At 47.1% G+C, this 72089-nt stretch overlaps 1 protein-coding gene across 1 annotated transcript; it reads right to left on the bottom strand.

The window, feature by feature from the left end:
* Positions 1-14318: 14318 nt before the first annotated feature.
* LOC112876449 (alpha-L-fucosidase 2-like) lies at positions 14319-42873 on the bottom strand. The gene is made up of 10 exons (XM_025940569.1): positions 42468-42873; positions 41208-41353; positions 40202-41133; positions 39208-39340; positions 28506-28664; positions 28084-28308; positions 27790-27891; positions 27555-27690; positions 27234-27429; positions 14319-14913 (listed from the first exon to the last, which is right to left on the bottom strand). Exons 1-10 carry the CDS (start codon positions 42715-42717, stop codon positions 14607-14609), a joined length of 2586 nt encoding a protein of 861 aa, XP_025796354.1. The 5' UTR covers positions 42718-42873; the 3' UTR covers positions 14319-14606.
* Positions 42874-72089: the final 29216 nt, after the last annotated feature.

The raw sequence follows: 72089 nt of genomic DNA, 5'->3' as shown, positions 1-72089 counted from the left end.
GACTGCAGTGATCGCTTTCCTGCGTTCACAGCAAGGTTCAGTAGATACAAGTACCCTGAGAGCTTCAAGCCGATTGGGATCACCAAGTACGACGGCAAACAAGCTCCTTAGCAATGGCTACGATGCTACTCCACCGCCATAGAAGTCGAAAGAGGCTCCAACATCACCAAGGTCGTCTACTTCCTGATGGCTTTGGACCCTGCACCGCTCACATGGCTGGAGAGCCTCAGCAACAACTCGATCGACTCCTGGGAGCGGCTCAAGAAAGTCTTCATCGACAACTTCCAGGGGGCGATCACCCGTGCAGGTACTCGTCATGACCTTGCTCAATGTAAACAGGAACGCAACGAGCTCCTACGGTCATACACACGCCGTTTCTTCGATGTGCGAGCCACCATTGCGAACATCTCAGGGGAGGACATTATCGACTGCTTCTATAATGCCATCACTGACCTAGGCATCTATAGAGACTTTGGGCGGAATAGACCAAAAACTGTTGCAGGACTTCGTGACATGATGCATGATTGGTCCGAGCAAGAGGAAAAGATGCGAGAGCGGTTCCCAAGGCGCAATGACAACAACCTAAGGCTCACAAGTGACAACCGTACGGACAAGAACCAGCGGGACTACTCGAGTCCATCCCGAAAGCGCAAGCCAGATGACCTCATCGTGGCTGTGGATCGTCCTTCGCGAGGCAGGAAGACAACAACGCAGGAGGAGTTTGAAAAACTCTTGCAGAAGAAATGCCCATGACATCCAGGTGCCAATCATGCGGCAATTGATTGCTACCACCTCCGGAGGACATTCAGCAATCCCAGTAGCACCAAGAAGAACAAGCCAGCGGATAAAGAACCCGAAGAGGACGACCAAGGGGACAAATCGCACAACACGAAGTTCCAAGATGCCTCTAAAATCATCAATGTCATCTTCGGAGGTGATGAAGAGATCAGTTCCAGAAGGGAACAGAAACTGCTTCTCCGAGAGATCATGTCCGTCGAGCCGGCGGTACCACAACCACTTCGGTGGTCAGAGGTCGCCATCTCGTTTTCACGAGATGATCAGTGGACCAGCTTCTTGGAGCTCGGCAAATTCACCTGGTCCTGGACCCGGTGGTGGCAGAAGTCGAGCTCACTAGATTACTCATCGACTGCGGAAGTGGTCTCAACCTCATCTTCGCCAGCACTTTGAGAAAGATGGACTTGGACTTAACGGACATGCTCATCCCTAGCAAGTCTCCCTTCTACGGCATTATCCCAGGCACTGGCATACTGGGCAGACCGGCACTGAGTTCATCAAATTCAAAGTTGCCAACTTTGAATCTTCATATCATGCCATACTGGGCAGACCGGCACTGGCCAAATTCATGGCAGTTCCGCATTATGTTTATTTACTTCTCAAGATGCTAGGACGAAGTGGGGTACTCACTCTCTGAGGCGACTTGAAGAAGTTGTATGACTGCAACCAGGAGGCCATCCAGTACGCTTCGACTACGTGTGTGCCAGATGCTTCAGGAGAAGTACTCGCGGCCGCGCAACAACTCTCCCAAGCCAGGCTGGAAATCCCTACGAGGAAGGCCAGCAAGTCGAGCATCCAGTCGACCGGCGACGTGGCCCTCAAGACGATCCAGCTCCAGGAGGGCGACTCATCTAAGACCGCTGTCATCGGTGCAGGCTTAGATGAGAAATAGGAAATCACGCTCGTCAGTTTCCTTTGGGCTAACCGAGATATATTCGTATGGAAACCAACGGATATGCTAGGGGTGCTCAGGGAACTGATCGAGCATAGTCTAAATGTACACGCACAGGCTGTGCCCAAAAAGCAACGCCTTCGCAGGTTTGCTCAAGACAAATGAGAGGCAATCAAAAGGGAAATAGCTAAACTCCTCGCGGCTGGCTTCATTAAAGAAGTAATCCATCCAGAGTGGGTAGCTAATCCCATCCTTGTAAAAAAAAAGAATAGTGAATGGAGAATGTGCGTTGACTAAAATGATCTCAATAAGCATTGCCCAAAGGATCACTTCGGGTTACTGCGCATTGATCAAGTTGTCGACTCGATGGCGGGTTGTGTACTCCTCTGCTTCCTTGACTGCTATTCGGGGTACCACCAGATCGCGTTCAAGGAGGAAGATCAAATAAAGACCGCATTTATCACCCCATTCGGGACATATGCCTACAAAACTATGTCTTTCAGGTTGAAAAATGCAGGAGCAACCTATCAACGCGCAATCCAGATGTGCTTCACTAATCAGCTGCATCAGAATGTTGAGGCCTACGTGGATGACGTGGTCATCAAGACCAGGAATCCCGACGACCTGATTGCAGACTTGGAAGAGATGTTCAGCAGCTTACGCAAGTTTAGGTGGAAGCTCAACCCAACAAAGTGCATTTTTGGAGTACCATCAGGGAAATTGCTCGGGTTCATCATCAGCAACCGGGGAATTGAAGCCAATCCTATGAAGATCATGGCCATCACTAATATGGAGGCTCCGGCCATAATCAAAGATGTGCAGAAGCGAACAGGATGTATGGCATCCCTGAACAGGTTCATCTCCCGACTCGGGGAGGGAGGACTACCCTTCTTCAAACTCTTGAAATGCCAAGACAAGTTCCAGTGGACAGAGGAGGCTGAGCAGGCGCTGTAGGATCTAAAACAACACCTACAGTCACCTCCGGTCCTTACGGCACCACTGCCGGGAGAAGATCTACTACTCTATATTGCGGCGACAACTCATGTCGTCAGCAATGCCATTGTAGTCGAGCGCAGCGAGGAGGGCCATGCGTTTGGAGTGCAGAGGCCGTGTACTTTGTCAGCTAGGTACTCTCTGAATCTAGGGTACAATACCCGGTAGTTCAGAAACTTCTATATGCAATACTGATCACATCAAAAAAGCTACGCCATTACTTCGACGAGTACAAGATCACTGTGATTACGGACTTTCTGTTGGCGGATATTCTACACAATCAGGATGTCACAGGACGTATATCAAAGTGAGCAGTGGAACTGGGGGCTCTGTCAATCGACCTCAAGCCATGCACTGCAATTAAGTCTCAAGCTCTAGTCGATTTTATCGCCGAGTGGAGAGAGAACAAAACTCCAACACCAGCCGACAAGCCAGAGCACTGGACCATGTATTTCAATGGGTCTCTTAAGCTCGATGGCGGAGGTGCTGGAGTCCTATTTATCTCTCAATAGGCGAACAACTGAAGTATGTCCTCCAGATCCTTTGGGAGGTATCCAATAATGAAGCCGAGTATGAAGCCTTGCTTCACGTGCTACGTTTGACGATATCACTAGGCATCAAATGACTACTTGTATACGGCAGCACGTGTCATGCGTAGAAGCAAAGGTTTTGTCCTAGTCGACAATAAACTCTATCGGCATGGCGCATGATCAGGTATACTCATGAAATGCGTCACGGGAGAAGACGGCTACGACATACTGCGGGAGATACGTGAGGGCGTATGCGGCAACCACGCAGCTTCAAGAACCCTAGTTGGGAAGGCATACAGAGCTGGTTTTTGGTGGCCTACTGCAGTGTCAGATGCTGAGGGCCTAGTGCGGAGATGCCAAAACTGCCAATTCTTTGGCAAGCAATCTCATGTCCCAGCCCACAATCTTATCACCATACCGCCATCCTAGCCGTTTGCCTGTTGGAGCCTTGATATGATTGGGCCGTTTACAACGGTGCCAGGTGGTTTCACCCACGTATTGGTAGCAATCAACAAGTTTACCAAGTGGATCGAGTACAAGCCGATAACCAAGCTCACACCAGAAAGAGTCGTTGATTTCATCTTCGACATACTGCATCGCTTCGGCTTCCCGAACACCATCATCAGAGACCTGGGATCAAATTTCACGACTAACCAGTTCTAGGAGTTTTTTGAAAGTGCATGCATTGAAGTCAAATATGTCTCCGTTGCACATACAAGGGCCAATGGTCAAGTCAAGAGGGCGAACGGCATGATAATCGAGGGCGGGAAGTGGATACACGAGTTGCCACATGTCGTCTGGAGGATCAGGACTCAGCCGTCCAAAGCCATGGGACAAACAACATTCTTTCTTATCTATGGCTCCGAAGCAATCTTACCGGCTGACATCATGTGGAAATCCCCAAGGGTTCAAATGTACAATGAAGGCGAGGCGGACGAAGCAAGGCAACTAGAGCTTAATTCTGTCAAAGAGGCTCACTGCACTACTCTTATTCAGTCAGCACGACACCTACAGGGGATCCGACAATATCACGACCGCAACATCAGAGAACGGTCATTCAGTATAGGCGATTTGGTCCTACGCCGCATCCAAGACGAGTCCGCCTTACACAAGCTCAACTCGAGGTGGGAAGGACCGTCCATCATCAAACAGATTACAAGACCAGGGTCTTATCGACTACAATACCCCGAGGGCCAAGACGTCCCAAATTCCTGGAACGTACAACACCTACGCAAGTTTTGCTCATAAGAAGACACGCAGTGATAGCTGTTCTTCGAGCGCTAAGGCAGTTTTCTTCCGATTCAATTTGGAGGCTATGTGCCACAGAATCCGGAATGTAAATTTTCTGTTAAAATACAAAGGCTGTAGCCACGTTCATATTTTATATGACTCGACTTCTTGCCATGAGTATGACAGTCGTTGCGATGATGATCGCGTTTTTTCCAAGCAGGTTAGATCCGCTCGATCAGACTCAATCTAACTTGTTTGACTGGCTCACTTAAGGAGCTATATCGACTACTCCCAGAGTCCCTGCACTCGGGGTAGTTTTGACTTCTTGCCCTGAGCATGACAGTCGCTGCGATGATGATCGCATTTTTCCTAACAGGTTAGATCCGCTCTATCGGATTCTATCTAACTTGTTGGACGGGCTTACATGAGGAGCTATATCGACTACTCCCAAGGTCGTTGCACCCGGGGTAGTGTCTACTACTTAGCCAATAAATATGGACGGCAATCTAGAAATCATAAGGCAATAATAAGTATAGACATCACTGACAGATATATTACAAGAAGAAGAATACTTGTCTTTACAATATCTCAATCCTGTATTACACTCTCTACTATTTTTTCAGCTACAGGCCTGGCCTCTAGAAGGTACTCGTTGAACTGCTCTTTCGAGCAATCCGCAGCCACACCCTATGCGAGTACCTCTAGTCAAGCCTTAGGCCAAAAGAACTTCACAAGACCTAAGGCGTGGCTAACACATGTGGTGGGGGCTTCAGCGATGAAGCTGAGGACTTTCTACGGAGCTCCGAGGAGTCGCTCCAGCAGCGATCGCCCGTCTGCTTCGCCACCTTCCTGAGGATCCACCATTTCAACAAGCCATTGGGCGGCCACCCTTAGGTCCTCCAGCTCCTTCTGGCGTTGTTCCTTCTCTTCGCCTAGCGTCTTGATCTGCTGAAGGCAGTCGACGAACTATTGTTCAGTATCGCGATCACCTTCTGCAGCTTTTCGACGTCATCTGTACGGTGATACAGCATATTCTTCACGTCCATAAGCAACTCTTCTTTATATGATAAGAATTTCCTAAGCTCTGCGGTGAAGATAGTTTTCAGAACACAAGACAAACTGCTAAGAGAAAATATTCGAGCGAGGAAAGGACTTGCCTTGGTGCGCCTTTTTCTGCTCCTTAAGCTGTTCTTGGAGCTTGGAGTTGGACTTCTCAAGATTGTGGAGATCGTTCTTGAGAAGCCATGTTTCTCGTGTCCACTCCTGCTTCAGCTTGTCGATCTCTCTCTGAACATATATGTTCTTTCGGTGTTCTTCTGATATGCATTGATCCTTCGCTTGGAGTTCCCGGAGGCCACTCTCGACTGCTTTCAGCTTCTCAGATTTTTCTTGAGAGCGTTTGGCCACATCCTGCATAAAGGGGAAGACTAAGACAAGCAACTCGACAAAGCATAATGGCAGAAGAGCAGTCATGCCTTACCAGGGTAAATTTGTACATCTCCTTGGAGATCTTCTGGAAATATCGCATGTTGTCGATCGTTAGGAGAGGATCATCCAATAGATATTTGGTGATGACGTTCTTGTATCCTCTCCCGGACACCAGCAGATCTCTAGGGTTGCTAGAGGTACTCGTAGCCTCTTCAGTTGATGGCTGTGGGGCACCTGCAAGTCGAAAATGCGTTCAGTTCACAAAGTTTGCGATCTAAGCAGTTAGCCGTGGGGGGTCGACACTTACTTGTGTCATCCGCAGGAGCGGTGTTAGTGGCCTCGACTTGTTCATCACCACCAGCGCTGGCTTCGAGTTGCTGGGGCTTGGGAGGTGGTGGGTCGGGCATCGTCGCGTCTTCCTTGGGGGCTGGCGGCTCGGGGACTGGGGTAGTCGAGACAGGCTCTGGCTCATTCAACCTCAAAGCAGATGCAGTCCTAACGAAGCAGAATTAGATATATCATCAGACAAGTCGAAAAGAATAGAAGATACATTATGAACAAGGAGGTGCACTTACAGAGAAGATTTCTTCATGCTGGATTTCTTCAGTCTCAGTGCCCGTGATTTTACAACCACGGTACTCGTTGCCGGCGGCGGGGTCACACCAGCTGAGGGCGCGGGATGTCCCGGCGAGGTACCCGCCACGGCAATGGTTATAACCCCTGCTGATGTAGTCGACGGGTCCGTCCCAGCAGTTTCTGCGGAACCACCTGCTGGCACATCATCCCTAGCAAATTTGGCCCCAACTACCTTTTGGCACTTGGGGTCAGGAGGAGAAGCAGAAGGACTGCAAAACAGACAAAGTAAGTATTCAACAACTACAAGACTTGACAATTCTACAAGACGGCGGCTCCATACTTGGTGGGTTCGACTATGAACGCTTTGCATTTGCGTACCACCCGACGACCCCGAGGGACCAATGGCAAGGCTTCTACCAACTCCACGGATGGTCCGGGGGAGTTGTTCTTGTTCGCCTTCCCTTCGGTTGCCCTCTCCGCCAAGGGGCTCCCGCTCTCAGTCGTCTCGTCGCTGGGCAGAGCATCAGACGCTTAAGCCTTTTTCGCTTCAGCCACAGCGCTGGGAAGAAGGTGGTCCAGACGGGGGATGTCGGATTGTGGTGGATAACTCCGGTACAACGCTGTGTGTCCCTGCAGAGGATTCTCAGTATGCAGTTACAGAACAACAGAAATTATTCCAAGTAGTAGAAAACTTACCAGCTCTGGAGGATTTTGTGCAGAGAACAGCTCCGGGACGTAGGGCACCGTGTTGAGATCCAGCAGCACTTGCTTGATCCGGAAGAGCGCGGCATCGTCGGTCAATTCCTCTACGCACATCCGAGATGGGTCTTCAGCACCCATGTACTCGAAGCCTAGCGTATGGCGTTGTTGGATTGGCTAGATGCGGCATTTGAAGAATGAAAATATTACGAACGCGCTGGTCACTCCTATTTCTTTATGGGCTGCTATGATGGCTAGCAACTCATCGACTTGATCCATGTCCCCTTTGGAGAGTTCGGTGTTCCACTCTGGCCTCAGGACAGGGGGCTTACCTGATCTTTTAGGGAGTTGGGGGACATGGTTTTCGATGTAGAACCAATGGCTTTTCCATCCAGGAATGTTGGAGGGGAATTTGTAGGAAAGGTATCTGTCGCCGGCTTGTTGGCTAAGCTGGATGCCGGCGCTCCCTACAATGGATGGATTTTTGGAGGTGGGTTGTGGCTTTACCCAGAAAAGATAGCGGAAAAGATCCCAATGGGGTTCAATTCCAAGGAAAGCTTCACAAAAGTGGATGAAAATAGCAATGTGGCAGATTGAGTTCGGGTTGAGGTGATGGAGCTCAAGCCCGTAGAAATAAAGAAGGCCACGGAAGAAAGAGCAAGTGGGGAGAGCCAAACCCTATTCAGAGAAATGGTAGAATGAGACGATTTCGTCTACATTCTCCATGGGAAGAAGTTGGCGAAAAGAAGGGCGCCAATTGATGAGATTTTTTCCTTGAAGCAAACCCTCAGAAACAAGATTCAAGAGATCGTTATTGGAGCACTTACTGTAAGTCCACTCCCCAGAAGGCGGCTGCGACTCCTTCCCCTTCCCACCCTTCTCGTTGGATCTTTTGGGCGCCATTCTAGATCTGTTTGCCACGAGTTGCTTGGGGGCTGCAAGGAAGGGGTGGAGAGATTCGGCTAGTTGGGGGCTTGTCAAAGAGGGTGAAGGCAGAGCACGGATCTGATTGGGATTCAAAAATTTCTCGGCGGATTGAAGATTGGAAGCACGGGTTTTTACTTTAGGTTACCGCGAGGTTAAATAACCAGCGACTGAAGTTGAAGAGTCGTCACAGGGAATATTCGGAACATGAAGGGTCATTTGATGGATTTTTAGATAAATTATTCGATTAACCATTTTTTCAGGGTTAATTATCCCGAAAAAAGGGGTTTTTTGAATTCCAAATCTAACTTCTATCATCTGTATCATCACACCAATTATTTCCCAAGGGAACATTTTTTTCACTGCATGCCACGACCATTGGATCCTTTTTTCCAAACCTGAGAGATTTGGATTCAAGACTCGGGGGCTGTGGGATATGTGGCATCGACTACTTTTTTTCGAATATATTCGAAAAGTAAGGAAGATTCAAGACTAATGTGACCCTTAGCCTGATTCTTCGATTCAACCTAAGGCTCGGGGGCTACTTCATATGGAGTGCGGTTTTTTATCGCACACCATACCAAAGAAGTAATTCGGGTTATGAGCACCTCATAGCTTTGGTGCAGCCAAAGAAGTACTCGAAAAAGAACTTCAAGATGAAGCTTCAAAAGAAGCCGAAGACTACTTCGAAAGTACTCGAAAAGCCTGCAGTACTCAGCTACGAAGAGCTCGGGGGCTTGTCAGACCTGGAACTACGGGACTGCGTACATAACGTAGTTCATACAGGAATAGGGGATAGGACATGTCCTATGCCTTATCTGTATTGTATTCTACTCGCATGCAAAGTAGAACTAGATGATACAGAAGGAAGCTACTCGAGTTGTACTGGAGTACGGTTCCTTGGCTAGTGTCGGACTATGATTCATGTAACCCTGTCCTCCCGGATATATAAGGGCGGGCAGGGACCCCCTCAAAACACAACATCAACACTCAAGGCAATACAAACTACCAAACAGGACGTAGGGTATTACGCACATCGCGGCCCGAACCTGTCTAAACCTTGTGTTGCTTGCACCTTCGAGTTCCTGATCTCGGCGTCACCCTACCTAAAACTTACCACCTCGGGTATACCCCTCAGTGGGCAGGCGGTAAAACACCGACACCTAGCCCCTCTGTTTTTCAATCTCAACCCTAGATCTAAGGTTTAATTATGTTCTAACCCTCGGTTTCTTTGCCTAGAGCCCTTCTAGTTTTAAATCTTTTAAAAATAAGCCCCTAGAATCATGTTTTAGCCATAACTTCTCCGTTTTAACTCCGTTTTCATCGATTCTCGCGCTCACATGACCCTTGCGACGCATACACTAGCTTTGTAGCGATGTTTTTCTCTATTTATATTGTTTGGTGTATTATTTCTTATTTATTGTACTTATTTGTTTGTATGTATTTGTGTATTATGATAGACGGCGCGCAGTTCGAGGGTCCGCAAGAGCAAGGCTTTGAAGACGTTCCTGAGCAGCAGCCATACTTTGACGAAGGCAAGTGGTCCTTGATCTTGATCATATTCCAGTCCTAATAACTTTATAAATACACATATTTACTTTATATGCATGCATGTGTCTAGAATATGATGGATCCCAAACTAAGAATGTGTCTAGTTCTTTTGAACTTCCTTGATTAAACCTGAGTTGTTATTATTATGTTGTAGTTATGCTAGTTGCTTTTACTTAGACTTTGGTTGAATAATTTAGAAATTACGCTACACTTTTTTAACTTCATGTTCGAGAATACTTTATGGTGATAATTAAGATCATTGCATTAATTAAAACATGGAGAACCACCCAGGAAAATAGTTTAACCACAATACTACATGGCTCTGGTCTTGGCTAATTAATTAGAAATTTTAGCTTATGCCAATCTTACCGAAAGGGCAAGATGGGTTGCATCATCGGGGTATAGCTCGGTCCTCTTGAGGATGTGATATGATCCTGGTTAAGACGTCTGCCTTATTAGGGTGGATTATGACCGTTTTGATTTGAAACCTTAGCGGATTTTCATAAGTTAGGGGATCTTTGTAAAGGCCTCACAGGGAATCCCTGCCACTTACCTCGGAAGTGTTTAAGGGCCTTCCAAACCCGGGCATTAAGGGAAACACGAATTGTGGGTAAAGTGTACAATCTCGTAGAGTGAAAACTGATATATCAGCCGTGCTCATGGTTAAGAGTGGCTTGTACCCTCGCATGATAATTGAACTTAAACATGATCTAAATTGATGTTTTGTTATCTTATATTTTTCATTTATTTAAGTGTTGGTATATACTTACATTTAGTTAATTCTTGCTAAATAAAATTTGGTCAACTAAATTGCTTATCGCAGTCAAACCATGTTAGCTTTTCCTTAATTTTAGCCTTGCATGTTATATAATTTACTCGACCTCCTGACTACCAATCATAAGTGTACTCACGTTTGTTTTATTAAAATCAATGCTGCTCAGAAGATAATTTTCCGGAATTCCCTGAAGATCTTGAGGAGTTCTAGACGTATGTCTTCCGATCATCTGCCTGTGAAGTTGAAGTCCGCTGCTAGTTATAAATATTTATTTATTCGTTTAAGATTAAGACTTTCGGTCATATAATAAAGTAGTATGATATTCTGTTTCGTTAAGATATTATTTCGAGTATACACTTGTATTACGCATATGGTAAGCATTCTGTTCCTTTCCGAAACCGGGTCAGGTAACCGCGCGTGACATGTAGCCTCCACCCCGACATGGGAGGCACGACATGTAGCCTACCTTCTTCCGGTCCGAGTATGACTGAATTGGTGCTTGGTCTCGTAAAGTAGCTCGCAGTTGACAAGAGCTGCGGCAATCTCGTATTCTCGCCGTTGTCCATCCACTCCGCGCTCGTCCTGGTGGCTGCAGGTGCCCGCGCGTGCAAGCTCCAAGTGCTTCTAGACGCGCTTGGTGCTGTGGTGCAGAATCTCGCAGACAGCTCTCCACGTTCGTCGCCGGCATTACGGAGCGCACGCTTGCGGATCGGTCTTGAGCGGGCGGGCGGGCTAGCAGTCTAGCTCGCGGACGGCGTGTGGCATGACGCTTCCTGTGAGCTGCAAGCGCCTCCACATCACGCATTTTGGTGCGAACTGCAGACCGACGGCGACGAATTTGGCCGGCGAGGGTGCTGGTTTCCTGAGCAGACAGAGAAAGCAAGCAGAAATTGAAGAAGAATTAAGCTATCACCAACAAAATTGAGAGCACATGACAGAAGAGAAGGCCATGGGCAATCAATTTTACTAGTTTTTGGTGCAAATTGCAGATTGAGTGTGATGGATTTGGACGGCGGGGGTGCGGGTTTCATGAGAAGGCTTGAGGAAGACCACGTCCAAGATGCTTTGAATCCTTCTGAGCCGTAGAATGGAGAATGGACAGAGGAGATGATACGCCAGTTACGTCGTGACTTGCCAGAGGCAAGTCAACTGAATCCGGCTCCTCCCGATTGGCGCCGCGTCCGTGAAGTATTTCGCCAGGGACGCGAACACCACCTTCAGCGGGCGCTCCTCCTCCGTCGACTGCTTGGCCATTGAACAGGGAGATTGGCGGTGGCAGGAGAGATGAAATGTCGGAGGAGCGGGGGTTTAGAGCACGCTTAAAAGCTCGGCAAGCTTCCATCTTCGGTTGCTTTCTGCTTCTTGGTGGGTTTGGCGGCAAGCTGCCGACGGAGAGGGAGGGAAAGGACAAATGGCCGCACATGGAGCCTGCAGTATCCCGTTGACGTTTTCGGTATGTTGGGTTTTTTTTGCTAAGTAAGATTATATTATATTAAAGCAGCCATATTACATCAGGGTCCTCCAGGGAGGATAGAATTACAAGGTCCTCCAGGGGAGCAAAGTCAACGAGAACACCATCGGCAGCGACAGGCTGGTCGCCGGAAGGGATCGTGCTATGCGCTGGTTTGAAGGGCCCGAGGAAGACGGCGATATTCTTCATCTCCACCGAACAAGGGTGTTGTTGAGATTATCGGTGGAGTATTCTTGAACGCCTTGCTCGAAGCCGAAGGGTGGCTTGCTGCGAGTTCACCGGCAGTGAAGTCGTGGACGTCTTGACGTAGGTAAGCGCTTGGCTGCTGGAGGCGGGCGATGACGAGATGGATGAATAGCGCACCCATCCCCAAGACTTCCAGTTGCAGATTGAGGAATGATGGTGGAATCTTGGGAGTGAGCGGCTGTGAAGGCAACCGGCACCGGCGGCGGAGGAAGCAGATCCTCGATGTTTGTGGGCAGATCTTGAAGAGACCGGATTTGCAACACCCACGGCCAGATCTCCGGAACGGAACAGGGGGCGAGCAAATCTTGATGGCAACGGGCGGAGGTGAAAGGGGCAAGATCTGCTCCGGTTGAACGGCGGAGGGGATTTATTTTATTGGAGATTACCTCGCTTCCGCTGCTGCAGTGACGATGACGGTGACGGCGACAACAACCGGGACTTCTTTTTACGACAAGGCAGCACACTAATTAATCTTACATACCCACTCAGGATATCAGGAGTAGAATGCGAAAGAGAGAATTCCTTGTATATAGCACTATAAAATTTTACTTCCCGTTATTGACATCGAAAATTTTATCTCATTCTCTTTCTAACACTTTCGTTACGTGTGATAGCATCTTCCGTTAAAAGGCACTGTTGGTCATATTAGAATTTAATCTTTAGATGAAACTAACCTTTGGTTGACCGACCCCTCCCTCCCTCGGAACCCCTGACTGCCCCCTCCCTCTCGTGAACTTCCAGAGCGACTGAGCAAGCGCTTTCCCTCCCTCTTGCTCGTTCTCTCCCCAAATCTAGATCTACAACGGCGGCGGCGGCTGACAGGAGGCAAGGTCGCGGACGGCACAGGCTCAAACTAGGCGCAGGGGCGACCCATTTTGCCGACCGTCGTCAAGGAACTCGCTGCTGTGGCCGCGAGCTGGCCACGGGCGGCGGCGCGCAGGCTGGGTGCGGCAGCGGCGGCGAGCAGGCCACGGACAGCGGCGGCGGCGGCGCGCAAGCTGGGGGCGGCAGCAGCAGGGGGGCAGGCCATGGGGGGCTACGGAGGCGAGTAGGTCGCAGGCGGCGGCGGCGGCAGGCAAGCCGTGGGGGGCTGCGGCCCCGGGCAGGCGGGGGCAAGCAGGCCGCGGGCCGTCTATGGCGGCAGCTAGGCCGCCGGGGGCTGCGGCGGCGGGCAAGGCCCGATTGGCTGCAGCAGCAGGCAAGGTGTGAGGGTAGGCTCGGCCAAGGACGCAGGGGAAGCCTTGCCAATGGAGGGTGTAGCGACGGAAGTTCTGATTGTTAATGTAACATGTGTGTTATTTCTGAACTTTAACATGCATTGTGATGTTAGAGAACATCCTGATTTTTTTATGATGGTCTAAACTTGAATCTATTGGATTATTAAATGGGAGGACAACAATCTTCTTTTTTTTTGCCATTGAATTTCTATGCATCGTTCATGTGTGAACATAAAGTAATAGAATATGAAGCATTATGTTTGGCTCCATGGAACCTGAATATTTCAGCAGATAAGATGAGGGGTAAAAGCATATTTCAGTAGACAAGATGAATGGTAAAAGTGTCTTTCAGGTTGGACTTAACAGCCAGTGAACAGAGGTGCTAAGAAAGGAACTAAATAAAATTTTCGGTGCCAGTTAGCGAAGATAAAATTTTCTAGGGCCATATAGGGAACCATGTTTTTTCCGGTGCTATACAGGGAATTCTCTCAATGCGAAAAGGGTTACTCAAACCAAAGCACAAAGAGTTGCTCAGGAGTACCATTTGTTCACATGGTTCGGATTCCTACCTGAATTTCACCAAACATCACGTCCATTTGCAATTTAGGCGAGCAGCATTCCTAGCCGGCCACAATGTGAATGAATTCAAACAACAGGTCAGTGAAGTGTTGAACTGCGAAATATGTTTGGCACAGCTCCAGCTCCAGGTTGGGTCTGTAGTTTAAAGACTAAAATGTAGTGATTTAAATATTTGTATTTACTCTAAACTATAAACAAAATGATTCATGTAAATGCTCCTGATGTACTTGCAGCTTGAGATTCAGGATTTCTTGGAGCTACGAATACCTAGCTCCCAAGTAATCCAAAATTTTTCTTGATCTAGAGGGCACAGGGCCTAGCCAGCGATAATGAGCAATAGTGAGCTGTGTGATGAAAACTAAGATGGCTGATGGAGGCGACGCCAACACCTAGAGAAGCTTTCATCTCTTACTTTTTTTTTTGCGAAACAAATTTTCATCTCTTACCTGCTCAGCAGCATATTGTCATCCATAGGAAATGTTGACAGAAACTACAGAATGCACATGCCCAGTGTAAGATGGTGTGATGTCTAAACATGTATGCACTGAAACGCAAATTAACACATTATATAGCTCAAGCGACTGTAAAAACATGCTCAAGTGACGATTTATTGAAATTGATTTTTTGCTGGCTTCCCAGAAGGTTTCTTGAATTTTCTCCACCGCTGATTCTACCTTCCGAGTGAAGCAGATATGCGCCATCACAGTGGCCAAGTCTTCAAGCACTTCAAATCCCTGCTGAACCTGTAGACTTGGCCCGAAGAGATGCTGATGGTGGCAGTCTGGTCTCCATAGTGCAGCTTTGCAAGGGAATTCTGCCCACTACTAGACCACATCAGAGCTTCATGGAGGCTCCCTTCCTTCCAGCTGATGTTTACAGTCACACCACCTCGTGCCTTCAGGCCTTTAACACAGCCATGAGGCCACTTGTTGCGGGGTAGAACAGGGAGCAGGTACAAGTCAGTCCCAGTGCTCTGTACCAGCATTTCCGACAGTGCAGCTGGGAACCTGTAAGAAGACAGTTATGACATGCAAAACTTGGTGCTCAAAAAATAGATGACACTATTGCTAGGCTTTTTTTCTTGAGTAGGTAATAGGCTTTAATTTTGTTTCATCACAAGTTAAAGGCCTCCAGACCTCTCCAAACTGATGGTTTTAAAGAGGCCCATGGAACAGAGCAGCAACTCCACATCACAACAGCATTATGATAGTTTCAAGGAAAAACATGTACTTTAAATGAACTATAAAAAAACTGCATTTTTACCTAGAAATATGATAGAAGAAGGCTGATGCCCATGTTAAAGCACCACTTTTCTATTAGTCTTTGTGTCATGCTATAGCATATTCATCAGAATATGCTTGTATCGGTGTCTTAAGGTGTCTAGTAAGGTGTCTTAAGGAATATGCTGTTTGGAGTCTATATGTATCAAGACTGCCCTTTGGGCATCCTTGAGTGAAATGAAAAATCAAGATTGCGGCCCCATCACACCGGCTACTCCTAGAGGCCGGCGCTACTTCCTCCTCGTCGACGACATCTCCCGCTACATGTGGGTGATCCTCCTCGACACCAAGGCAGCTACTTCGGACACCATCAAGCGTCATCAAGCTGCTGTTGAGTGTGGCCGCAAGCTCCGTGTGTTGCGCACAGACAACTGCGGCAAGTTCACAGCGGCTAAGTTCGCGGCCTACTGGGCCGATGAGGGCATCCAGCGCCACTACTCCGCGTCGTACATTTCGCAGCAGAATCGGCATCGTCGAGCGCCGCAACCAGACGGTGGTGGCCACCGCTCATGCCCTCCTCAAGCAGAGGGTGATGCCAGCCATCTACTGGGGTGAGGCGGTGATGACCGCTGTTCACCTGCTCAACCGCTCGCCTACCAAGGCACTTGACGGCAAGACGCCATACGAGGTGTGGCACGACCGCACGCCAGCGGTCAGCCACCTCCGCGTCTTCGGCTGCGTCGCGTTCGTCAAGGAGCTTGGCCACGTCGGCAAGTTCGACGACAGGAGCACTCCATGGGTCTTCATTGGCTATGCGGATGGCGTGAAGGCCTACTGCATCCTCAAGCCTGTGACACAGCGTGTGCCCATCGCGCGCGACGTTGTGTTCGACGAGGGGCGAGGTTGGGCGTGGGACAAAGTGGTGGACGACGGCTCGACTTCAATGATTAACGACTTCGTCATCGAATATGTCCACTTCGAGGGAGCTTGCTTATTAATAGCGAAGCTGGCAACTCTTCTCCATTGAGCATGCTTGCCCCAGCTCCGGGATTGCCACCAGCTCCGGCGAGCCCTCCTCCACCGACAGCTCCGGCCACGCCCAGTTCTCCTATAGCGACGCCTCGTACATCTACGCCGGTGGGACCTATGCCGGCATCTGCTTCTCCAGGCTCGGCACCGCCAGCTTCGGTCTGCGAAGAGCGCCGCTTAGTGGAGTTCGTCACGCTGCTCTCCAATGACAAGTACCGCGTTGACCCGTACCATGACGGTGAACCTCCGCAGTACCGCACCGTGGAGGACATCCTCGGCGAGCAGCCAGTACCTAGACTTGTACCGCACGACTTGGAGGTAGAGCTGCACCTGGAGCACGACGATGGCGAGCCGCATTCCTTTGCGGAGGCGGATGGACACGCGGCCTGGCGCGCCGTGATGCAGTTGGAGATGGACGTGTCGAGAGGAACCGGACCTGGGAGCTGGCTGATCTCCCTGCCGGCCACCGTGCGATCACCCTCAAGTGGGTGTTCAAGCTGAAGCCGGTGCGGTTGTCAAGCACAAGACTCGACTGGTTGCACGCGGGTTTGTGCAGCAGAAGGGAGTCGACTTCGACAACGCCTTCGCACCCGTCGCACGGATGGAGTCCGTGCGTCTCCTCATCGCGCTGGCAACCTAGGAGGGCTGGCGCGTCCACCACATGGACGTCAAGTCTTGCCTTTCTCTACGGCGACTTGAAGGAGGAGATCTACGTCCACCAACCGCCGGGATTCGTCATCCCCGTCAAGGAGGGCAAGGTCCTTCCCTTGCGCAAGGCCCTCTACGGCTTGCGGCAGGCACTGCAGGCGTGGAACGCCAAGCGAGATGCCACCCTCAGGTCCATGGGGTTCATGCAAAGCCCGCACGAAGCGGCCGTCTACCGACGGAGCAAGGGCGGCAATGCCCTGCTGGTGGGCGTCTACGTCGACGACTTGGTGATCACCGGCGCCAAGAATGACGAGGTGGAGGCATTCAAGGAGGAGATGAAGGCCGCCTTCCAGATGAGTGACCTGGGGCTCCTCCCCTTCTACTTGGGGATCGAAGTGCACCACGACGACTCCGGCATCAGTATCCGAAAGACTACCTACGCTAAGCGCATCGTTGAGCTAGGTGGGCTTACCGATTGCAACCCCTCTTTCACTTCGATGGATGAGAGGCTGAAGGTGAGCCGCGACAGCACCCCGGAGGAGGTCAACGCCACGGAGTACCGGCGCCTTGTGGGGAGCCTTCGCTACCTCACCCACACGCGGCCGGACTTGGCGTTCGCTGTCGGCTACGTCAGTCGGTTCATGCAGCGACCAACGGTGGAGCATCTACAAGCCGACAAGAGGATCATCCGCTAAGTCGAGGGCACCCTCGACTACGGCCTGCACTACCCGAGGTGTCTCGGTGCGGCACACTTCATCGGCTATAGCGACAGCGACCACGCCGGCAACATCGACACGAGCAAGAGCATGAGCTGGACAATGTTCTTCCTCAGAAGGTGTCTGGTTAGCTGGCAGTCAGTCAAGCAACAGGTGGTGGCTCTATCCAGTTGTGAGGCAGAGTACATCGCCGCTACTTCCGCTTCGACGTAGGCAATCTGGCTGGCTCGACTACTTGGTGATCTCCTTGGTAGAAATGCCGACGCAGTGGAGCTTCGGGTGGACAGCAAATCCGTTATGGCCCTAGCGAAGAAACCTGTCTTCCATGAGCACATCAAGCACATCAGGGTGAAGTATCACTTCATAAGGGGCTGCTTGGACGATGGGAGCGTCAAGGCCAACTACATCAGCACGCAGGACCAGCTCGCTGACTTCCTCACCAAATCCCTTGGAAGAGTCAAGTTTTAGGAGCTGCGGTCCAGGATTGGGATCCCTTAGAAGATTCCACAAGACTTGGGCGTCGCGCACAAGACTTAGGGGGAGAATTGATAGAAGAAGGCCGGTGCCCATGTTAAAGCACCACTTTTCTATTTAAGTCTTTTGTGTCATGCTATAGCATATTCACTAGAATATGCTTGTATCGGTGTCTTAAGGTGTCTTAAGAGTCTAGTAGCATATTCCCTAGAATATGCTGTTTGGAGTCTATATATGTATTAAGACTACCCTTTGGGCCTCTTTGAGTGAAATGAAAAATCCATTTGGGCCAACAAAATACTTGCAAATCAATATGTTATTGACATATGACATGACCTTATGAGCAACACATGGTAGTTTCAGTGCCATCTTGGTTGGAAGCGTCAACTTTGACTTGCTCATAATTGATATGGCAAAGAAACAGTCGACAAGACAAAAGGACTAGGCCCCCTTTAGCCATGCCATTAGAATGATGGATTTCCACGCCACTATGTTTTCTTGTTATGTGTTGGAAATGAGAAACACAAATCTATCATCATGGCCAAAGGGCATATACGAAGATTTACAAAGTGTAGATAGCACCCAACACTAGTGAGTAATTACATAATGTACATAACATCTAACACCCCCTCAAACTCATGGTGGGTTCACAACGATGAGTTTAGAGAGGAAATAGCCATGTGCCCTCGTCTAAGCCTTCGTGAAGAAATCCGCTACCTGGAACTCCGAAGGCACAACCTCATTGTGCACTTGTGATTGCATGTATGAGGCGTCATCATCAATGTGCTTGGTAAGTTCATGCTTGACAGGATCACGAGCAATACTGATAGCACCGGTGCTGTAAGAGGAGAGAGGAGTTGGTGTGGAAATTATCACATCAAAATCCTCAAGGAGCCACCTAAGCCAGGTGACCTTAGCTGTCATGGTCGCCATAGTCCTCAACTTAGCCTCAGCACTCGAACGAGTAACGGCTACTGCTTGATTTTCTAGGCAATCAAGCAGGATCAAAGGAGACACAATAAGTAGAGAGAGAACAATGGCTAGAGTGATCACAATCCCATGTCGCGTCAGAGTACACCTGAAGCTGGAGAGGGCTAAAGTGAGTTAAGAGTAATCGGCAAGAGATGATTTCGCGAAAGATATCGAGAAACACGAAGGTGAGTGTAGTGGAGTTGGGTAGAAGCAGAGACAAACTGACTCAGTATATGGATGCCATGAGAGATGTTTGAACGAGTGATACCAAGATAGACAAGGCTACCAACAAGATGACGATAGTGAGTCAGATCGACAAGAGGCTCACCATCAGTGACCCGCAAGTGAACACCTAGCTCCATGGGTGTATCAACAGTGCGATGGTCGGTGAGAGCAGCACGAGAGATAAGATCCTAGACATACTTTTCTTGGGAGAGGTAGATGCCATCAGGCGTGGAAGAGACCTCAAGACCAAGGAAAAGACCATGAGGGTAAGTGTGGACAAATGGGCAGGGTCATGGTCACTGGGTTTAAAACTAGCATCAATGACAACAGAAAAGTGCTCAAACCAAGGCTCGAGGAGTCTGCTTGAGGCCGTAAAGAGAATGACGCAGCCAACAAACCATGCCATCTAGGATAGAGTTCCCTAGAGGTGGCTGCATGTAGACCTCACGCAATTCTCCACTAAGAAAGGCATTCTTGACATCGAGCTAGAAGATGGATCACTATCGAATACAAGCAACAAGAAGAGTCCGGACAATGGTCATGTGGGTAACACGAGCAAAAGTCTCATAATAGTCATGACCGACAAGTCTTATGTCACTCAAGAGAGCCATCAGATCAAGTCTTGATCTTATAGACCCACTTGCAAGTAATAAGAGTCACCTGAGGTGGCATAGGAATTAGATCCCAAGTAGCTGATAGAATTAAGACCTGATGGCAAATTAAAATAATCTGTTAGTAGTGCATGTGTGCACTTTGTCTGTGGGTGGTTTGTGCCTATCTGCAGCTTATCACCATTTATGCTTTAGATGCTTTGCTTAGCTTCTAAGCCACCTACCATGGTTGGCCTATATGTAACCCAAACCTGCCATCTATTGGGCTTGTGAGAAAATGGAAAAACTCATTTTGGGCCAACAATTGGTATCAAGAGCCTAGGATTTTCTCTCTAGTCTATCCTCTTTCTCTCCTACCCTTCTCTAGCGGTGTCGCCTCCCTCTCCCTGATCCCCGGCACCCTATCGGTGTTTTACCGCCAAGCCCACCGAGGGATACCCCCTAGGTGGTCGGCAGTAGGTAGGGTGTCGCCGAGATCTGGAACTCGAAGATGCAAGGAACACGAAACTTTAGACAAATTCGGGCCGCCGAGAGCGTAATACCCCATGTTCTATGTGGTGGTTTGCATTGCCTTAGATGTGGATTGGTTTGGAGGGGGTCTCTACTTGCCCTTATATAGTCTAGGGGGACAGGTTACAGATATCCTAGCCAGATATGAGTTTAGGAGTCCTACCCGAGTAATACTCGGGTAGCTTCCTTCTGTTCCGACTAGTTCTACTCGTGGCCGAGTAGCATACAACAGGTATAAGGTATGGACATGCCCCATCCCTTATTCTACAATAGTGTTGCAATATATGCAGTCCCATAGCCCCGGGCCCGACACGCCCCTCTCCTCCAGACCCAGCAGCGCACCCTTCCTTCCCTCAATCCCCCATTGGCTGTTTCCTTTCCCCGGCCCTCCCCCGTCGCCTCCTCTTCCCGATCTCGTTGGGCCCTCCCTCCTCGCGGCGCGATGGCGCGCAAGTGGAAGCGGGGCTGACCTGCACGCGCGAGGCGAGGCTCGTGCGTGGGAGCAGTGGTGAAGGCGTTGCGGTGGCCCGGCCCGCGGTGGCAAAGGAGGCCGGCGCAGCATGGAGGTGTGGCCCACAGCAGCGAGCCCGAGCAGGAGCAGCGACCGCGTGGGGAAAGGAGCCGCGGCGGCGCTCGTCTCGTGTGGGAACGGAGCAGGGCGCGTTCGGGCACCAGCGGTGCAGCGACGCGCGAGGCGTGTGCGCCCAGTAGGAGCGGAGGCCACAAGGCGGAGCGGCTCACACGTGGCAGGTGGAGTGGAGGTAGTAGTGGCCGGTGGGATGGTGTAGAGATCGTCATCACTATTTCAATGAAGCATCACGCGTCTGGTTGGGATATCCTTGATAGAAAAACCAAGAGCATCAAATTCAATGAAACAATTGTTATCGCGAGTAAACTAGCGAACGGATAGCAAGTTACTGACTAACGATGGAACAACTTGAATATTGTTTAGAAGGAAAGGTGACACGCTATGGGAAGAATGGATGTGCCACGGCATGAAACGGGGATGGTGTGATCATTGCCTACTGTGATGAAGGAATGGGAAGGAGGTAGGCGATTGAGTAGTATACCATCCGTGGACAACATGTGTCCCGGCCGAAATCCATCACCCATCCCTGGTTTTGCAGGGACATTTGATGGCCGCAGTCAGCCCGGTCTGGTCCCATCCTTGGGCTGGTGTAGAGACCTAAAGAGGCGTGAACGCCGTGTGGGCATAGGGCTGCGGTCCAATGTAACACCTCACGTATTAATCTTTTCATTAGTCACTAATTATGGGCATAAACATTTTCATTAGCACTAATTATACATGCATAATTACATTTTAAATATCATGGCATGACACATTTTAATTAATTGTGCAAGTGTGCAATTCATGCTAGTAATATGTTTAAACCAATTGTTAGAACTCTGTAAAAATCTTTTAGGCTGAAATTTTAACCATTTTTGAGATATGTTAAAAATTTATTTTGTCTAAACACTTAACTTTTGGCCAGTGTAAAACTTGTATTCCAATCTTTGTAATTCAATGTGGTGTATTTTTTTAGTAAAAACTTTGTTTAGTGGTTCAAAACTGCAGTCAAAATCTGATCAAACCCCTGTTTTTGTAGTTTAAATTTTAAAATATAGGCCAAGCTTCAAATCCGTTTTCTCCTAAATCCAAAGCTTAAATCAATTTTCGTCCAACATCAATGTTGTAGATATTTTCTTCCTCTACAACTATCATTTTGACCGTTTTTCAAGTTTCCATGTGAATTTTAGAGAAAAATCGCTAATCAGGCCTGGTCTTCTCTCTCTTCCCTCTCCCTTCCCTGTTTCCCCGACCATGGCAAAACGGCGCAGCCACTTGGCCGGCAATGCCTGCCCGGCACAAGGCGCCAAGGCCACGGCCCCGATCACGCCATTTCCCCTCCCCGACACATCCCCTCACTGCCCTCCCCACCGGTGCGCCTTCGCCATGCGCCGCACGATGCCTAGCAGCCGCGTCACGATGCCAGCCCGTGGCTCACTGAGCTCCGCTCCCTCCCCTTGCTGCGCGCCCCGGCACCTCCACCCTCTCCTCTTCCTCCCTGCTCGCCTATAAAGGACAGCTCGGCCCTCTGTGTCGCGCCCGAGCTCGCCACGGCCGCTGCCATTGCCGTGACCCTCCCCTCCACGGTGAGCTCCCACCTTAGGCCTTCCTCTGCCCAAACCAGCTCCCTGAACGGGTTCCCCACCTCCCACTGCACCTTCCCGAGCCGCCAGCCCACGACCCCGGCCACCTCCCTCGCCGGAGCAAGCCCGCCGGAGCCGCCCCGAGGCCTTGCACGCCGACGACCCCCCTCCCGGCCTCCTCCGATCTCAATTCCTACAGCAAACCGAATCCCGGTGAGCCCCTCGTGCTCCGCACCACTTCCCCACCGCCGGCGAGCCCTCCCGCGCTGGAAATTTCACTTCCCCAACGCCAGGGACTACATTGCAAGGATCAAGCTTTTTCTAGGGTCCTCAGTGCATAAAACCAGGGACTGGTTTTTAAGGCTGAAAACTGTGTAATGTTCCTCTTGATGAGCTCAACTTTTGTAAAGGTTCATGTAAAATGAAACTTGCTCTAGAATAAATCTTAGTTTAATTAGCCGTTAAATGTACCTTTTGTTCTAGGCTAGTACTGAAGGTGATTTTTGGACAATAGCTTAGCCTCTAGATGATTAGCTCTATGTAAAAGAATTATACCTAGATCAAGTCCCTAGCTATAGTTTTTGGTAGATCTTGATTTATGCATTAGTTTGATAGATTTATTTGTTTACAATATTCTGCTCTTATGCTACGTGTGCAACTTTTATAGTAGTGTCTTCTTGGTACATAAATGCTGTGGTAAAATTTTGAGACACTTTGCTTCTGTCTAACATGTTCAAATAATTTTAGCTAGAGTTAAATGCAATAAATAATTTGAAATAGTTCTATTGCTTAGAAAACTCTGAAAATTTCACGAGAGACTAGATTGATAAGTTAGTCATGCTAGAAAAATTTGAAGTTCAGATTCACACTAGAACTTCAACTAAAAATTAATCTTGGCAGATGTAGTTGTGTTTTGTTTTATTTATTATGCTATGTTAGCTGCACAATAAAATATGAGAAATTCACAGTAAAATCTTTGTAGGTTTGTAAGTTTTGTGTAAAATTTTGAGCACTAGTACTAGCTTGGTTTGTTCTGAATAAATGGATCTAGGTTCTAGCAGTAGGTTCTTACATTATTTTTCATGAGTAATCTGCTGCATAAAAAGATCTGAAATTTTTACAATACGCTTGTTACCTAGTGATGTGCTCTGCATAAAATTTTCAACAACAGAACCTATATCTAGCTTTAGTTATAAGTGCCACATGTTGCCTTGTGAGTGTTGTTGAGAAAATAAAAATTTTGCATAAAGAAGTTAGTAAAGTTAGTTACTACTCTATAAAGGATTGCCCAATGAAATGTTAGTGAGTTGTTTCATAGCAGTGACTTTGAGTTTTATTGGATTGCAACTTTATCGTGAAGTGTTAATTCAACTTTTTCCATCATCACAACTCATGCATGTGCATTTCATATAAATACGACTACTCTCGCTGACGGAATGTACGAGTTGATTTCCAAGTCCACGAGTGAGCAGCGCGAAGACAATCTCAATCTAACTAAAGTTGTTGAAGACCCGGACCAAAGTTCGGAACAGCCTAAGGCTAGCTCTGCCCAACGAGGCAAGCCCCGGAGCATAACCCCTATTTTAAACTTATGAAACTTTTATTTATATATAGTATTGTGCATTAAGTTTGTAAAAGCTCATTGAAGCCCTAGTTACATGATCCTAGGTACCGATGCTATGAACACTAGTTTGTAAAGGTTGCTAGATTGCCATGCTAATAGGGATTCGGTAAAAGTCCAGTGATTACCTGTCACTCAAGAGATATAGGAGTTGTTTGTTTACTTATGTTGGAATCATAAGGTTGACGGGCGAGGCTTGGTACGATATTTATGTTGACGATTGATGCCCCGTCTGTGTAGTAAAAATGGCTAAGGTCGAAGTGTGTGGTAGTGGTGGTCAAGTTTTTGAACGTATTAACCACATGCCGAGAATACGGTAATCGGTAAGCCTAGTACCTGATTGAACCGGGGCGTTGACTTTTTCCGCACCTGCTTGACGTCATTCCCGTGCGGCCGCATGGTGGGTGCAGAGCGGCCACGGCACGGAGATGGCCGGGGACCGTTGGGGCTTTGTACTCAAGGTGGGTGGGCCCTATTGCACATAACAGGAATTGATGGGAAGCGTTGCACGTGTGACTCTAGGAGTAGCCACGTGACGTGTGTTTAGATTTGCCTTGCAAGGTTAAGAAATTCGAATCAAATCGTCCGTTTCTTGCGGCTATTGAGACTGCTTGAATCCGTTTACCACATAGAGTAAGAAGACGAACAATGGTGACGGTGATTAATAATTGTTGTATGCTTAATGAGTTCCTTCCACCATGTGTGATTTGGATAGTGCTTACCTAGAATGGTTAATCAAACTAGAATTTGAAGCTAAAATTTGAAAGTAAATGACCTATTCTTTGTTGCTTTTCAGCAAAATAAAACCCTTCAAGCCAAAAGTCTTGCATGTTTAGGAGTCAGCTAAGTATATACCACTAGTCGGGTAAACCTTGCTGAGTATAGTATACTCAGCCTTGCTTATGGTGTTTTCAGGTGAGACTTTCAAAGACATGATTGCTAGTTTAACTTGGCCGTGTACTCTTCCTTCTGGTTGGTCGATTGAATGGGATGCGTCCCCGGCCAATGATGATCGTAGAGAATGATGTCATATATGGGCTTTATCATGACATCTTATATTGTCGTTACAACTATTGCTTTATTTCCTCTGCACTATTGAAAACTCTGAAGTACTTGGTTTTATAAATTCGAACTTAGGTTGTAATAATAATTCGTGTTGGACTCTGTGACGTAAAATTGTGGATTGTTGTAATTTCTGGGCTCACCTTCATGTGAGTAGTATGTATGCTTTGTTTCGATCTTAAAAACCAATGGTTGCATCGGGATGTTACCCAACAGACTGTCAGATTACTCCGTTTTAAGTGTGTGGTAGCCTGAACTGCCTTTATGATGATGGTTAGCGCACTTGAGCCGGATTAATTTTGGCAGTTCTGCCACATTCAAGCAGCCCAAGCGCGCGCCAGGGAGCTTGGCCGATCTAGCCCGTGGCGAACTGGGGTGCCCAAGGGTTGTAGCACACCTAGGGGGCCACGGGCCGGTGCTGGCCGCCAGCCTGGTGTAGAGGAGCGGGCGGGCTCCTGCTGCTGCTAAGTAGGGCTGCCAAAGTTCTAGCACCCCTTTGTCGTGCTTGCCGCCGCTGGAGGTGCACCGAGGGTCACAGCCGGCCGTCGCAGGAGTGGGAGACGCCGGCTTGGTACCCGCCCGTGGAAGACGAGCGGCACCCGCACAAGGCCGTGTAGGAATTGCTGATGTCGGCAGGCAGCACCGTCGCCGAGGTCACCTTGTCCTTGTTCACCAACCGCAATTCCTTGAGGACAAGCATGTCACAGGCCTTAGCGAAGGTAGGGAACACGGTGGCGTTGGCGATGTCGTCGGCCGTGTTGGTGTAGCGGGGGTTGATGCCGCGAAGAAGGTTGAGGATGAGCTGCGAGTCCAGGACGAGGTGGCCGACGTCGCAGAGCGTGCCCGCCATGGTCTTCATGCGCCGGCAAAACTCGGTGATGGAGGATTCACCTTGCTGCACGGAATGGAACTTGTGGTGGAGGAAGATGGCGTGCGGCTCCTTGTTGCGGCTCCTTGTTGACGCGGAACCTTGTTGGCGCGGAAGTGGACTTCAATAGCCACCCAAAGTTCCCATGCGGTCTGCTCATCGCCGTCCATGGCGAGGTCGAGGACGGAGTCGTCGACGGAGCCGAAGATCCAACTGCGGATGCAGCAATCCGCCTGATCCCACTGCGGCCAGGAGGGATCAGTCAACGGTGGAGGCGTGGAGGTGTTGTCGATGTGCGGCTTGAGACCGAATATGCCGCACATGGACTTGAAGAAGGAAGCCCACTTGGTGTAGTTGGGATTCTTCATCACCAGGGTAAAACGTGGGATTTGACCAAGACAGTGGCATATGGATAGACAGTTGGCGCCCCGTGTGGCGGAAGCTCACCGCCGCCGCTGGATGACATGGTGCCGCCACCAGTGCTCGTCATGGTGCTGTTGGCGGGGAGGGGCACGGTGCCGGACATGGCGGGGGAGAGGAGGCCGGTGAGGGAGGAGGATCAGAGTTGGAGAGGTGGGCTCGCCGTGAGGGGCTCACGAGCGATTCAGAAATGGAGAGAAGAACAGCGGAAAAGGAAAGGCCGGATCAGATTGATGCCAGTCGTCTGATACCATGTAGAATGAATTAGGGAAATCACCTCACACCCTAATCAGGGGGTGGCTGCATTATATATATAGCCAAAGGGTAGTATAAATGGTAATACGAGTATACAAGGAAGGAGACAATCAATGGCTAAACATTCCCTAATAGTAGTATCCAAACTCTCTTTTAAATAACCCTCCTGCCTCCTTTCCGAACAAGTGCAGATTTGTGTAGCTTAATTAAACCTACATGATTCAGTTCTTTAAATTTACTCAGCATAATCCCCTCGATCACAAATATAGGTAGTTTTAGGTTTGTCCTAAATCAAAATCTCTGATCATCAATAGCTAAAAATCCAAATAGTTTTACAACATAAAGTTAATCCTACTCATGAAAAGTAGTTTCATAATAAATATATATAACCTTGTCTATTTGGAATAATATATTTTTGCAGAAATTGATGATCAAACCTTCATCTTTTATACTGTGCCGATGTCCTAAACTGCTTATATTTGTGATCAGAGAGAGTATTATGCTATGCTGTATAAACCAGATCCAAGTTGAATGATCATGTTTACCCGAAATTAGCATCAATTTGGAAAGGTGGATGTGCAGTGAACAGATTACTGTACAGGCCTCCTTCCCTTGAAACCTCATGTTCTGGATCCACCAAAGTGATTAGCTGCAGTATCATTTTGTATGCATGGTCACTGTTGTGAAGATGGGCCCATAGGGCCATCTTCCATGAAGTAGACCAACCTGGGCCTTCATTACCTAAGCAATGGATGTCAGTACAATATTAGAAAAAACAGAATGGGGTGATTCTCAGACTAAACAAACTGAACGTTGCTAGCAGTGTCATTAAACTGTTGAAAAATTAATATTTAGAAAACAGGTACCTCTTTTATAAAGACTATTGGCAACAGCTTTGCAGAGGTCAGGTGTTTGCTCAAGTGACATAGTATGTCCAGGGTAAAGACCAAACAAATGAGAGACATGTCTGTGATGAACCTCAGGATCCTGAAAGTCTTGTGCCTGCACATAGAACACAAGTATTAAAAAAACGATTGCAATGGAATATACATCAGCTAGGAGATTGAATGATAGACAAAAGATATAGCAGCATGCACTAACCCACTCCATGATTGTACCATCTCTAGCAACTTTCACTGGTGGGAGATTTGGCAGTGCCTTTTTTATTCTCTGAACCACATCAGTGTCCGATTTCCCTAAAATCTGATAACAAGGAGTAATTGTTCATTATGCATAGTTATTACCAAAATAAAAAAATGATTCGAGAAAAATAGAAACTAAGGTATGATTCATAGCATTCTACATATTTTAAAACTATATCATTTATTTGTACATACTGCAGTATGGACATGATAAGGACTCTGCTTTTTCTTTTAGAATAGATGAATGACTTACATCAGCAGACAATATAACAGCTGAGAAAACTTCCCGTATAATTGACATGTCCATGGTTGTTGAGTAGCTCACACAGGCCTTCTTACCATCTGGAGCAATAAAATAATGTTCCGGAGAAGTAGAAGGATTGGTCTCCAAATATTCCCTGTGTCCTTGAATTAACCAATCCAACAAAAAGGAAGCTGATCCTTCCAGTAGTGGATATGCTGTTTTCCATAAAAATTGCTGCAAGGAAAGAGGAATAGAACACAATCACATGTTTATTTGATAGTAGCGCAAAATATTGCCTTACCATCAAGGGATCACTAAATAAAATTTGTGAACCACTTTTTTAGTATCTGCCTATGGAAACACTAACAATTTGCCCATTTTAGTGTCGGACACGAAAGTAATGCATATTTTGTTCCTGTGTCATTGCTCACTTCGTCCAATGTAAAATTGTAGTGCTCCCAAAGGTGAGTGGCAAGCCATGGCCCACCCATTGGCCATAGAGCCCATACAGGATCACCAGCATCCGGTGATGTTTTTGCCCACAGGTCTGTGACTTGGTGACTGACCCAGCCGCTAGCTTCATAATTCACCTGTCAGGAAAGAGTATAAAAAATTAGATGTAGAAAAACATGAAATTTATACCTTTATACAAGGATGTCTTATTAGAATTTAGGAAATAACTAACGTCTGTCAATGAGATCCACACCTTTTTCATTTACATTGCTTTGATTATAACTGCACACTAGTATGAACTCATTCAATAACATAAACTCGACCTCCTATTAGTCTCCAATACTAATTACTGACACTGTCCCTACAAGATGGGCCAACAATATCAACCATGTGCTTTGTGATCAGGAAGAGGAGACTTTTAGAGTTTATCTGGTAGTATAGGAAATATCTCGGTTAGTCATCTTGCCACCCAAGTCTTGTACCCTGTATATACCGCCCAAGAGGCTCAATACAGATTATCCCATGCATTATATCCTTCCTACATGGTATCACGAGTTTAGGGTTTATCAAATCCTAAGGCGTCCACTGCCCTCGTGCCGCCCCTGGGGAGATTGATCTCCCCCGGGGGCAGCGCCACCATAGTTAGACAGGGCGATTTTGTTGGTCTGCTCTGGGATTCGTTGAAGCAACAACAGATCAAAGCCACTCCACCTCGTCGTCAGCCTCCGTGCTGGTGGTTGCTGCTGGTCTGCGCGTCGGAACTCACGGCTCCGGGATCGCCGAGCCTTGCGCCGCTGTGGCTGTCGTCGGGCACCAACAGCGCACGGTTGCGTTAACTGGTCCGGCCCTTTGCTGCACTGCCAAGATGCGCTGCTAGGGCAGGCATTGTCAGTCCACACGGGCGTAACACGACGTTGTGCTGCACACCGCCAGCCTCATCCGGGCCAGAAGGCTCTTGCTGCACGCACGTCCTGTCTCTCTGATTTCTCTAACTCATCCGTTCACCACAGCATGGAGGAGAAAGAAAATAAGAGAAGCACGTTATGGCTAGGGGCACATTGAGGTTCTACATGGAGATGTTTCTCTTTGTTGCTGCTGGTTTTCTTTTTCCTGATCAGAGATTGGGTTTGCGTCGCCTTGCCATTTCGTCGCCACTCCATTGTCGACACTCCATAGCACGAGGTTGCTGTTGCGCCATACCAGGCTGCAAAGCCAACGCTCGTGGTCATGCCATCACCGCCGGTGTCCCAACCTATCTAGGCAGTGGCGCTACCCATGATGCTAGTCGTCCTCGTCGCACTGGCTTTCAGTCCGAGTCCATGCCTATGCTGCCACCATGCGGACACAGCCACCGATGTTGCTGAAGGAAGATGCCTTTGCGCCTACTAGCTGCACCGTCTACCATCACCACCCAATCAGCTTATCGTCCTGCTCTGCTCGTCAGCAAGAAGATGCTGATTTTGTGTACTCGTTCACCTCTGGTGATGCTTCAGACCCGCGCCCTCGTCCACGGCTTCCGACCATGTCCACCTCGACCTTGGCTACTTTGGCACTAAGGGGCTATCATTCGCATGAGCTACTCATCGGAATCCACTACAGTTATAGCAATTGCATAAGCGTTCCAACTACGGAGGGATGTCTTTATTATTCTCCAGTCTGTCCGTTCATGTTGCTACCGCTATGTTAGACTATATTTGATAGTATAGGAAATATCTCGGGGAGACATCTTACAAACCAAGTCTTGTGTTAAGCAGCATGTCTACTTTAGGCCCATGGCCCATATTCCTCCATGTCTACTTTAGGCCCATGGCCCATATTCTTCTCTGTACAAGATCCATGTCTGCTTCACCATGGAGTATCATCCTCATTCTTGCATTCACGGTAACACGCAGACAGGAGCGTCACCTCCGCATCCACCCGAGATCCGTTTTTTCCCCATCCGTCCCACGCGTCTGCCGGCCGGCGCCGTCCGCGCTTCGTCTGCCCGCCGCTCGCCAGCAGCCTTCCGCCCGTCCGCGGATCCGTCACGCCCCTGTCCGCGCCGTCGCGCCCCTGTCCGCGTCGTCGTCCCCTTGCGCCCCTGTCTGCGCCGTGGGCCTGCGTGGCCGTCCGCTCGTCGACTGCTGCCGTCCGCCCGTCCGTGGATCTGCCTGTCGCGGCCGTCCTGTTCTCCTACCCATCGCTGCGTCGTCGCCCTGTTCGTGGTGCAGCCCTCGCCACTGAGCAAGCGGCCGTCCTGTTCTCCTACCCACCGTGCAAGCGGCCGGACTTCCCCACATCCTCCGCGCTGATTCTTCAGTCTGCTACGGACTGCTTCATCAGGCCACCATTGGTTTTCTCTCCCTCATCTGCTCTGTTGGCCGCATATTGCTGTCTGGTGTTGCTATTAGCCTGCTTGGGACCTTCATCAGCTGCTGCAGGGGTACATCGGCTGCTTGGTGTTTATTGCTGTCATTATTTGTCATCATCATGTCCCAGCCTAATGCTATTGCTATTAATATCACTCTTGATGGTTCCAATTATCCGCAGTGGTCTTTTTGTGTTGAAACTACTCTAAGAGGTCATGGTCTTTACTCCCACCTCACTGATGATCCACCTAAGTCTGATGGCAATCATGCTAGTATTATCACCACATGGCAAATAAATGATGGGAAGGTGATGGCTGCCATGGTTAATAGCATTAAACAGTCCATGATTATGAGTCTCAGAAAGTTTAAAACAGCTAAGCAAATATGGTCTGCTCTACAGCAGCGTTATGTTCAGGACAGTGGTGCTCTTCTCCATAATCTCATGCAGCAAATTCATGTCATTGAGCAAGGTGATATGTCTATTGATGACTATTATTCTGCTTATGACCGTTTGATGGGTTCATTGACTTCCATGGTGAATGAGTGCACAGCAGCTGACTGCCCAGCCCACAAATTCATTGAAAGATTTCTGACATATCGTTTTGTCATGGGAGTGAAGCCAGAATTTGATTCCATTCGTACTCGGCTGCTTCATAATTCATCTACTTTAACCATGGACCAAGCATTGGCTGAATTACTAGCTGAAGAGACACGCCTGCAGTCTATGTCTTCTTTATCCACTGTGACAATGCCCCATAGTGTGCTGGCAGCCTCTCAGCGGATCACTGTACCTAGAGGTACATCTTCAGAGCCATGTAAGCATTGTGGCAAGACTACTCATCTATCGGCAAATTGTTTTTCTGCATATCCTGAGAAGCTAGCTGAGTATCGTGCCCGTCGAGCTTCTCGTGCTGCTCGTGGCCGTGGTACCTCTTTTACTACTCGAGATGGTCCTGTTAGCCGAGGTACCTCTTCTACTGCTCGAGATGGTTCTGTCTCTGTTGCTGCTGTTTCATCTGTTGATGCCTCTCAGCCGGCTTGGGTTCTTGATTCCGAGGCCTCCTTTCACGTGACACCTGATCAGTCTCAATTGGTTACTTGCAAGCCAATCACTGACGGTGCCTCTATTCAGACAGCTGATGGTACATCCTGTTATATCACTCATCGGGGTTCTCTTTGTAATACCAAATTTTCTGTCCCTGATGTCTCTTTTGTACCTAAGTTGTCCATGAATCTTCTTTCAGTGGGCCAAATTGCTGATCATAATTGTTTTATTGGATTTGATGACTCATCTTGTTTTATTCAGGATCGTCAAAGCAGGATTGTGATTGGGACTGGCCATCGCCGTAGAGGTGCTTCTAGCCTCTACATTTTGGACACCTTGCGTCTTCCTTCTTCCGATGCTCGTGTGTCATCTGTTTCATCATCATCTCCATCATTCTTCACAAAGTGGCATCATCGACCTGGTCACCTCTGCGGGTCTCGCTTGTTCACATTAGTACATCAGGGCTATTTAGGTCATACATCTGTCGAGTCTAACTTTCATTGTAAGGGTTGTAAGCTTGGAAAACAGATTCAACTTCCCTATCCTTCTAGTGTCTCTCACTCTGCTAAACCCTTTGATCTTATTCACTCAGATGTATGGGGCCCAGCTGCTTTTGCTACTAAAGGTGGCCATAAATATTATGTTATCTTCATCGATGATCACTCTCAATACACTTGGCTCTACTTTATGAAACACCGGTCCCAATTATATTCTATTTATCAGTCTTTCACTCGCATGGTTCATACTCAATTTTCCACCTCTATTAAAATCTTTCGTTCTGACTCTGGTGGAGAATATTTGTCTGACCTTTTTCGCCAGTTTCTGGTCTCTGAAGGTACTCTTCCTCAGCTCTCATGCCCTGGAGCCCATCCTCAAAATGGTGTAGCTGAACGCAAACATCGTCATATCATTGAAACTGCTAGGACTCTTCTAATTGCCTCCTTTGTTCCCTCTCACTTTTGGGGGGAAGCGGTCTCAACATCTGTTTATCTTATTAATAGACAACCGTCATCCAAACTATCTGGTAAGTGTCCTGGTGAAGTTCTTTTTGGCACTCCTCCTTGCTATGATCATCTTCGGGTGTTTGGATGTACCTGCTATGTTTTGCTTCCATCTCGTGAGCGAACTAAGTTGACAGCTCAGTCGGCTGAATGTGTTTTTTTAGGATATAGTCCTGAGCATAAGGGTTATCGTTGTTATGATCCTTCCACTCGTCGCATGCGTATCTCTCGTGATGTGACATTTGTTGAGGATCGTCCTTTCTTTTATAACCCTTCTACCCATTCATCATCTTCTTCTACAGAATCTACATCTTTTCTTTACCTTCCTCCTATTTTATCTAGTGATGATCCACCTTCGTCTACACTAGCTCCTCTTGATGACACTCCACCACCTCCTAATGACCCTCCACCAATCCCATCTCCACCATGTAAACCACCCATAACACGTATTTACACGCGTCGCTCTACCACTCATATACAGCCTCCATCTAGTCCATCTTCCTCGGCCAGTCCCGATGCTCCTGTTTTGGTTGATTCTAATACTCCTGATGAGTTACAGGTTGGGCCTAGCTACAATTTGCGTGATCGCGCCAAAATTCAGCCACCTGATAAATTGGGATTTCCATGTGCAAGTGCTATTCTTGATGAGTCATCCACTTATCATGAGGCTTCTATCATTCCGGAATGGCAAGCTGCTATGTCTGAGGAGCTCGCTGCACTTGAGCGCACAGGTACTTGGGATATTGTTCCATTACCACCTCATACAGTCCCTATCACATGCAAATGGGTCTTCAAAGTTAAAACCAAATCTGATGGTTCTATTGAGCGATATAAAGCTCGTCTGGTTGCCCGAGGTTTTCAGCAGACTCAAGGCTGTGATTATGATGAGACCTTTGCTCCTGTTGCTCACATGACCACGGTTCGTACTCTGATTGCCGTGGCTGCTTCAAAGTCCTGGGATATCTCTCAGATGGATGTTAAGAATGCCTTTCTTCATGGTGATTTACATGAGGAAGTTCATATGCAGCCACCGCCAGGTGTTAATGCACCTCCAGGATATGTTTGCCGTCTTCGTCGTGCCTTATATGGTCTTAAACAGGCTCCCCGTGCTTGGTTTGAACGCTTTGTATCGGTGATAAGAGCTGCTGGTTTTTCACAAAGTGCACATGATCCTGCCTTATTTGTTCATCTCTCTCCACGTGGTCGCACTTTACTGCTTCTATATGTTGATGATATGCTAATTACTGGAGATGATGTTGATCATATTATTCATGTGAAGCAACACCTTGGCGAGCAATTTCAGATGTCTGACTTGGGCCCTCTCAGTTATTTCCTAGGAATTGAGGTCTTGCATTCTTCCAAGGGCTATTATCTCTCTCAATCCAAGTATATACGAGACCTTATTGCACGCTCTGGCATTACTGACAGTCGAACAGTTGCCACACCCATGGACCTTCACTTGCAGCTTCATCCTACAGAGGGTGTTCCTCTTGAGGATCCCTCTCGATCTAGGCATATTGTGGGCAGTCTTGTTTATCTCACTATCACCAGACCTGACATTGCTCATGCCGTACATATCTTAAGCCAGTTTGTGAGTGCTCCAACTTCAGTTCACTTTGGACATTTGCTTCGTGTGCTAAGATACTTAGAGGGGGACATTATCTTAGTGTTTATTCTATGCTCATAATAGCCCGCTTTGTCTTCATGCCTATTCCGATGCCACTTGGGCGAGTGATCCAACTGATCGCCGTTCTGTCACTGGTTATTGTATTTTTCTTGGATCATCTCCTCTAGCATGGAAGTCCAAGAAGCAGTCAGCTCTCTCGGTCTAGTACCGAGGCAGAACTTCGGGCCCTTGCTACCACCACTTTTGAGATTATATGGCTTCGATGGCTCTTGGCTGATTTTGGCGTTTCTTGTGATGCTCCCACAACTCTTCTATGTGATAATACTGGAGCCATACAGATTGCTAAAGACCCTGTGAAGCATGAACTTACAAAGCATATTGGTGTTGATGCTTCCTTCACTCAGTCTCACTGTCACCAAAACACGATTGCTCTTCAGTATGTGCCTTCCGAACTGCAAGTGGCAGATTTCTTTACTAAAGCACAAACTCGAGAGCAACATCGGTTCCATATGCTCAAACTCAATGCTTCGGATCCTCCACCTCCGCCTTGATTTTGAGGGGGGGTGTTAAGCAGCTTGTCTACTTTAGGCCCATGGCCCATATTCCTCCATGTCTACTTTAGGCCCATGGCCCATATTCTTCTCTGTACAAGATCCATGTCTGCTTCACCATGGAGTATCATCCTCATTCTTGCATTCACGGTAACATCTTGTACCCCTATATATACCGCCCGAGAGGCTCAATACAAATTATCCCACGCATTATATCCTTCCTAAAGAGACGACGGAGCACCTCTTGACATCCTGTGTCCTATCATGACAAGTATAGTTTGAGGTGTTAAGCTAAGCCGGCCTGCAGGACCTGTCTCCCTCACAGGATGAGGTCTCCTTTCAGGCATGGTGGAAGAGGGCAGCACGATGGATGCAGAAGCCCGGACGCTAAGGATTCAACACGACGGTGATTCTTGTGGCCTCGACAATTTGAAAGCATAGAAACTGGTGCATCTTCGATGGCACCCGCCCGGCAGCCGCACAGGTGCTTCAAGAGGTGGCCTAGCAGGCATATCTCTGGATCTTATTGGGAGTTTCGGGTTTAGGTAGCCTGCAGAACTAGAGAGGGTTGTAGAGCAGTAATTGTTAGCCTCACTAGCTCCCAGGATCACCCACTCTAACACTAGAGAAAACTCAAATACACACTATTGTGGCACTGCACACCAGCACCCTCTCACTCTATTTCACCACAGTCCAACACAATAATTACACTGATTTTAACACCACACACACAAACACACGCGCTATGCTGCAATCCAGCTGCACAACTCAGCCGAAACACTCATGCTGCAAGCTCCACTAACATACATGTATGCAGAATTACCTCCACTAATTCCAGCATACATGCTGACACTTTTCACTTTGCTGACTCCAATTAGCACACAGCCACTACTGTTGTATACTAATCTGTCAACTGTGCACGCACTCCGTGCTTCACTCTCAAACTGACCTGTTTGCTTCACTCACAAACTGGCCAGCTCTACACTCCCCCCACTCTCCCCCTCTCACTGATCAACTTGCTTCACTCACAAACTGATCAGCTCTAGTACTCTTCTCACTACACCCCTTGCACTCTCACTCTCATTTTATAGCACAACACAGCCCTAGTGCCTTGCTCTTAAAGACTGAAGGCTTTGACTTACACACTAAGTCAAAGACTTGTCTTGCATTCTTAAGGCAAAGATTTGAATTGCACCATAAGACAAGACTTGACCAACACTAACATGAAACAAGGATGATTCTAACATTCTCCCCCTAATCCTTGTTTGCTTTATTCTGCACTTCTGCGTCAGCTTCAAAGCAGTACGGGCTCATCATCCGCATCTGCAAAGTTAAGCTGCGCCACTGCTTTGGTCACCTTCTTCGGCTGGTTGCACTCATCAGCGAAGTGACCAAACTCACCATAGTTGAGGCAATCAATCTTTGACTTATCAAACTTGCCGCTCTGCTTCCCTTCAGCAACTACGGCCTCCCACTCAGCACGTGTGAGCCGCGGCTTAGCATGCGTGACCAGCAGCTGATGCTCCCGCTCCTTGTCACGACGCTGCCCCTTTGAGGACTCCTTGAATGCCCTCAACCTCCCTATGGTCTCTGTCACCGACATCTCCATCACATCCCCCTATTGCTCAATGGTGCGCACAAGGGGTAGGAACTTGTCAGGGGCGGAACATAGGAGCTTCTCGAAGACAGTGGCCTCCTCCACTTGCATGCCGAGAGAGCGTATCTCATTCACAATTGTGGTAACCTTCAAGGCAAACTCATTAATCTTCTCAGATTCACCCGTGTACCCATCAAGCTCCCTCTTGAGTGTTTGTACTCGGGCCTTCTTGACACGCTCTTCACCAACGTGCATCTTCTTGAGAGCATCCCACACCTCCCTCGCCATCTCCTTCTCGGATATGGCCATCACCACAGCCTTTGGCACAGCTTGGACAATGGCGGCGAGAACCATTTGATCCATCTTCTCATCGACCACATCTTTGCCCTCCACTGTTGCCCACATTCCTTGTGCACGCATGAATATCTTCATCTTCACAGCCCACACCCCATATTTGCTCTCAGCGAGCATGGGGTAACGAGCTATCACTCCAGCCTCCTTCACCACCAGCTCATGCTTGTCATTGACGTCATTGCCACCTGCAACAGCCTTGCCGACGCCGTCACCTGCAGACATGATCTTCGGCATAGTCTTGGACAATCTCTATCCTAAACTCTCCTTAACACTTAACCCACAGCTCCGACGCCAATTGTTAGCCTCACTAGCTCCCAGGATCACCCACTCTAACACTAGATAAAACTCAAATACACACACTATTGTGGCACTGCAGACCAGCACCCTCTTGCTCTATTTCACCACAGTCCAACACAATGATTACACTGATTTTAACACCACACACAGACACACGCGCTATGCTGCAATTCAGCTGCACCACTCAGGCAAAACACTCACGCAGCAAGCTCCACTAACATACGGGTATGCAGAATCACCTCCACTAATTCCTGCATACACGCTGACACTTTTCACTTTGCTGACTCCAATTTGCACACAGCCACTATTGCTGTATACTAATCTGTCAACTGTGAACGCACACTCCGTGCTTCGCTCATAAACTGACCAGTTTGCTTCACTCACAAACGGACCAGCTCTACACTCCCCTCCTCTCACTGATCAACTTGCTTCACTCACAAACTGATCAGCTCTAGTACTCTTCTCACTACACCCTTGCACTCTCACTCTCATTTTATAGCACAAGACAGCCCTAGTGCCTTGCGCTTAAAGACTCAAGTCTTTGACTTACACACTAAGTCAAAGCCTTGTCTTGCACTCTAAGGCAAAGACTTGACTTGCACCATAAGACAAGACTTGACCCACACTAACATGAAACAAGGATTATTCTAACAGTAATATCATGTCAAGATGCATGAATAAGAGAACTAACCCAAGCCGTCGAGTCGGCATGTAATTGGACTGTTCTTTTCTATATATTAATACAATGACACGGAGCTCGCCTGCGTGTTCGAGGGGAAAAAACATGAGCTTTCACCTCTACCGAATCATCATATGTTACACAACCATCAAGAATACTGCAAAATAGGCAATGGCCACCACTTCCTCAGCTGCAAATCAAGTGCAGGAAATCCAGGCCACGAACCAAAGCTCAGTGGAGACGGCACGAAACTAGGATAGCACTTGGCCTCGTACCGTGCCGGCGATCGATAGGAATGCCCTGCTTCTAAGAGCAGCGTGTCGGATCATGGGATGGCACGAAGGCATGGTGACATTTTGGTACACCATTACCACCACCACTACCACTGCATCCACCACAAGCAAAATGCACCGACTGCCAGAGCCTCAAATCAATCTTTATCACCAAACATATTGCCATTGGCCTTGATCTCTACCAACTCTACCAGGCAATACCAGCACATTGTTTGCATCGGTCCCTTTCCACCACTATTAACTGGAAGCCCCTAGCCACCTCATCGTCCACTATGCCTCGACATTCAAGCCCCCAGCTACCACCTCCACTTGCAGTTGCCCAGCATAGATTTTTACAAAATAGACATCTTCCATAGATGATCACAACAACTGCGACAAAACAATAAGGGCAAGGCATTGTTGCTCTGAAACCTTTAAGACCCCCGGATCCTCACCTTATAAGAGAATCTAGTGGTAAGTAATAACCTAGCACCTAATCCTTTTGAACAGCATGTTATTGAAGAAAACTTCTCAAATGGCCTAGCTTATTTTACCTAACTTTATATTCCCTTCTTTTTGCTTAGATTCCTTATTGCAGAGTTTAGAGGAATCACAAGAAAGGTTTTAACTCCTTGGTGATCAGGCTAAGCTCTGGTGCCTCTGCGTGACAAAGGGCTTAGCGCCTAATGGCCTATTCAGAACCTGGCAGTATGGTCGTTCCTCCTAATTATTATGGCACGCCAATTTATTTCCATCACAGGCTTAAACAGTCAACACATAATGTATTTCACTGATATACAGGTTGAAAATGGTAAGCTCAGTAGAGAGTAGGGAAAAAATGCTGGTTTTCTTACTGGTATACAAGGTAGAAAATTGTAAACATTCAGATATTTCTACCAGTTGACTTACTTTTGCTGTCTTAGCCCCATTGACTGATAGGGAGCCGATAAAGTCGAACAGTGGTCCTTGGCATTCGCTAAGGTTACATGGAAGCGCTGGCCAGTAATTCATTTGCAGATTTATATTTGGATGGGGAGCTGCACTGAGAATTCAAGCATACATAATGTTAATTCAGACATGGGCTGGTGGAAAATAGTGGAAACAAGAAATATGTAAAAACAAGATAATGCACAAACATAAGAACCCAATAGCTAGTTTATTTACAAAAAAAAAAGAATCAGTAGTTACTAGAAAAAACAAAGGAAACAAAAAAATATTGTAATGCAGTAGAACCAACATTGGAAAGATGTGCAAGTTTGATGGATTTTTACATGATTGTTTGACACAATATTTTTTCCTTTTTTTTCTTTCTGCAGAGGTGCTCTAGATTTACCTACCTTTTTGGAACTTTAAATTTTTATTGCCATCCATAAGTAAAACAGGATAGTGTCTTTAAACAACTCTAGAAGTCAAATTACTATTGATGTCAACAAATTAAAATATATAATACTAAGGGTCAGTTTATCGTTGCAGCGCTGTCTTTACATAAAGCTGATGTGGAAAAGCAGTTCTAAAAATTTAAGAAATTTGTTTGGCAAACAAACTAAAGTTAGGAATATTCAATTATATGGGGGTCAATCTTCTCAAATTTCTACTAATTTGTTTGTGTTTAGAACATTACAGTATCTCCAAAAGCAACTTGACTTAGAAAAAAGGGCTTAGCCAACACCAAAACACTTAAAAGCATGCCAAAGAAGATTGTCATAATACAACACAAGGCCAAAGGGAGACTCAATGATGTGGGATCTAACTGGTAGATAGATTTTCTCGATAGGATGAACTTTTGATGAAATTATTATTCTGCTGCTGTTATTTCCCTTTTTATAGCTATAGACAATATCACTCCAAGAATCCATAATCTAATAGTCCAGATGAAACAAAATATGCCATTGCAAAAACTTACTCCCATGGTGGTGAAGGGTCATTGCTCCATATCCCTTGCAGGTTGGAAATCTGGGTTCCAGGCCTTGAGCATGAAATGAGTAGATAGCGACCAAATTGAAACAGAAGTTCTACCAGAGAAGGGTCTTCATTTTCCTTAAAAGTTATAATTCTGTCTACCGTAGGCTTCACAGAATCATTAAGGACTGCGGATCTGGTGCAGTCAGCTATTAGAAAAGCATAATTTGACACAGTAGCATCCTGAGAGCCAGCCTGTGCAGACTGACCTATTCTATTGTCCCCAAGCTGATAGTTAGAGCCTTGTGAAAGTTGCAAGGAAACACGATGGAAAAGACTCTGGTAATCATCCATATGGTACGCTTTTAGCTGTGAATATGACATGCTCCTAGCCACGGTTAATGTCATGAAAGCCGATACCGCTGGATCCAGTTTAGATTCTGAAGGTTTGATAAATGGCCCTTCAAATGAAGTAGCAGCTGCGAGAAGCAAAACAACAGAGTCCGCACCATCAAGTTTCAGCATCTTATCCTTTATTACTTCCATTTTGCTATTAGCCCCATTCGTATGCAGGTAAAGAATGGCACAAAATTTAATTCCGCTGGGATGATCAGAGGCATTGTTGTCTTTTTGAGGCCTTTCACCTGGACAGCTACCCTCCATGATTATTTCATTTGCATCTGTTACACGAATCTTATGGTCTAGTGGAGTAGTTAAAGACACTGTAAAAGAGATATTTCCTGGTTTGTTAGCGGAGATTTTAGTCACAATGACTTGATGTGGGTTTGAGGCGAAATGTTCCCTTGAGTAGAGTACCTCCCCAACAGTATATGTGACATTGACTGTTGCAGTGTGAAGATCTAGCTCTCTTTTGTAATTTGTGTGCTTGATATGCTTACCAAAGATCAGATTAATATCCCCAAGAGGTTGGTAGACCTTCAGTAAAATCATAGGTAATATTTCAAATCAGGTATATCTCCAAAAGGAAAATCTGAAAATACAATATATACCTGTGTTTGGTCACCAGACAGATCATATGCAGCAGCTGTGGCTTCAGGGTACTTTCCATTGTCAACAAGGCTCCGTACTTTAGAAAGAACAGCAGGTGCTTTGGGATTTGTATAATTACCAGGTCCACCTGTCCACAGAGTGTCATCTGCACCAACAGCTTTTCTTTGAGATGTTCACAGATATTTTTAGTAAAAAGCAATAAGCTCTAACAAAGTAAAGGTAATTACAAAGATATTTACAGAAATATGAGAAATAGATTTCAAATTCAGCGATGTGAATGCTCCAATCAGAAACATTATGCGAGGACTGTCCCCACCAGAAATAGAACACCGCTAGGCATGCTTTGTTCTTAACAAAGGCACTAAACACAGGTATCAATGCCTAAAATTAGTTTCAAACACAGTTACGGAACACAATTGAAAAGTTTCCTACATAACTATTTCCGTGTTGCACTTAATTTTGGGGGAACCATCATGTGAAAATCTGAAAATGCAAATCTAGTGAACACAATTGAATATAACCTAGGAGCTCTCAGAAATTTCCAAAAAAAAAACAAAGAATCCACAGCAGAGTTTTAACTTGAAACATTGTGGAAATTGAGATAACACTCTCCACTGCATCAAGCATAGTTTTCAAGAGGTTATAGATTTTGCAAGGGATGTTTCTTTTTACCATATTTGCAGTTTTACCCAACATGGAGACCACAGTTTCCTTAGCATGTTAGCAAACAAAATAGCGGCAGCAGAATCAGATAAGCAACAGTAGATGGCAAATGCATCTGCATTGCTCTATATTAACGAATGAATCAAATCAATTCCGTTATTGTTTTATATTCTACTAGTCTTACTTTTGTGTATTGCAACTGATTAATCAGGTATGAGCCTTTGTTGTACAAATCTTATACCTTGGCTGGCCTAGGATGCTTCTGTTCCCATCCATCCTACCTAGAGCAGCTCCGATACTATCATAGCAATAATGAGTCGAATTGTTTCAGGAATAAAATAGAATAAACAAGGAAGCATCACATGATCCATGGCTCTATCCAACCGACACCCCGCTGGCCCATCATTCTCGAGATGAATCACCACACAGACCACAATTAAATAAGACTCGCTCGTTAGTTAAATCGATGCCCGTTTCTCTTCAAATCAATCGATGCCAAAGCTGAATAGTAAGCATGAAAGTTGACTTCCAAGAACCCAAGAAGAGCAGGTAAGTGCTAAGCAAGCAGAAGGATGGAGGGGAAGCGATTGACTTACGGTTAAGCTGGAGCCTCTCGGATTCGACGCCGCCCCACACCATGGCACCGAGGCGGCCATTCCCGATCGGTGACGCGTCAGTGAAGTACCTCGCCGGCGATGCGAACACTACCTTCAGGGGCCGCGCTTCCTCATCCGCCGCAGCCGCCGACCACCCGGCCGCCGCGGCCACGGCCTCCGCCTCCGCCGGCCGGCGCACCCAAACCCACTCGGCGCCGGCGTCCGAGCCGCAGTCCCTGTCGCAGTCCATGGGGGAGAAGCCGAGGAGTACAGCTACAAGCAAGTGACCTGTGAGGCTGTGACTGTGACTGAGAAAATCTGACAAGCGAAGTGGCGCGTGGCGGGCGACGCCGAGTGAGATGAGATGGATGAGCTCGAGGCACGGCGTTTTGTATGCGCGGGCACGGCCGCACGGCCAACAGGGAGAACTGCTCAGGTACAAAAAAAAGGTTTCGCAGATTTATCCAGTGGCCGACCAGGATTTTCTGGAGGCTTGGCCAACTTATTAACTCTATTATATCTGCCTATTAAGTTGCAGCATTCTGTGTTGGATTGCCAACAGTCCATAATATTTTTTCGCTGGGCTGGAGATAAGGAGCCCACACCGGTGACCGGCTCACCGGGCCTTAGGCCCGCCCATAGATTCATCCATACAGTTTAACCAAAAAATAAGCTTGTCCTTTTAACTTTTTCCATTTGTTTAATTTTTACCTCCAATTTCAATTATGTGGAGGCCAAACATCTCAACTATCAATTAAATTTCATCCGACTGACCCGAGCAAATTTTCTTTCGGTGGTATTCTACTATTCTAATAGAGTGGAGTCAGAAGACCCTTCCCGCTATCCAGCCGAGTGCCTATCCTCTGGGCCATTAAGCGGAGTCGTTCCCTGAAGAACTGGGCTTCACTCGGTAGGGAGGTAACTGGTTCTACCTTCATCAAGCACCCGGGTGCCGAGTCGCTAAATGGGTTCCCGCTGAAGTCATGAAGCTGGTCCGTGTTCATTATAGTCAAAGCACTTCTTCGGATCCTCAAGCTTCTATGGCAGTCCTAACGTTAGTGAACTCCTGCCTATTCTTTAGTCTACAACCCATTGGGTGTAGCCTCCGAGCCTAGGAAGGGCTCTTAGAGGCGTTTCAAGGGTCAATATAGATCTATTTCCCCTTCTCCGGTTGCTTATTTCTTTGAGAATTTACAGCGTCTAGCCCCCGTGATGAGGACATCTTTTGTACCAATCACATCTTTCATCGGTTTGAGCTGATATTTGGTGCTGTTCCTATTCTTGTGCCCCTGGTTGAGAAAAAAATATCAAAAAACAAAAGAAAAAATAAAAATTTGATTCCTACTAGTGCTAGAACACAAAACAGGGGGCAAATTTGCAGTTTTTCTATGTGAGCTGCTGGATACTTGCTGATACTGCCTTTGTTGTTCATCATCTTTCATCCTTGTTCCTTGCTGCCACAACTCTTCTAATACATTTTTAGGCCAGCAACTAGATCAAGTTATTTGGATACTTATTCAGCATTGCTATCCGTCACTAAGTTGTGTGCCACATACATATACTGCATTTGAGCCTTCAAAAGCTCCACCGTTGCATACACTTATTCAGTTTAAGGACATCTCTTCTTTGCATACAATGCAAGGACCGATCACTAAAGCACGTGCGCGACAGTTGGATCTCCAGGTATGTTCTAATATTGTCAATTATTTTTCAGAACTTACGCTTGGTTTCATGCATGTTTTATTGATTAGGAACAATGGAGAGGACCAGCAAGGACTTGGAGAAGGCCAAGGAGTCAAGGAGGAGGAGCTAGGACGTTCACACCAAGGAGGAGTCCAGGTCCAACTCAACTTCGACTCCACCTCGGATTCCAGAATATGACTTCACCAAAATTGACGCCCTGGCCACATATAGAGTCGGATTTGGACGTTCTATATATGGTTGGAACCAGAAGTTCATAGAGCTTCCAATGGCACCGATTCTATCTCAAAATTCCTTCTGAGTCGACGGGAATCATTGAAAGAAGTGGACATCCAGAATCTGTCAGGGTGCTGTGTCACCGTTTGTTGGGCCATTGGCTCGTGTACCGTGTTGGAACCCATTAGGGTTGCATCCAGGGGACTTGCACACCCCTAACTTCTTTTTATTCAGTAACTGTCACCATATTAGGGTTTGAGTTTTGCTTCGATTCAATCTGTCATCAAACAGTGTCACCGTTCGTCAATTTGTGAGACCCCATCTCGTAATCAAGTTTGTTTGATTGCATCTCCCGTTCTTGCTTGTGTTCTTGATTGCGCTGTTAGGAATAAGCCTTCGTGGCGAGATCATCCATGTGACACGGGTGATAACCAATGGAGCAGTGGTGTAGTGATTACGAGGCTCCGTTTGTTCGGAGCCCTGGTTCATCAACGTCGAGTTCTCCACCAATCAAGTTTACCGTACCTCTCAGAAGATTGGGACTCATCCTCCTATCACCCCGAGCGAGGTTTCTAACGGATTCATAGAGATACGCCAATTAGAAGAGCGGCGCCTAGCCCCCGAGCAGTGTTACCAGCGGAGTCACGGAGACACGCCAAGTCAATAAGCAGCGCCCAGCCCCTGAGCAGGGTCACTAGCGGAGTTACGGAGACACGCCAAGTCAATAAGCAGCGCCAGCCCCCGAGCGAGGTTACCAGCGGAGTCACAAAGACATGCCGAGTCAATTAAGCGGCACCCAGCCCCCAAGCTGGGTTACTAGCAGAGTCACAGAGACACGCCGAGTCAATAAGCGGCGCCCAGCCCCCAAGTAGGGTTACTGGCGAAGTCATGGAGACACGTCGAGTAGTTTCGGCTTGTGCCCTAAAACATGAAGGCAGTTGGGATAAGAGTTTGCTGTTTGCAGAGTTCTCTTACAACAACAGTTATCAGGCCAGTCTGAAGATGGCACCATTTGAGGCATTGTATGGCAGGAAGTGCAGAACTCCGTTGTATTGGAGTGAGATAGGCGAAAGCCAGTTGTTCAGGCTTGAGATCATTAAAGAGGCCGAGCGATAGGTACAGGTTCTTCATGAGAATCTGAAAGTGGCTCAGTCAAGGCAAAAAAGTTATGCAGATACTCGACGACGGGAGTTAACTTTTAAAGGAGACTTTGTGTATCTAAAAGTGTCACCTATCAGAGGTTTGCGCCGATTCAAGGTCAAAGGGAAGTTGTCACCTCGTTACATTGGCCCGTTCAAGATCTTGGAACGGAAAAGCGTGGTAGCATACCAGCTAGAGCTACCTGCGTGTCTGTCAGATGTGCATAACGTGTTCCACATATCACAGTTGAAGAAGTGTTTGAGGGTACCAGAGGAACAGTTGCCACTGGAGGAGTTGAATGTACAGGATGATCTGACTTACACGGAGCACCCGGTCAAAGTACTGGACACATCGGAGAGAATCACCCGGAGTAAGAGGATACGGATGTGTAAGCGGTGTCTAGCTCCTGAGCAGGGTTACTAGCGGAGTCACGGAGATATGCTGAGTCAATAAGCGGTGCCCAGCCCCCGAGCAGGGTCACTGTCGGAGTCATGAAGACACGCCGAGTAGTTTTGGATTTATTTCTTGAGAAATCGGAAATCAACAGATATGAAATCTTTTTCGAGGAGAAACTTACAGAACATCGCTTGATCCCCCCGTTGTCTGTCGCCTGACGCCATTTCTCCCTTTTTACCATTGCTTTCTTTTGTGCGAGACGGGTCTTTTACCATTGGGTCTAACGGTGCTGCCTGGATTTTTATCGTTTGCCCATCCCTTTTGTCAGACCCAGGCACGCGGGACTGTGCATGTGGCGTACTTTTCCTAGGATACGGGATGAGACATGGCCCACGCCCTATATATGTTGTACCTACTCGTAGCCTAGTAGAACTACTCATACAGTAGTAAAACTAGTCAGAAACAGTAGAAAACTATCGGAAAAGTACTCGGGTAGGACTCTAGGGCTCGTATCCGATTAGAATTTTCATGTAACCCTGTCCCTGTAACACCCTAATTTTCAAATTAGAAACCTAAATAAATTTTGCTAGATTTCTTTTAGGATCCATAAGGTTTTTATTCCATCATTTTTATTTTAGAGCAATTACCATGAATTAATAGTAATACTTAACCATAAAAAGAAATATAAGGAAATATAGGTTTTTGTGCATTTCATGCCCCATTGCATTGTTTTATTGTTTGTCTTCTATTTAAATTCAAATTTCACATTCAAATTCAAATGTATTTGAATGCAATTATTTTTCTCCCTCTTTCTCCAATTGGATCCGGCCCACTCTCTCTTTTATTTTTCCTCTCTCTTTTCTTTCTTGCGGCCCAAGCCCAGCCGGCCTACTCTCCTCCTCTCTCTCCCCCCGCACAGCCCAGCCCACTGGCTTCTTTCCTTCTTCCACCCCCCACCCCCCCCCCCCCGCGCGGCCCAACTTTATAAATACACACATTTACTTTATATGCATGCATGTATCTAGAATATGATGGATCCTAAACTAAGGATGTGCCTAGTTTCTTTTGAACTTCCTTGATTAAACCTGGGTTGTTATATTTATGTTGTAGCTACGCTAGTTGCTTTTACTAGACTTTGGTTGGATAATCTGAAATCATACTACATTGGTTTACTCATGTTTCGGAATACTTTTATGGTGATAATTAAAAGAATACTTTTATGGTGATAATTAAAATTATTGCATTAATTAGAACATGGAGAACCACCCAGGAAAACAGTGCAACCACAGTACTACATGGCTCTGGTCTTGGCTAATTAATTAGAAACTACAGCTTATGATAATCTTACTGAAAGGGCAAGAGGGGTTGCATCGTCGGGGTATAGCTTAGTCCTCTTGAGTGTATGATATGGTCCTGGTTAAGGCGTCTGCCTCATTAGGGAGAGTTATGACCGTTTTGACTTGAAACCTTAGCGGATTGTCATAAGTTAGGGAATCTTTGTGAAGGCCTCGTAGTAAATCCCTACCACTCACCTTGGAAGTGTTTAAGGGCCTTGCAAAACCAGGCATCAAGGGAAACATGAATTGTGGGTAAAGTGTACAACCTCTGTAGAGCGAAAACTGATATATCAGCCGTGCTCACAGTTAAGAGTGGCTTGGACCCTCACATGATAAATAAACTTAAAGATGATCTAAATTGATGTTCTTTATTTATGTTGTTGTTATCTTATCTCTTTTATTTATTTAAGGGTTGGTATATACTTACATTTAGTCAATGCTTGCTTAATAAAATTTGATCAACTAAAAATACTTATCGTAGTTAAACCATGTCAGCTTTTGCTTGATTACAGCCTTGCATGTCATATAATTTACTCCACTTGCTGAGTACCAACCATAAGTGTGCTCACGCTTGCTTTATTAAAACCAATGCTGCTCAGAATAAGATAATTATCCGGAGTTCCCTGAAGATATGGAAGAGTACTAGGCGTATGTCTCCCAGTCATCTGCCTGTGAAGTTGAAGTCCGCTGCTAGTTATAAATGTTTATTTATTCGCTTAAGATTAAGACTATCGATCATGTAATAAAGTACTATGATACTCTGTTTCGTTAATTCATTGTTTCGGGTATACACTTGTGACGTCTATCATATGTGTGGAACTTGATCCTGGCGCACGTATGAGATGCATTCGGTTCTCTTTTCTAAACCGGGTGTGACAGAAGTGGTATCAGAGCCGTGTTGACTGTAGGACGTTAGACTAGTTAATAGTGGTCGAATTTTAAGGGTTATCTTGTTTAGTAACCTAGCTTCTGCTTGCTTACTTTTGAAAACTGCTTATTTCTTTATTATATCATTATTATCTCATCTTTGACTTCATGCTTGCCTCTCAAGTGTGTTGGTGTTTTCCATACTCAATCTTGCTTTAAGGTCACCTATAGCATTTTCTAAATATCCTCTATCTTGCCCTGTCCTCACTTTTGCTATAGATGGCAAGAACCAGGCAGACCACCCGCAAGAGCACCCGTGGACTGCCTGGCCCGATCCATCATCCTCAGGAAGTGCCCGACCAGGGGGAGCCTGAGCAACTGGAGCCCGAGTTCGTGATAGTCGAAGACGACGATGACGACTACTACAGCTACCATGAAGGAGGCTGGGTGGACATTGACAGTGGGGAGGAGCCCATGGAGCTGCCTGAGGACCACTCTGACACCACAAGTGACAGCAATGAGGATGCTGCAGGAGGAGACGGTGCCGATCCAAGTGCCGCAGGCGGAGACGATGATAAAGATGGTGATGATGACCCAGTCGCACCGGATGGTGGTGACGAGGACCCAGATGATGATCCGGAGCTAGCCGAAGTAGCAAGTCCACCGCCACCTGAGCCCCACTACGAGAAGCAGATACATCGCGTGGACTTTGCCGAAGGTCCATTCCCAGCACTTCTCTGGAGGGCCATGCAGAGAATCGGCTTCCCAATGATGCCATGCTATGAAGCTTGCTTGTACAAGAATGCCTAGTAGGAGGAGGAGTGGTTGGTGGCAGTGGTGATCTGTGTTCCGGACGAGAGGTATGGCAGCCGGATGGAGTTCTACAAGCACTTCGATGACATGCCCAGGAGGACTTTGGATGCAGGGACCAGTGAAGCTGCCAAGAGAGCGCTCTACTACCTCTGCCATGCCTACCGGGATGAACTTCAGGGCACTGAGTTTCAGCAGTTTCCACAGTGCATGATGGGTGCCACTAGTGCGCAGATTCCTGCGTCGCCCCCTGGGGAAGGAAGCTTGCTAATGGACACCACGCAGGAGTTGGTCGCCACTCTCAGAACAGATTTGGATGCCACCAGAGTAGAGATCCAGGAAGTCAAGAGGAAGCTGAGGAAGACGATCAGGGAGAAGGCAATCCTGGAAGCTCAGCTGAGGGGGAGATCCGGAGTTACCCCCGGAGTACAACAACGACGAGTCCATTGAGTACTTGCCAGAGTCACCTCCTCGCAAGCGTGTTCACTATAGAGAGCCCAGCTACCGCACCCGCTATCGTTAGAGATGATAGGTCTAGAAGTTAAGTTAGGAGTGTTTCTAAGATAGGAGTTTTTCTAAGAGTCTTTTTATAATCGCTAGTTCGAACGGTCTTTATAGTTTATTTAATTTAGTTATTGTGCTCGTGTGCTTGGTTTTGTGAAAACAATCTGATTTGGATCTTTGTAATGATTGCGATAAATTATGTAGTGATGACCATAATTATATCAAGTTTATAATAAAGATAGATAGTTTAATAAAGTTTGGGGTTGTCTACTTTTCTTACTATCTTTATCTTATCCTTGCTCCTATCCTTTTTCCATGATTAATTTCATGAGTCTCACTTTTCTAACCGATCAGATATTGAACACCAGGTCTAGGTCAGGAGTTGATAAGCCTGCAGTGCCATGACAGGGAACGAGCAACAATACCAACCTCGATCCTCAGCAGAGTCAACAGCACCAGGCGCCACCTGTAGGGATGGAACAGTTTCTCGCCGCCCAGACTCAGCTGCTTACCAAAATGGCGAACACTATCACCAATATGCAGGCTCAGATGAACCAAGCTCCACCACCGCCACCACCGCCAGCTAGAGACAGACACAGGGAGTTCATGAGCCACAAACCTCCCTCCTTTTCTCACTCACCTGATCCTCTGCAAACCGATGACTAGATCAAGATGGTGGAGAAGATGCTGAACATCATCCAGTGTACTGACAGGGAGAAGATCCTTTATGCTTCAGGCAGGTTGGAAGGAACCGCTGCAGATTGGTGGGATGCTTACACCGCAGCTCATGACACCCCCAACACCATCACCTGGCAGGAGTTCAGGAACAAATTCAGGGAGCAACACATACCCAAAGATCTGATGAAGCTTAAAAGCAAGAGTTCCTTGCGCTGAAACAGGGATCAATGTCTGTGAGTGAGTACCAGGATAAGTTCATCCAGTTGTATTGCTACGCTCCTGCAGATGTAGCAGATAACGCAGAAAAGCAGGATCACTTCAGGGATGTTTTGATTGGCCCTATCAAGTATCAGCTGATGGTTCACACTTTCGAGAACTTCCAGAAGACGGTGGACAATGCCATCATGGTGGAGCATGCTCGCAAGGAGATGGGGGAGCAGAAGAGAAAGTTTGAGTCATCGGGGCAGTTCAGCAACAACTCGCGCCCTGGCTTCACGCCCCCGCAAGGAACACCTTTTCGTACTGAAGGGCAGAGTGTCAACTTCGGGCAGAATCAGTACCAGCACCCCAACCAAAAGAGTCAGTAGCAGCAAGCTAAGTGTGCCGGTTAGAAGGCGCAGCGTTCCAACTTTCCGTAGAATTGCCAGAACACCCCTATAGGAACACCTGTGAGGAACAATACCCCTGTTTCCACTAGTGGTAACACGTGCTTCCGATGTGGTGAACGGGATACTATGCCAACCGTTGTCCCAAGGGAAATACCCAGAACACTCCAAGCCAGTTCAACAATAGTGGATAGAGGCAGAATCCGCAGCAGCAGCCACCTAGAAATAACAACCAAACGTCGTAGAACAACAAAGGTTAGTAGAACTTCGTCCGTGAGCGTGTGAATCATGTGGCCGCGGAGACCGCTCAGGTGGCTCAGGATGTTGTGTTTGGTATGTTCCTCGTCAACTCAACCCCTGCATCAGTTTTATTTGATTCTGGAGCATCGCATTCCTTTATTTCTGCTCAGTTTGTTGCCGAACATGGCATCCCCGTGCATTTTATGTCCAACCACATGTTATTTAGTTCGCCTGGGGGAAATATGAAGGCCATGTATCAGTGCGTTGGCGTCAGTTTCAGGATTGTGGGTAGGGAATTTCGTGCAAATTTCGTTGTATTGGATTCCAAGAGAATAGACATCATATTCGGGATGGGATGGGTGAGAAAGGTTGATGCAGTTATTCAGTGTGCCAAAAGGTCAGTGCTCCTCACAAGCCTAGAAGGTGAACGGTTTGAGTTCGTTGCAACACTTCCATCAGCAGCAGATTGTGCAGTGAATCAGTTGAAGATAGATTCGATTGAGGACATCAGAGTTGTGTGTGATTACCCGGACGTCTTCCCCGATGATTTGCCAGGTATGCTGCCTGAACGTGACATTGAATTCATCATAGATCTTTTACCTGGTACTGCACCTATTGCTAAGAGACCATATAGGATGTCAGTTGGTGAATTAGAGGAACTTAAGAAATAGCTAAAAGAATTGCTAGATAAGCAGTTCATTCATCCTAGTTCTTCACCTTAGGGAGCACCCATGATATTCGTTGAAAAGAAAGATGGTACACAGAGGATGTGTGTTGATTATAGAGCTTTGAATGAGGTTACCATCAAGAACAAGTATCCACTGCCTCGTATAGAAGACCTATTTGATCAGTTGAAGAGAGCCAGAGTATTCTCCAAGATTGATTTGAGGTCCAGATATCATCAGCTGAGGATACGACCCTCAGATATTTCCAAGACAGCTTTCACTATCAGATACGGGCTTTATGAATACACCGTAATGTCATTTGGATTGACTAATGCTCCAGCTTACTTCATGTATCTGATGAATAAAGTATTCATGGAGTATCTTGACACGTTCATGGTGGTATTCATTGATGATATTTTGGTGTACTCCAGGAATGAGAAGGAACACGAGGAACATTTGAGACTTGTTCTGCAGAAATTCAGAGATAATCAGTTGTATGCCAAGTTCAGCAAGTGTGAATTTTGGTTGAAAGAGGTCTCATTCCTTGGTCATGTTATCACAGGCGGAGGTATTGCAGTGGATCCAGGGAAGGTCAGAGATGTGTTGAATTGGGAACCGCCAATGACAGTGTCAGAGATCCGGAGTTTCCAAGGACTCGTAGGATATTACAGGAGGTTTATAGAAGGCTTCTCTAAGATAGTGAAACCCCTTACATCACTACTGGAGAAAGACAAGAAGTTTATATGGTCAGACGTATGTTAGAACAACTTTAATGAGTTGAGGAAAAGGTTGACTACCGTACCAGTATTGGCTATGCCTGATATTCATAAGAGTTTCAACATCTACTGTGACGCTTCTTGTCACACCCGATTTACAAGGACATAAACCGAGCAATCATATATGCGCCAGGATCAAGTCACGCATATATACAACAGAATTATCAAGATATCACAACACATATCATGAAATAAAATCGTATAAATTGTAAATGAATTCTTTATTAGAACCGAATCAAGAATCGGTTCAAGGAGTGCGGAATCGTAAAATGAATACATGAAGAACAGGGCGCCACAGGGACATCGGCTGGGAGACAAATGCCTAGAAATCGTTGAGTCCGCTGATGTAGTCCTCCACGTTGCCTGGTACTGAGCAGCAGTCGAAGATATCCCAAAGAGAACAGAAGAGTAGAGGAGGCAAGTGTGAGTACACAACTTGTACTCAACAAGTATAATACAAACTATGAGGCTCTACGGTTAGCTGACTCAACTGCGTTAACTTTTAATCTGGGCAAATTTTATTAAAACTATTTACTACAAGTGGATGAATTACCATAACCCAAGTTACTGAATAATTAATTAAAATTACTCATGAGTCTACTAAAATCCAAGCCAAACCACTAGAAATAAACCCCACTAATCAGACGAAGGATCTGGGCCGCTCATGATCGTGAGCACGGCTAGTATACTAGTTTTACACTCTCGAGAGGTTGCGCATCTTTACCCACAAGTCGTGAGCTACGCTAGTTGTTCATCACACTTCCTTAGGTGAGATGACTAGCATGCGCACTACGAGACCATTACAAAGGACCACGTTAGTAAGGTGTAACTGCTAAGATTTCTGGATCGGCGATGATGGGGCCCACCTTACGGGGGTACAAGCACACAGCACAGACCAAGCCGGAGGAGCAGGGACCATTGAAGCTTACCACCCCTCCTTCCCCGCAGGTAAGTTACTCCCAAACCAAAATGCCCTAATTAGTAAGTCAAGACCGTCCCATTCCCGTCTTGTGGTTGCGCGGTTGACCCAGGTTGTCGCTCTATGAACCGGTCCTTATGGAGAGTGGCCAACCAAGCACTAAGCACCGTGCTGGCCCCCTAAACCATGTTTCTATAAAAACATATTTTAACGAGACGTGAGCCGCTCAAGCACACAGCACAGAGGGCCACTCTTAGGATCAAGTTGCATATACCATTAATCAAATTTAATTAAAAAGGACCATAATGTGTGAGAGCGCAGCACCTAGCACAAGTTAACCAGAATGCAACCCAAGGTACCTATATATAAAGGGTAAAAGTGGCTAGGAAATCCTTATAGGCATACAGTATTAAAATGCAGTGGCTAGGAAATCCTTATAGGCATACAGTATTAAAATGCAGTATGAAATTGTATTTAAAATTGATAGGATGTTCATGTTATACTTGCCTTCCTCAAACTCTCCTGGCTGCTGCTCAAACGCGTCTGAACAAGGTGGCTCCTGGTACTCCTCCGATGGCTCAACGTCTACTCACGATCGTAACGACAAAACATGGCCCACACATGCACATACATGCAAACAATAGCAAAAGATAAGAAACAGTACAACAATACAATAAAACAGCACACAAAACTGAGCTAAAGCTATTCTACGCATTACAACTATCGCATGGGCGGGGAAACCACTCAAACGGAGCTAAGAAGCGTAAACTAGGGCTAAAACAAGATCCAAGGGCTTTTCTGTGAGAAAACTGAAGTTTCCAAGGGATTCCGCGCAAAAACTAGGGACTTATACATAATTAAACTATAGACGCAGGGTCTAACGTGCAAAACTACAGAGCTGGACGGTGGACCCAAAATCTAGAAAACTCAGGGGCTTCGGTGCAAAATAGGGGCTCAACTGGAATTACTTTTGAACTAACGTGGACTGCGGGTTGATTTCAAAGAAACTCAGGGGCTCTTTAGCAAAACCGCACGGCTGAAGCGGTACCTTCTAATCTGGGCCGTTAGATCTGGATCGGACGGTTCGGACCCAATCTGGCAGTAGGGGGGTTCGGACGGTCCGATCTGAACGGTGGAATCTGGTCCGCTGGATCTGGATCTAACGGTTAGGATTTGATGAGAGACGAACCGGTACGCTTGGATCTGATCCGTTGGATCCCGAACTCGCGGCTCGGATTGAAGGGGTACGCGATCTAATCTTGACCGCGGGCTCTGGATCGGACGGCTTGGGTCAGTTGGGCGCGCGGGGTGGCGGCGCTGTAACGCCGGCGACCAAATCCCGCGGCGCCGCGGCTCGGGGTTCGCCGGACTTCACTGTAAACAGTGCTCCGGAGTCAAATCAAGTGGGGCTTGGGTCTGTCGTGATCAGCGTGACACGCGTGATCCACCTGGGGCACTTTCGGGCGGAGGTGGGTCTGCGCGGCGGCGCTCGCCGGCGTGCGGTGTTCCGGCTGCAGGAACGGGCTAAGGTCTACAACATCTAGTGCAAAAGGACCAGGGGAGGGTGCTGGTGCTCACTGAGGGCTCGGATTGGCCGGAGAAGCAGCGCAGGGGGGTTGACGGCGAGGTCCGAGCGGTAGGTCGGCGTGGAGCTTGCAGAGGGGGTCGATGCAGGGCATCTCCGGGCTTCTAATCCCCACAGGCAGGTTCAGCACCGAGCTGGGAAGCCAGGGAAGTGATCAGCATGGCCGGTGGAACGCCGGCGGTGAGGATTTACAGCGGCGGACCGACTCACGTGTGGCAGCTTCCGGGCGGAATTCCGGTGAGGCACGGGTCGGGGGCTCCATTGCAGGGCTCGAGAAGCTTCCCGGTGGTGAGGTGGAGCTATTGCGGGGCTTGGACGGGGCTGGGGTGCATCGGGGCGGCGTGGCCACGGCAGAGCACGAGCTCTGCACGGCGAAGTGAGGCAGGGACGGTGGCGCTAGGGCTTTGGGCAGCGGCGGTGGCAAGGGTGCGCAGAGGAGATCGGGGACTCGGTTTAAAAGGGCGGAGGAACCTAGGCGGAGGCGCCCTGGAACCAAACCGGCGAGATTCCCGGCCGGACTCGCCGGCTGTTGCGCGCGGCGTTGGGGAGGACGGAGCTGACAGCCGGGGTTGGGGTGTCAGTGAGGGAGGGTGAGAGCAGGCGCGCACGGGTGGGTGAGGAGAGGGACTGACGGCTAGGGCCCACACGTCAGCGAGGGGCGAAGAGCTCGCGGGCCAAGCTGGGCTGAGCGTGGGGAGGGGAGAGCGGGCCGCGCGAGGGGAAAGGTGGGCCGCGGGGAGTTGGGCTGCTGGGCTGGTTTGTTCTTTTCCAACCCTTTTCTATTTACTTTTCTAGTTTTCGAACTTAAATCTATTTGGATTCAAAACAAAGTTTGAATTCAACCCTAGGCACTCACTCAAATAAAACTTATGCACCAGTATGAATGCACAAACATGTTGAACTAAAATGAAATTTTAATTCTTTGTGAAACAAATTATAATTAAATGCAAGCTAAATAAAGAAAAATCCTAGAAACTTTATTAGAGCCAATTAAATTCATCATAAAAATAGAAAATTTACATTAGGCTGTTACAAACCTACCCCCCTTATAGGAATCTCGTCCCGAGATTCAGATAGGTCAGCTAGCAAAGAGATCTGGGTATGTCTTCCTTAGCTCATCTTCTTGCTCCCAAGTAGCCTCATCCTCTGTGTGATGACTCCACTGAACACGGCACATCTTGATCCTCTTGTTCCTAGTAACTCTCTCAGACGTCTCCAGAATCTTCACCAGATGCTCGGAGTAGGTTAGATCCTCCTGTACATCTAACCCTTCTAGTGATGCTTGCTCTTCCGGCACTCTCAAACACTTCTTCAGCTGGGAGACATGGAAGACATCATGCACTCCTAAGAGATTGGGAGGTAACTCCAAACGGTATGCTACCTCACCCTTCCGTTCCAACACCTTGAACGAACCAATGTATCTAGGGGTTAACTTCCCCTTCACACTAAACCTACGGATTCCTCTCATCGGCGAGACCTTCAGATATACATGGTCATCCACCGCAAAGGTCAGATCCCGTCGACGGACGTCCGCATAGCTCTTCTAACGAGTGTGTGCGACCCTCAGATTCTCTCGTACCTGCTGTACCAGCTGTTCTGCATCCTCAATAATATCCGGACCGAACACCTACCTCTCACCAATCTGATCCCAATACAGCGGAGTTCTGCACTTTCGACCGTACAGGGCCTCAAAAGGATATTTCTTCAGATTGGCCTGATAGCTGTTGTTGTATGAAAACTCTGCAAACGGCAGGCATTTATCCCAGCTGGCACCATACTGAATAGTGCAGGCTCGAAGCATATCCTCCAACACTTGGTTAGTTCTCTCTGTCTGCCCATCTGTCTGAGGATGATAGAAGGTACTGAAGTGTAGCTTCATATCCAACGAATCATGCAACTGCTCCCAGAACCGTGAAGTGAACTGAGATCCTCGGTCAGATATGATCTTCTTCGGAACACCATGCAGATAGACGATCCTGGAGATGTACAACTCTGCGAGTCTAGCACCAGAGTAAGTAGTGTTTACTGGAATGAAGTGGGCTACCTTCGTCAACCGATCCACTACTACCCATATAGAGTTGTACCCTTTCTGAGTACGAGGCAATCCAACAATGAAGTCCATAGTTATCTCCTCCCATTTCCACTCTGGAATCTTCAACGGTTGCAATAGACCTGCTAGCCTTTGATGCTCTGCCTTGACACGCTGACAGGTGTCACAGATAGCCACGTACTCGGCAACGGAACGCTTCATCCCATACCACCAAAATTGTTCCTTGAGGTCATAATACATCTTTGTGCTACCCAGATGAATGGAATACGCTGTATCATGAGCTTCACTCAAAATCAGCTTCCTGAGATCCTCCACATCTGGCACACATATCCGGCCCTTGTACCACAAGGTACCCTGATCATCCTCCCTGAAATGAGGTGCCTTGCCAATCTTGAGCAGTTCACGGATCTCCTGCAGCTTCTTATCTTCTTTCTGATGCTGCCTGATCTCTGCCTCTAAAGTGGGTTCTGCCTTGAATGATGCACTCGAGATGTGATGCAAGAAACCCAGACTCAACTGCTCAAATTCCTCGCATAACTCCTGAGGCATCTGAAAAGCCATGGCCATATTGACATGACTCTTCCTGCTCAGAGCATCTGCTACAACATTGGCCTTGCCCGGATGATAGTGAATCTCCAGGTCATAATCCTTGAGTAACTCTAGCCATCTCCTCTGCCGCATGTTCAGCTCACTCTGCGTGAAAATGTACTTGAGGCTCTTGTGATTGGTGTAAATATCACACCTTTGCCCAAACAAGTAATGCCTCCATATCTTCAGAGCATACACAACTGCGGCTAACTCTAGATCATGGGTGGGATAATTCAGCTCGTGCCGATGCAACTGTCGCGAAGCATAAGCTATAACTCTGCTTTCCTGCATCAGAACACAACCGAGACCATCCTTCGAAGCATCACAATACACTGTGAACCTCTTGCTTTGGTCTGGCAGAGTAAGGACTGACGCCGTAGTTAACCTCTTCTTCAGCTCATCGAAGGCCATCTGACGCTCATCAGTCTAGGAGAAATCCACACTCTTCTCTAGCAAGGAAGTCAAAGGCTTCACAATCTTGGAGAAATTCTCAATGAACCTCGATAATATCCTGCTAAGCCCAGAAAGGAGCGTACTTCCTTCACAGAATGCGGCACCTCCCAGTCAAGCACATCCTTCACCTTGCTGGGGTCCACCGCAATACCTCCCTTGGAGATAACATGACCAAGGAATGGAACCTCGTCATTCCAGAACTCGCACTTGCTGAGCTTGGCATACAGCTTGTGCTCTCTCAACCTCTGCAACACGAGCTTTAGATGCTTCTCTTGCTCTGCCTCTAACTTGGAATATACCAGGATATCATCAATGAATATCACCACAAAGGCGTCCAGATAATCCATGAAAACCTAGTTCATCAGATGCATGAAGAAAGCCGGAGCGTTGGTCAAGCCGAAGGACATGACCGTATACTCGTATAGCCCGTACTTGCAGGTGAATGCCGTCTTCGGGATATCCTCGGGACGAATCTTGAGCTGATGATACCCAGAACGCAGATCGATCTTTGAAAATACACAAGCACCCTGAAGCTGATCAAAAAGATCCTCTATGCGGGGCAATGGATGTTTGTTCTTGATGGTAACTGCGTTCAGATCCCGATAATCGATGCACATTCTCTTCGCACCATCCTTCTTCTCTACGAGCAATACAGGAAAAGCCCAAGGAGAGAAGCTACGACGGATATAGCCCTTGGCTAGCAACTCGTCGATGGTCTTCTTAACTTCCTCATGCTCAACGGGTGCCATATGATAGGGCCGTTTAGCAATAGGAGCTGTGCCAGGCAAGAGATCAATAGAAAACTCAATGTCGCGATCAGGCGGCAAACCTGGCAAATCATCCGGAAAAAATTCGGGAATTCAAACACCACGCTAATACCATCCGTGGGTCTAGCCTCCATCTGACAAAGAAATCCAGAGGGCTCCGAAGCACTGACTGTGACTTCCTGTCCATCCGGTGCTAACAAGTGGACAGTCCTATGAGCACAATCAATTCTGACACCCCATCTAGCAAGGGTCTCCATTCCCAAAATCACATCGATACCCTTGGTGTCTAGCACCATAAGATTTGCACTGAACTCTACCCCCTTATGGCAACACTGACTCTGGGGCAGAAGATATGAGACCTCAACTGCCCTCCCGGTGAAGATACTAACATGCACCTCTTTAATGTGCTAGTACGAATACCATGATGCTCGACAAAAGACTAAGTAATGAAGGAATGCGTAGCACCAGTATTGAAAAGCACTGTAGCAGGGTGGGTATTAACCATGAACGTACCAATAACCATGTTGGGAGCCTCGACCGCCGACTCGGCCATCACGTGGTTCACCCTGCCCTGTGATGGCGCCTTGCTGAGCTAGGCGCCCCTATGGTCCAGACTGCGCCTTCCGGTGACACGCGTTGGCGTAGTGTCCCGGCTCGCCACAGTGATAGCACGCCCGTGGGAGTGCTGGAGCCTGCTGTCCGGCAGGAGGAGTAGGCACTCCCTGCCGCGGAGCTGGTGGATCCAGTGGAGCTGAGCGTGCCGGAGGTGCTGGAAACCTCTGGCCCTGTCCCGCCTGCTGCTGCTGCTGGGGACGAGGCGGGTACTGCTGCTGTCGCGGCTGGTACGGCTGAAGTGGCCTCTGCTGCTGCTGCTGCGGGTGCTGGTACCGCGGCCGAGTGTTGTTGCCAGACGTAGCAGGAGTCATCTTCCTCTTCTTGTCCTCAATCTCCCGGCGCTTGCGCTCGGTGTTGAGGGCGGATTCAACCAGATGGTTGAAGTTGTTGAAGCGGAGGTTCAGGAGGGCATACTCAATGTGATCGTCCAGCCCCTCCCTGAAGCGCTCCTGCTTATCGCCATCATTGGCAACCTCAGCGGGGGCGTAGCAAGCGAGCTAGAGGAAACGGTCACGGTACTCGGTCACCGTCATAGCTCCCTGCTTAAGCGCAAGGAACTCCTTGTGCTTCATCTTAATCACTCCAGCGGGGATGTGGTGGATCCTGAAGCGTTTCTGGAACTGGACCCAAGTAAGGGCATCGCGGTCCCGAGCTGGGTAAGACTCCCACCAATCGAGAGCTGAGCCTCGCAGCTGCCCTGCCGCATATAAAACTCGCTCCCGGTCATCGCACTGAGCGACATCCAACTGATGCTCCACCGAACGAAACTAGTCATCTGCCTGGAGTGGATCAGCCGCATGGGAGAATGTTGACGGGTGACCCCTTAGAAAGTCCGCACGCCTGTCGCGGGGCTGCTGTGGTGGAGGAGGCGGCGGCTGAGTGTGGATCTGCTGCAGAGTCTGAACAGTGTTGTTCAGGGTAGCCATCATCTGCATCTGGAGCTGGAAGAACTGTTCCGGAGTCAGGGGTGGAGGCATCGGCATCGGCTGGCTGGTACTCTGGTTGTTCTGCCCCTGTTGGCCAGAGCCGGGGCCGGTGCTCCTGGTATTCACCGTCTGTTTGCAGCAGAAACGAAATTTATAAGTAACCAGTATTGTACAATTCCGGAAAGAAAACTCTGACCGGATAAGATAGAGAGAAAAGAGTGTTCGGTTTTACCCCCAACGAGCTATCTCGGTTTTATTACTTAATTCAAGTTTGCGTTAAAGTCGATTTGCATGAGCAAGTTTAACCTCTAAACTATGCAATCAACCAAAAATCCAAATCAAATATTTTGCACAATCACAAACACTCAATATCCACTCTTCAGCCAAGTTTATCACACCACTCGACTAAAAAACAAACAGATGGCCTAGCGTATTTTTACAAAGGCATCCTAGGCTTATGAGGACAGATAGAAAATTGCAGGCCAACATCTACGGAAAGGATTAAACTAACTCTCAGAAAGAACAAGAGAGAGAGAGCAAGCAGACCAAAGTTTAGGACTCAAGGAATAGAAGCAGAAATGATTTTGGATTTTTTTCAGAAGCAAGACAAGAGAAAAGAAGTCCTTAGACTCGACCATTTCTAACTAGGCTTCGTCTTACAGTCGACATGGCTCTGATACCAATTCTGTCACACCCGATTTACAAGGACATAAACCGAGCAATCATATATGCGCCAGGATCAAGTCACGCATATATACAACAGAATTATCAAGATATCACAACACATATCACGAAATAAAAGCGTATAAATTGTAAATGAATTCTTTATTATAACTGAATCAAGAATCGGTTCAAGGAGTGCTGAAGCGTAAAATGAATACATGAAGAACAGGGCGCCACAGGGACGTCGGCTGGGAGACAAACGCCTAGAAATTGTCGAGTCCGCTGATGTAGTCCTCCACGTTGCCTGGTATTGAGCAGCAGTCGAAGATATCCCAAAGAGAACAGAAGAGTAGAGGAGGCAAGTGTGAGTACACAACTTGTACTCAACAAGTATAATACAAACTATGAGGCTCTACGGTTAGCTGACTCAACTGCATTAGCTTTTAATCTAGGCAAATTTTATTAAGCTATTTACTACAAGTGAATGAATTACCATAACCCAAGTTACTGAATAATTAATTAAAATTACTCATGAGTCTACTGAAATCCAAGCCAAACCACCAGAAATAAACCCCACTAATCAGACAAAGGATCTGGGCCGCTCATGACCGTGAGCACGGCTAGTATACTAGTTTTACACTCTCGAGAGGTTGCGCATCTTTACCCATAAGTCGTGAGCTACGCTAGTTGTTCATCACACTTCCTTAGGTGAGATGACTAGCAAGCGCACTACGAGACCATTACAAAGGACCACGTTAGTAAGGTGTAACTGCTAAGATTTCTGGATCGGCGATGATGGGGCCCACCTTACGGGGGTACAAGCACACAGCACAGACCAAGCCGGAGGAGCAGGGACCATTGAAGCTTACCACCCCTCCTTCCCCGCAGGTAAGTTACTCCCAAACCAAAATGCCCTAATTAGTAAGTCAAGACCGTCCCATTCCCGTCTTGTGGTTGCGCGGTTGACCCAGGTTGTCGCTCTATGAACCGGTCATTATTGAGAGTGGCCAACCAAGCACTAAGCACCGTGCTGGCCCCCTAAACCATGTTTCTATAAAAACATATTTTAACGATACGTGAGCCGCTCAAGCACACAGCACAGAGGGCCACTCTCAGGATCAAGTTGCATATACCATTAATCAAATTTAATTAAAAAGGACCATAATGTGTGAGAGCGCAGCACCTAGCACAAGTTAACCAGAATGCAACCCAAGGTACCTATATATCAAGGGTAAAAGTGGCTAGGACATCCTTATAGGCATACAATATTAAAATACAGTATGAAATTGTATTTAAAAGTGATAGGATGTTCATGTTATACTTGCCTTCCTCAAACTCTCCTGGCTGCTGCTCAAACGCGTCTGAAGATGGTGGCTCCTGGTACTCCTCTAGTGGCTCAACGTCTACTCACGATTGTAACGCCAAAACATGGCCCACACATGCACATACATGCAAACAATGGCAAAAGATAAGAAACAGTACAACAATACAATAAAACAGTACACAAAACTGAGCTAAAGCTATTCTACGCATTACAACGATCGTGTTGTCACATTCAGGTATTAGAATTATAACACACTAAATTTTAGTATAAAATGTGCATGTTTAGATCTTGTGTATGTGTGTTCAAATGTTAATACAGAAGGGAAAAGAACATTTGTGTAATTCTGAAAAATATAGGTCCTTTAGTGTTAAATGGGTGAAAATGGTAAGTGAAATCCAAATACATGAAGGTTGATTTGTAAAAGTATAGAACTTGATTTTAAATTGTGAATATAGATGAAACTACACATAAGATGTAAGTGTAGTGTAGTATTAAAATAGGATTTATTTAAAGTTTAAAACTTTGCCAAGTTTTATGTTAATTGCTGATCCTTAGCTCTTTTTCCTTTGAACCCTAAAGAAAAGTTGTAGATTGTGTTAAACCCTACACTTTTGCTTTTGGGCCCATTTTCATTTGAGCCATGGTTTGAAAGTTACCAAGACATTACAGTGAGGTCCCTGCAGTTCTGGAAAATCACGAACCAGTCCTCATCTGCCTCCTCCAGCCCCAGCTTCCTCTGTTTCTTTGCCTGATGCGCCGCCGCCGCTCTTGCCAACACTGTGCCTCGCACTGCCGCCCCACCGCTTCCCCGAGCCGCGCTGGCCTCTCCCCGCCTTGCCACGCTGCCCGGCTATGTGCCCGAGCCGCTCTTCGCCGCCGCTCGCCGTCACTGCAACCTGACCAACGCCACCTCCCGCTCCCTGCAAACCCCACGCGTCGCTCTCTCTCGCCCACTGTGCCCTCTCTAGTAACTTAAAGCACGTCTTGAGCTCCAAATGCATTCCTTCTTCTGCTCCTGCACCCACAATTTCACTGCCATTTCTCTTTCCCGACCCCGCGCCTTATCGGACCTCCGCCGCCGCCACTGCTCGCCGTCGTCAGCCGCCCCCGCTGCCTCCGAGCCCCGATCTAGTGCTACTAGAGCACCGTCGTGAACCACTGGTGCTCCCAAGCCCATCCAATTTCATTCTCCCGCGCCCGAACATCATCTTCCACAGCGCCGGCAAGCTCAAGCCCGCCTCCGCTCAGCCTCGCCGCCGACCCAACGCCACACTGTCCCTCAGCCCCAACCCAGGGTACTAGCAGCACTACATCACCCCCGCAGAAGCAATCTAGCTACTCCTTCATTGCCCTCCGACACCCCAGCCAGCAGAACGCCGTGCCGCCATCGCCGCCGGTGAAAGCCCGAGGTCCACCTCACCGTCGACAATCCCCTTCCGCCCCATCTCCGACCAAATTAGGTACTGGAATTGCATCCCCACACTTCCACTATGCTCATGCGCGCCCCCTCCATCCATGTTTGCTGGCCCCTCGCCGGGAACACAAACACGCCGCCGCGGCTGCCGCCATCTCTCGCCGCCGGCTATGCTTCACCACTGTTCTTCGAGTACATCACCCACCAACAGGCACTACTTGTCCCGTAGGTCATGCTATGCCTGTCCTTCCCCACTAGAAACCTCGCCGCCGGCGAGAACACGCCGGACCGATGCGCCGGTCGCCATCGTGGGCTGTCGAGGACTCAATTGCAATTTGGTTTTCTGTTCTAAGGGCCCTTGTGCAAGAACTCGAGGACCTCTCTGCAAGACTCTTAGTTAGTGTTAGCTGTCAACTTGTAAAATCCATAGGAATGTGTAGAAAAATCCAAAAAATTACCAAACCAGTTTTGTTGGAATCTAGAAGTATAACTCTACAACTTTGGTTAATAGAGTCTGGTTTGAAACCTAATATTTTTAAAGTTATTTTAGAGTTTAGAAAAAGGGTATCTTGTGCATAACTTTGGCAAACAAGCTTATTTTTCTTGTGATTTTTGGTATGAAGCCTGTTTAGGTCATGGGTAAGCTGGTGTAAAAATTTCATGCTTAGTACTGCTTTGTAGTTTAAGTTCTTTTAAACTTTTGCAAATCAAATGTAAAGAGGTTTGAATTTATTTAAGCATGTCCTGAGACTTTTCTATTTAGATCTTTTTACCATAACCTAATTTGTTGATAATTAGTTCATAACCAACTTTTCAAGAATTTATAGTTCTGTTTACTTAGGATTTAAATTTAAACCTAAAATTTGAATTCAAATTCAAATGCTTTAGTTTATGTTATCAGAAAATTATGCAAAATTCACAATAAGCTTATTTATTGAAAATAAGCGTAACCACAAAAATTCAAAGTCAGAACCTTTATGTTTTTTAAAATAAAAATCAAACTTGTCAAATTACTTCAAAGTAATTCCATTACTATAACCATAACTTAAGTGTAAATGGTAGCTTGGGATTAAACCCCCCCTTGTTTCATGAGTTTATGTTTGTTAATTTGTTGGATTGCAACTTTATTGTGAAGTAAAATCCTTAACTCAAGCACCATCTCACTTAAATCATTGCATATCATGTAGAGTCAGCAACACTCGACGACGGAATCTACGAGCTGGTTCAGGAACCCGAGCTTGGATTTTCTGAAGATCCTGCAAGCGTCGCCGAGATATTAACTGAAGCTCCGAACCAAAGTTCGGAAGTATCTGACACTCCTGACCCCAACCCCGCTCAAGAAGGCAAGCCCGGTGCATAACCCAGTACTTAATTTACTACAATTTTATATTATATATTATATCTTGCATTAAGTTTAGGAATTGAAATGGAACCCTAGATGCATGAATCCTAAGAACCTATGTATTGTGCTTGAGTCCATATCGAGTAGATGCTCTACTAATAGGACCGGCAGAAGTCGGGTGATTTCCTGTCACTCGCGCGATATAGGAGTTAAATGTTTACTATTCTGCAGTCACTATAAGGATCATTGACGGGAACATGTGCAGTATCATAACTCGGAAGGTCACCAAGTCTGTGTTGACAAAAGTTGATAAGGTCGCAGTGTGTGGTAGTGGTGGCTAAGCGTTTGAAAGTACTAGCCACATGCCGCGAAAAATGGTAAAGCGGTAAGCCTAGTAACCAATCGGCCTGAGGAGTGGACATACCTCCCACCACTCGTAATTTGGTTTTTCTCACGCACCGATGTGCGAGAGTACGTTCCGTGCAGCGGACAGGAGTACGGTCATGTAGTCGCGCTACAGACGTATGTCCTGCACAATTGGTATGCGTACGGTCCTACAGTCGCTTGTGGTGGCCCTGTTCCATGAGTCGGAATGAAAGGCAAACGGTTGCTTCGGAACTATTGTTGGATGTTCCAAGTGTGTGAGTTAGGTTTGCCTTGCAAGGTTACGAAATTCGATTCAGAATCATTCATTTTCTCGCGGAGATTGAGACTGCTTATTCCTTCTGCCACATAGAGTAAGAACAGTAACCATTATGGAATAATTTGGATGAATGTTAATCTCTACATTGCTTCTCTAGTATAGGTGCTAACCTAGAATGATTAATGAAACTAGAACCTGACAGCTAAAATATGAAAATTAGTTCATATTCTTTGTTGCTTATCAGCTGAAATTTAAGCCCAGAACCATTTCAAGCCTTCATGAGTCTAGTTACATGGCTAAAAATACCATGGAATGGTTAAGCCTTGCTGAGTATTAGTATACTCAGTCTTGCTAGTGAATATTTCAGGTATGACCCTTGAGAACCCCACGGATAGTCTTGCATGGCCAACCTCTGTTCTGTTTGGCTGGTCCTTGGAGTGGGATCCGTCCCCGACTGGCAGTGACCCTCCAGAATGACACCAGGTTTCGGGCTGAACATGGTGTCACCCTTCGCGATGTGTGTAGTCGTGTGTTAATTTCGTTTCCGCTGTGAACTTGACAAGCATGTTTAGCTTGTCCTCTTAAACAATGTTGTATATTACCTTAAGTTTGAAACAGTTTGTAATAAAGTTTAAGCTTCTGTAAATTAAAAGTTGGTGAGCTGTTATATGACTGTAAACTCGCCTTCATGCGAGGTAAAGCTGCTTCGATCATGTTGAACCGTGGTTGCATCGGGCGAAGACCCGACAGACCAATGGGTTATTCCGTTTGAAGTGCGTTGGGTTAGTATCGGCTGTATAGTGATGGCTAGCGCACTTGAGCCGGAATAATTCAAGCGATTCTACCACAGCTGGTATTAGAGCTGTAGGTTTACTTTTACAACTGCAGCAACTCTTAAAAATATTTTTAGGATAAAAACTTGCTTAACAAATGAATTTATGAAGTACGTTGGATTCGTTAAGGTTGGTGCTTAGAACGTAAAGCCCTAGGGACTTATATGGGAATAGTCAGGTGGCTACTGATATATATATATATATATGTATATATATGTATATATATATAGGGTATAACCCTAACTCGCAGCACTACTTTCTGCCAAAGCTTAAAATTCATGCATAACTCAACCTTACTTTCGGTAACGATACCTTTGATGGTGAGGTAAGAAGGTAAGGATTCTCAGCCAACTGAGGGAGCTTGGCCGTCCCGTCGGTGATGCGAACTGAACGCTGTTTCTCAAGCAATGGCCTACTTGAGATGCTGCCAATATATCAACTTTGGTTGACTATATTGGGAGTATATGGTTCGGCGCAGGGTATGGCGATCACTGTTCATACCCCCGCATTTTGCGGTACCCCCGTGAATACGTTGTTTTAACGATGTATGTTAACGTTGTCCGTATGGCGGTAATGGTACGGATGCTGTTTCTATAGTGAACAGTACTGTTTGGGGACACTTTCATGTCGTGCTGCCATGAAAGGTTCATGTTATATATATGTGGTCTTTTGCAGGTACACTAACCATGATTAAGAGGTTAGGACGGATAGGACTTATCGACTAGTTACTAGAGAGAGACGTATGTTTTATGCCACCGAAATTAACCGCGTAAGTCCGAAGGTATTCGGCAGTTATTTTGGTTGCGAGGTCAAATAGAATGTGCATGCATAATCCATCATCAGATACACGAATGCAATATATGTTTTGTTCTTTAAGGGTATATAGCGTGTTGTTTATCTCTAGTGTGGGTCAATAGGATTCTTGGGATAGTTTTAGTTGAGTACCTTAAGCATCCATCTTATTTCCAGCCTTTGCTATTATCAGAATCGATTGTTTCGTTCCATTTACCTTGTGAGTTCTCAGCAGGGTAAATATATCTCACCATGTGTATTCTTGTTGTAGATGGCAGCCCCTTCAAATGTCTTCTGGGATCACGCAGGGCATCTCCACACTAATGGTTTGCACTGGGAGGGTTTTCCCCGTCTTTATGGGAATCACTAAGTTTGTTCTTCTATACCGAGCCTCCACAATACGATAGAGTGGAGTATCGGGAAGAGAGTGTTCCTCGATGCCGAGTCAAAATGACAATTCCTCAACATCCTTTCCGCTCCCAGTGGCAGCCCATCGAGGTTGATGTGGTGGGCTACCGTCTAGTTGACACCATCGAGATTGTAGCTCTGGAAGCCATCCATCTCTTCTGCAACCAGCATCCCATGGAAGTTGCAGGGTATCCTATCGGCCTATTCCCTGCAATAGATTCTGGTGATCCTGAGTGAAATTTCAGGATATGCCATTATGGCCACTTGTTGGGAGATTCAGCCGAAGAAACGCTCCGTGGTCTTATCAGGTTCATGAATGTTCGGCACCACTATCAGATTCTGCTACGCCATGATGTGGGTCAATTGATTGGCATAGCCCAAGGTCACTATCGAAATGCCGATCGACAGGTCACCCAGATAGTGGAGCTTCAAGCCTTGGTCACCGAGAAGGAGGAGATTATCACAGCACGGGAGGAGGCTATTCTTCACCGGGAGGATCAGATCAATGAGAGTGATGCAATCATCACTCAGCGCAACACGATCATTGAGTTCCTCCAGGAGCAAATTCACGACCTTATCCTTGAGGTCGATGATGCCCATGCTCACATCGACGAACTCCAGGAGCAGCTAGTACCTCCTGCTGTACCCGTAGCCCCGAAAGGTGGAGAAGAAGACCCGGAGGAAATCGAAGGAGTTTCTAATTGTAACACCCTAATGTAATTTTCCCTAATTTTAATGAATTTATTTGGGCTTAAATAAAAATTTCCAGGGTTTCCTCTAATTTATCTCGCATTTAAAGTAATTTTATAACGCAAGAAATTAAAATTTATCATAGGATCAAATTGTTTGTGCATTCATGCCGCAGCATTGTTTTATTTGTGTTGAGTTATAGGTTTGAATTCAAATGGTAATTTGAATTCAATTAGATTTGTTTGAATTAGTTGAGTATAGGAAAGAAGAAGGAAAAGAAAAAGGAAAAGAGAGGAAGAAAAGAAGCCTAGCCCAGCCCAAACCCTCTCTCAGCCCGGCCTATTCCCCTCTCCTCCTCTCTTCTCTCGGGCCCCCTCTCTCCTCTCCCCTTTCCCCGCATGGGCCACGCCGGCCCATTTCCCTCCCCCGCCCGCGGCCCGCTCTCTCCTCTTCTCCCTTTCTCTCTCTGCCAGGCCGGCCCCGCACGTTAGCCCCCTTCTCCTTCCTCCCTTTCTTCTCCGGCGCAACTTCCTCCCCCGAGATCCCCAGCGACCTCCCCTCCTCCGGGCCCGCACGCCAAGGCAGCGCTGCCACCCTACAAAAGGAACCCCCTAAGCCCCCAGAACCCTAACCCTAGCTCCTGCGTGGCCCCGAGGAACTCCAGCACCGCCGCCCCCTCCTCCCCTTTTGCCCTGTGCCGCTCGATCGGAGATGGACGCCTAGGATTAGATCCAGAGCCGTTTGATCGGGACGGTGCGATCGAGATCCAGTGGTTCAGGTCAAGCGATACCGGTTCGGGTTGAGGGAGAGGCAGGGCCGTCAGATGTAGAACGGGCGATCTGGATTAGATCCGTTTAAGAATAGGTCGGGAGCGTTGGATCTGGATCCGACGGGTGGGAGACGCGCGTACCGCTTCGCGATAAGGATTAGATCTGGGCCATTAGTCTTTGATCCGAGCGACCAGACTAGAAGATACCGGTTCGGCCTGCCCTTTTGCTAAAGAGACCTCGGGTTTTCGGGAAATCAACCCGCAGTCCACCCGTGGTTCAAAAATAATTATGGTTAGGTCCTGTTTTACCAGTTTAGACCCCTGAGCTTTCCGGTTTTTGAACCCGCCGTCCATGCCGTGAGTTTTAGCGCGTTAGACCCCAAGTCTATGCTTTAATTACATTTAGGTCCCTGGTTTTTGCCCAGAACCCCCTGTAAGTTATGTTTTTCTCGCAAATAGGTCCCTGGATCTTGTTTCAAGCGTAGTTTTCGCGTCTTAGCTCCGTTTTAGGTGTTCTTTATGTCCACGCAATCGTTGTAACGCGTAGAATAGTTCTAGCATAGTTTTGGGTGCTGTTCTATTGTATTGGTGTACTATTTTCTTATAATTTTGCTATTGGTTGTGCATGTGTGTATGTGTGGACCATGCTTGATGATCGTGAGTAGACGTCGAGCCTTCGGAGCAGTACTAGGAGCAGCCATCTTCCGAGCAGTTCGAGCAGCAGCCGGGAGAGTATGAGGAAGGCAAGTATAATATGAACATCCTACCACTTTTAAATACAGATTTCATACTGCATTTTAATACTGTATGCCTATAAGGATTTTCCTGGCCACTTTATATCCTTTCAATATATCCCTTGGGTTGCATTTGTGGTTAGTTGTGCTAGGTGCTGCGCTCTCACACATATTATGGTCCTTTTAATTAAATTTGATTAATGGTCTTATGCAACTTAATCCTGAGAGTGGCTCTCTGTGCTGTGTGCTTGAGTGGCTCACGTCTCCGTAAGAGATGTTTTGTTAGAAATATGGTTTAGGGGGCCAGCACGGTGCTTAGTGCTTGGTTGGCCACTCTCCATAAGGACCGGTTCATAGAGCGACAACCTGGGACAACCGCGCAACCACAAGACTGGAATGGGACGGTCTTGACTTACTAATTAGGTCATGTTGGTTCGGGAGTAACTTACCTGCGTGGGCAAGAGGGGTGGTAAGCTTCAATGGTCCCTGCTCCTCCGGCTTGGTCTGTGCTGTGTGTCTTGTACCCCCGGAGGTGGGCCCCATCGTCGCTAATCCAGAATCCTTAGCGGTTACACCTTACCAATGTGATCCTTTGTAACGGTCTCGTAGTGTGCTTGCTAGCCATCTCACCTAAGGAAGTGTGATGAACAACTAGCGTAGCTCATGACTTGTGGGTAAAGTTGTGCAACCTCTCGAGAGTGTAAAACTGATATATCAGTTGTGCTCACAGTCATGAGCGGCTCAGATCCTCCTTTTGATTAGTGGGGTTATCAACCTTTGATTAGGGAGATTCCCCGGGTGGTTTTGGTTTGGATGGTTCTCAGTAGTTCTTAATTAATATTGATTAATTTCTTATGCAATTTGGGTTTATGGTAATTCATCCACTTGTAGTAAATAGCTTTAATAAAATTTTGCTAAGACTAAAAGCTAATGCAGTTGAGTCAGCCAGCCTAGAGCCTCATAGTTTGTGTTATACTTGTTGAGTACTAGCTTGTACTCACACTTGCCTCTCTACTCTTCTGTTCTGTTTCGGATATCTTCGACTGCTGCTCAGTGCCCGGCAACGAGGAGGACTACGTCAGCGGCTTCGACGACTTCTAGGCGTTTGTCTCCCAGTCGACGTCCCTGTGGCGCCCAGCTCTTCATATATCTCTTTTACGCTTCCGCAACTCTGGAACCGATTCTTGATTCGGTTGTAATAAAATAATTCATTTACGATTTATTTACGATTTATATTAATGTTATTCGTGATATGTGTTGTGATATCTTGATGATTCTGTTGTATATATGCGTGACTTGATCCTAGCGCATATATGATTGCTCGATTTATGTTCTTTATAAATCGGGTGTGACAGAATTGGTATCAGAGCCATTTCGACTGTAGGACGAAGCCTAGATAGACCTGGACGAGTATAGGACTTCTTTTCTCTTGCCTTGCTTCCGCAAATCTTCAAACATCATTTCCTGCCTCTATTCCTTGAGTCCTAAGCCCTTTGGTTTGCTATCTCTCCTGTCTTTTCTAAGAGATAGTTTGAGTTTTCCGTAGACATTGGCCTGAGTCGTCTAATCTTATAAGCTAAATGTTTAGGCTGTCCCGATGAAAATACGCTAGAACGAGTGTGTTAGTCGAGTGGTGTGATAAACTCGACTAAGTTGTGAATATTGAATGTTTGTTATTGTGCAAATGTTTGATTTGGATTTATGGTTGATTGCATAGTCTAGTAGTTAAACTTGCTCATGCAAATCGACCCTAACCCAACTTGAACTAAATAATAAAAATATTAGTTAGAACGTTGGGGGTAAAACCTACATTCTTTTTCTCTCTGTCATACCCTTCCGAAGTTTTATTTCCGCAGCTTCACCCTATCTTCTTCTCATAATTTCGTTTGTTGCAATCAGATGGTGAACACCAGGCGCAACGGTTCCGGTCCTGACCAGCAGAAGCAGAACAACCAGAGTACTGGTCAGCCATTACCGATGCCGCCACCACTGACCCCGGAGCAGTTCTTTCAGCTCCAGATGCAGATGATGGCGACCCTGAACAATACCGTTCAGGCTCTGCAGCACATCCAAGCCCAGCCACCACCTCCACCGCCACCTCAGCCCCGTGATAGGAGTGCGGATTTCCTGAGAGGTCACCCTCCGACCTTCTCTCACGCCACGGACCCACTC

This window comes from Panicum hallii, chromosome 9 (assembly GCF_002211085.1).
Source record: "Panicum hallii strain FIL2 chromosome 9, PHallii_v3.1, whole genome shotgun sequence".
Lineage (NCBI taxonomy): Eukaryota > Viridiplantae > Streptophyta > Magnoliopsida > Poales > Poaceae > Panicum > Panicum hallii.
This window is presented reverse-complemented; position numbering and strand designations above follow the sequence as displayed.

Coding starts and splice junctions, on each gene's coding strand:
- LOC112876449 (XM_025940569.1), bottom strand. CDS start 42,717: ATGGACTGCGACAGGGACTGCGGCTCGGACGCCGGCGCCGAGTGGGTT. Junction 28,309..28,505: donor ACAATTTTACATTGGACGAA/GTGAGCAATGAC, acceptor CTTTCCTTGCAG/CAATTTTTATGGAAAACAGC. Junction 27,430..27,554: donor CAATAGTCTTTATAAAAGAG/GTACCTGTTTTC, acceptor TCCATTGCTTAG/GTAATGAAGGCCCAGGTTGG.